Source organism: Argentina anserina, chromosome 7 (assembly GCF_933775445.1).
Source record: "Argentina anserina chromosome 7, drPotAnse1.1, whole genome shotgun sequence".
Classification (NCBI taxonomy): Eukaryota; Viridiplantae; Streptophyta; class Magnoliopsida; order Rosales; family Rosaceae; genus Argentina; species Argentina anserina.
The window spans coordinates 17243109-17314125 of NC_065878.1; the positions used below are offsets into that span (position 1 = coordinate 17243109).

At 37.9% G+C, this 71017-nt stretch overlaps 5 protein-coding genes across 5 annotated transcripts in view; 3 read left to right on the forward strand and 2 right to left on the reverse strand.

The window, feature by feature from the left end:
* Positions 1-289: 289 nt before the first annotated feature.
* LOC126801944 (ras-related protein RABF1) lies at positions 290-3341 on the reverse strand. The gene is made up of 8 exons (XM_050529442.1): positions 3126-3341; positions 2853-2929; positions 2120-2203; positions 1869-1963; positions 1630-1735; positions 898-987; positions 709-795; positions 290-557 (listed from the first exon to the last, which is right to left on the reverse strand). Exons 1-8 carry the CDS (start codon positions 3148-3150, stop codon positions 495-497), a joined length of 627 nt encoding a protein of 208 aa, XP_050385399.1. The 5' UTR covers positions 3151-3341; the 3' UTR covers positions 290-494.
* An 18124-nt stretch (positions 3342-21465) lies between these two features.
* Positions 21466-35547, reverse strand: LOC126803689 (uncharacterized). The gene is made up of 3 exons (XM_050531446.1): positions 35447-35547; positions 34515-35100; positions 21466-21956 (listed from the first exon to the last, which is right to left on the reverse strand). The coding sequence occupies exons 2-3, from the start codon at positions 35098-35100 to the stop codon at positions 21466-21468; spliced, it is 1077 nt and encodes a 358-aa protein (XP_050387403.1). The 5' UTR covers positions 35447-35547.
* Positions 35548-52810: 17263 nt separating this feature from the next.
* LOC126802667 (probable protein S-acyltransferase 15) lies at positions 52811-55922 on the forward strand. The gene is made up of 7 exons (XM_050530320.1): positions 52811-53148; positions 54245-54337; positions 54440-54541; positions 54626-54697; positions 54881-54979; positions 55067-55162; positions 55322-55922. Exons 1-7 carry the CDS (start codon positions 52876-52878, stop codon positions 55415-55417), a joined length of 831 nt encoding a protein of 276 aa, XP_050386277.1. The 5' UTR covers positions 52811-52875; the 3' UTR covers positions 55418-55922.
* Positions 55923-59769: 3847 nt separating this feature from the next.
* On the forward strand, positions 59770-62049 carry LOC126803690 (uncharacterized). Its single transcript, XM_050531447.1, has 3 exons — positions 59770-60255; positions 60477-61127; positions 61213-62049. Exons 1-3 carry the CDS (start codon positions 59770-59772, stop codon positions 62047-62049), a joined length of 1974 nt encoding a protein of 657 aa, XP_050387404.1.
* Positions 62050-66726: 4677 nt separating this feature from the next.
* The window catches only part of LOC126801549 (amino acid transporter AVT1C-like), a 5549-nt gene continuing 1258 nt past the window's right edge, over positions 66727-71017 (forward strand). The window contains exons 1-8 of the mRNA XM_050528934.1: positions 66727-66902; positions 67406-67621; positions 68164-68489; positions 69378-69592; positions 69791-69814; positions 70228-70408; positions 70487-70706; positions 70786-70921. Of these exons, the coding sequence (XP_050384891.1) occupies positions 67437-67621; positions 68164-68489; positions 69378-69592; positions 69791-69814; positions 70228-70408; positions 70487-70706; positions 70786-70921 (1287 nt within the window). The 5' untranslated portion in view covers positions 66727-66902; positions 67406-67436. The remainder of the gene's footprint in view (positions 66903-67405; positions 67622-68163; positions 68490-69377; positions 69593-69790; positions 69815-70227; positions 70409-70486; positions 70707-70785; positions 70922-71017) is intronic.

A 71017-nucleotide genomic window follows, 5' to 3' on the forward strand; every position in this document is an offset into this window, starting at 1 on the left:
ATTAAATAAATACTGCATCATAGACCTTGGACTAGAAGAATTTTTCCACAGAATTTTTTTGTGCAATTCAAATCAGATGATAAGATAAGAGATTTTTGATCAAAGACGTAACCAATTGCTCTTTCATATGTCTCAGATTCTGGCATTATGTGACGTAGATCTTATTGCATCAGCTGTTGGAATGAAGCTATATGCATTATGGAAGACATGCATGCATGGAAATTAGGGTCGATATCTTTTGGAACACGAATGCATTTTGTAATAATTCTATCAGTGCTATAGTTAAATATACTCAAACCACGTAATTATCGGGAGACCTAGTGCGGTCAGGAGTCACCAATGCAAATTATTGTAATACTAAAATTCCAACAGAAACCACTGGAAATTAAAAGCTACCGACTATTTCACAATATACACAAATTTTGAAATTACAGAACGGTAACCATACATTTCCACAGCACCAACAAACTTTTTCTTCTTCAAATTAATCAGCTTCATGGGTTCTGTGATGATGCCGATGATGATAAAGCTGGACGGGGTAGACGCTTAGCAATTTCCTGCCAAATCAGAAGTGTCAGATTTTCCTCTTGCATATGAGACTAGCTACAATATATAAAGTATTTAAGCAGGTTACCTAAAATTACAACATATTACCTAGCAACAATACAAGTGATGCACAGTCAAAAGGTAAATGTGATCAGGTTTTACCTCAAACAGCTGATTAATATTATCTGCTGTCTTTGCAGATGTCTCGATAAAGAACATCCCATTCTTTTCTGCATAATCCATACCATCCTTTACAAATTACAAAAGAACAGTGTTATTATAGTTATGTGATGAAGCTATTTTGTAATCTACGGAAAGAAGATTCATTGGATTAAGTTGTATTGAGCTTACTTGAACAGAAACTTCACGTTTCTCCTGAAGATCAGCTTTGTTACCAACCAAGGCCAAGACAATATCAGGGGTTCCATGTTTTTGCAGCTCCTGTTGAGAGATAATGTTTATCAATTGGGAAATAGGAAACTTGCACCGCGAAAAAGCAGTTATTAACAGCACCAGATGATACAACTATTGTTCGCACAAAAGTCAACTGTGTAAGGAATTTATCTACCGAGAGATATTATCAAGGAAAATTAGCACATTTGGTTGTGCTTAAATTGCCAACAATGTGCATCAAATATAGCTTAAATGCACTTCCTTCAGATAATGAAGATTCTGAGAGCATAAAAAACAATCTGCCAGAGAGCTGCTTAGTCAACCAAACTCAAAGCTTTTCTTGGTTCTTACAGTAAATTTCATAAGAATACCAATTTTGATTAAGAAATGACTAAATTTTATATCTCAACAATACTACAGTCCCATGTAAAAGTCCACAAAACAAAATGAAGTAATATTACTTAACTTTGATCAGAAACTATAGTTGATGCTCGCTCAATGAGCTGAAAACTCTGTCAATGAAACCATTTTGTAGCCTTATAATTTATTAGGTAGTTTCATTCGCGGTGGCACGCTAAATGTGGAACCCATAACATGTGGATATACTATTCTAGTAAGGAGAAAGAAAAAGCGCTTAGAGAGAAAGGAAAAGACAATGACAAAATGTTACGTGACCCATAAAAAAGATACCTTGACCCAATATTGTGCTTTGTTGAAAGAGTCTGGGCTTGTTATATCATATACAATGACTGCCACTGCTGCCCCTCGATAATAAAGGGGGGCCAGTGCAGCATACCTGAATAGGATACAATCAACCAAGTGATATTAAAAGAGTGCATTAAAAGAGCTTTATCCAAGGATGAATAAAGAGGGGGAAGGTAGATGTCCCGGAAACAAAAAGAACTGATGAAATATTTTGCAAAAAATACCTTTCTTGGCCAGCAGTGTCCCATATCTCAAATTTGACTGTTGTAGAATCTTGCAAAGCTATCGTCTGCGACAAGAATGAGGCTCCAACAGTCACCTGAAATTATATAAACGCAGCATCATAGATGACTTCTATGGAAATTATAGATAGAGGCTTTTTGAGGCCCAAAATTAAGGAGCAATATGGATTTTTTTTTTTTGAATAAAAGACTTCAACTTTGATATATAATATAAGCAGCAAAAGTGTCTTTACCTTGGATGTTGGATCAAACTGTCCACGAACAAAACGAAGGACTATACAGCTCTTACCAACACCAGAATCACCCAGCAAAACTAGCTGAAGAATAACAAAAATGACAAGGTATATATAGAAACCGCCTCTCCTCTGCTTCTTTTGTTCAGCCAAGTAGGAATAAAGAAGAATGCGAGCAAAGGAAAATAGGCTTCTTTTATATATTTCAATTCACATCAAACTTTTACAAATTTGTCACAGGAGTCCATTTCCATTTCTTACTTCAATGGAGATTTGTAAAGATTATATAGGGGAAAACCATACGGGGCTATTAAATGCTTCTCATTATTAATGTTCTCCTAGGAATTCATTTGTTCCACTAAACATTCGCAATCAATTTGAAGCATGCAATGTCCTCACCACTGCCTACTACAGTACTACCACGCTTGCTACATTCAATCAGAAAGAAACCTAATCATACATCACAAACAGAACTACACTAACAGTCTCTAGTCCTATGTTTCTCGGGATTCATACATCTAATGTATCGGTTTTATACAGAAAACTAGAAGCATGTCAAAACACACTGCTACATTGTATAAATGCCAAACAACAATCTTCAAGTTGCACCTTTCCACACCCACACTAACTTAACACCTATAAGCAGAAGGAACAAAGCTAAAAACTTTATAACTTTCGACTAAAAAAAATGGCATCAGTATCATAAATTGGGGCGCGGGCGCATATAGATTACCTTAACACGAAGATTCTTGGCGTCTGCAGCTCCACCGTTCTCCCCATTCGGCCCAACCAACCGCCCAGAACCTCTATCTGCAATCAACCAAACACAAATTCTTCATAAAGAACCAAACTTTCGAATCAAACACTCAACACCCAAAATTGAATCAAACCAATGAACCCCAACTGTCTATCTAACTCAGAAATCAAAGAAATCGATCCGACAAAGAGTGATCAGATTGAAACAGTAAAACCCAAGAAGGGTAAGCTGTAAAGGATCCAACTTTACCTGGAAGGGAGGAGGAGCAACCCATATGCGAGCTGATACCCTCTGATACGATACTGTGTGTCTGTGGATACACACAACTGTAAGTATAGGAGTGTATAAGGGTCTGGAGCTAAAAAAGAGGCGAGGGAAGGTCAGAGGTCTGAGAGAAATTGCAGAGATTTGTTAGGCTGTTAGGAGATTTTGGAGGTAAAGTCGAGGTCGTTAATGGCTGGTACGACCTGAACAACTTGTTTATATTCGAAGACCTTCGTATGTTTGAGTGTTTTATCACTTTATGATGTAACGAGAGACCCGACCCAAATCTTTTTGGGTTTAGGATGGTCATGAATCTTGGATTGGGCTCGCTTTTTCTTGAAAGTTTCTCGATATATTAGCTGTGATAATTAGAGAGCCAATTACGAACTTGCTTTTTTATGGTCTCTTCTTGTTTCAACCTTCGTGATAGTTGATGTTTAAACTAGATACGAAAGAGTTAGATCTATCAAAAATGTTGGCCTCCACCATCGTGCGTCACGCATGGTCAGACGAGATGTGTGCTTGGGGATTGGGTGTGGTGATCGGAGATTGGGATGGATGAGGGTCATGGTTTTTGATTTTCAGTCTAGGGCGGTGACTGCAGGGGGGATTAGTGAGCAAAGAATGGTGTTCGTTCGTGGGCTGCTGATCAAGTCTCCAGATTTCACAAGAAGGGAGGAGGACGGTGGTTTTGTAGCAAAGAACGTTAGGTGTTTGATCTCTTGTGTCGCTAATCACCAGGGATATTGGCACTTTTGGTTCGGGTTTGAGGTGGCGGATGATGGTTGCTGCGAGATCTCAAATGGTGAACCCTGTTTGGCGGTGGTCGGAGCTCGTGAGCGGCGGCGTATCAGAGAGTCAGGAGGTGGTGTGGTTGCGGTGGTTCTGCATAAACGATCTTGGGTTGGAACTATTAATTGGGCCCCCATTGCCATATTTGAGATATGGGCCTTTTCTTTGTCAAGTGTTTGGGGGGTTTTGGGGCATTCCTCTAGGTCCTTTAAAGTTTATCTATTTATGTTTAGTTTTTTACCTGTGTTATGTCGTTTGTTTTTGCGTTTTACGTATAATAAGTCCATACATTAGTTTTGTTGGACGAGTTGGGCTTTGTGTCTGTGTGCGCACTCAATGTGTCTTGTCTGCTCTACGGATGCGATTAGTTCCTTGTTTCGTCAAATAATTGTTGCCGCCTAGTGGCAGAGTGAGACTAAGTGTCGTCGGATTGCTTATTGTCCGACGGCAACATAGTTGGAGAGCTGTTTTATTAGACATTAGGATATGTAATTGTTGTTTGATAGTTGATTGAGTTACATATCTAGTAATCTCTCCACCATGTCACCGTTGTTCGAAATCAAATAAGGTCGTCATTAGTATGATACTCTATGTTAGTTAGTGATTTGTTGGGTACTCTCAAAGTACTTTGATGTTTGCTCGAAATTGAAGACCTTGAAGAAAAGACATGCCTATGGATTTGTATTTGAATGTTGTTTTGGTGTCGGAGCGTTGGTATTGTTCCACCGCACAAATTGACCCTTCCTGAGCTGCGGGGAGCGGAATGAGGGCCGGGTTCGGGTTCACTAATAGAACCATCGAAGTGCCCAGAAGGCAAAGCTTGAAGTTTTGGAACAAAAAAATAATGCTTGGAACAATTTTAGCTGGGGCTTCTTGCATGTAATTCTCGTATAGAAGTGTTGGCACTTCAATTGTGCAAGCAGGTCAAGGAGAGTGATAGAGAGCGTTGGGTGCTCTGAGCAGACCAAAATACCCCTGATATTATTTTAGGTGACGTTCAAACTAACGGGTTGTGTACATTTAATGAGTCGGGGTTTCAAGTTTGTGTACTTAAGTTTACATTTTATTACCTGATGTATAGAAATTCATAGTGAACCTTATTTCATGTACAATTTGTAGAATTTTCCTACTCAAAATTATATTGTATTTTGAAATTCAACAAAAATTCCAAATTCTCACTACATAGAGCCTTACAGTGCCGTAAATTGTAGGCTACTAGAACGCATACCCGATGCATCATGTATAATGTGAATCCCATTTGGCTTTGGACTAGCTAGCAGGACATTCTAATTGGGTGATATGATATTTGGAGCTAGAGAATAGACTAAGCAACTTCCTAGGGGACAATCCCACCTGAACTGATATAATTGAGTTCCATTTTGGGGTAGCATAGTTGATTTTTACAAGCAAGTGAAGACATTTTGCTTCGATCGAAATTCCTAGCTACGGTAGCTAGCTTAACATTCCAATTCTTAAATTGCATGTAGTAATGGTGTAGGCAACCACTCTTCAATAATAATGGAGTACTATACTACTAAGGCATTAATCTCTTTATCTAGTTCAGGGGATAGTTCAGATTTCATTTTCATTATGTTTTTGATACAATATTAGGTCCTCTTTTGTTTCCAATTCTTGGCAAAAGATCATGGAATGCTACTTATTCGTAGAGAGTTTTTCCAATGAAGACCATCTTGTTGAAGATTAATTGAGGACCAAAGACTTAATTGTTAATTAGATATATTTTTCTATTATAATTTTTCATCTCAACCGTTTAGATTTTAAGTCTATATAAGTGGATTATTTGTACAAATTTCTAGTCAATTTAGTAATAGTTAAGGTATCAAAATAGATCAAATTAGTGAACAAACTGAAAAATGTCAAACATGAACCATTCAAGTTCATAATTAGGAGTGGGCACGGGACGGGATGGGACGGGTCGGGGCTCATCCCACGTCTCATCCCACTCTTTTGAATCGGGAGGGGATCGGGACGGAACGAGAGTTTTTAAGAATGCATCTTACTCGAGATTAATCCCGGTTGGGACGGGACGAGATCGGGACAGGACGAGACAAATCCCACCTTCTTTTGAAGTTAAATAAAAACTTATATTTTTACTTTTTCATTAACAAAATAACATTCAATAATGAAATTTTAACACAAAAAATGCATATTATGTTCAAAATATTATAATTTACCATTATTATTTGAGTTGATATAATTTTGGAGTTATTAAGAACATAAATGAGTTTCATTTTGATACAAATATATAAGAATTTTTAAGTTTCATTAAAGGTGGGACGGGACGAGACGAAGCGGGATAGAAATGATTCGTCCCATGTCTCATCCCACTATTATGAAACGGGATGGGATCGGGACGGGACAGACGTTTTTAGACCTCCGTCTCGTCCCGTCCTTATGAATTTCGGGACGGGATCGAGATTTCCGTTTTTTATGCCCATCCCTATTCATAATGAGTAAATCACATTTATAAATGTCTCAACGATTTTTAATTTGAACAAAAATTTACAAGGATGATCTACTAATATATATCTACAAACTAAACGGTCGAGATCTAAATATAAGATCGAAAAGTATATGAATCTCATAGGTCATCAAGTAGTACTCAACAAAATGATCTTCATTATTCGTAAACATACTTGTATGTGTGTATATATAGTAACTATCGCTCTAAAGTTGTAAGAACTCTAATTTGGCATATTGCACAACTCGATTAGCACATTTTGTAGCTAGGGACATTCCCTCAAAATCTTCACAATAGCTGTAAACCTTATATAATGCGTGTGGTGGGATGTTCTTCAAGTCATTTCTATAGACAACGTCTATCATGTCTCAAACACATTATTTTTTATGCCTTATCAAGTTCATATATGCAGGGCGTAAAATAATGCTTTCTCTCACCGTTTAGAAACTATTAAAGTTTTAATCTAATACAATAAAAGATCATTGGACGACTGATTAAATGTTATTAGTTTGTATTTTTAAAACAAAATGTTATCATTTGTCGCATCAAATCATGTGTTTGCGATGTATCAATATACTATCCATATACATATACATACACATACACATTGTTGTGATATGTGCATCACTATTTACAATACTAAACAGAGTTACTGCAAACCTACATCACTGCACAGTGCAAACCAGAATCAAAACCACAATAAACGTTCAGCTCTTTTATTTCTCACCAAACGCATCTCAAATCTTATGACTCCTAACTCCAAATGGGAACCACCATCACCTAAGAGTGCGAAATGAGTTCTAAGACTAACATGCAACTCATATATTCGAAATTCTGGTAGGTAGAAGAAGTAACATTTAAGTCGTCTTCGAGAGATTTGGGGTTGGCTGATCAGAGTCACCCATTTGAAGGGGAACAACCTTATCGGAGACTAAAAGCAAATGGGTCCTTTACCCTTCTGATCAACATGTGTATTATGAACGATGCAGGCTCCACATGCATTCATTCGAACGTACGTAGTCTTTGTATTATGTAAGCTTTGGTTTAACTTCAACCCAGTTTTAGAATGTTAGTTGTTGGTAGTGACCGACACCTAACCTTTAGTTTTCCCAACTTCACTTATTGAGGGTTGATAATAACTTAATTACACCATCCCTTAGAATCTAGGGCTGTTTCATGCCACAGGATAAAAATCGAGGTGAGCTAACACTTACAACCTTAGGGTTGGTCAAGACTAAAGAGTAATGGATTAAGGAGGTAGAGCTCGACCTCATAATCCGACCCTCAGCGTGGTAGAGAACGGCCAAGATGTGACGGCATAAACCTAAGCCACTCCAAGTTAGAGGAGCGTGCGGTAGAAGAGAAGTAGATAGACCACGCAACTAACATATGCAAATTAAATAGGATAAAAAATAGAGCAATTAATTAATATGATTTGATCTTAAAGTTACGATTAAGAATTTATTAAATTAAAGATGAAAAAATTATAATTTATTATTATAAATATATATTAATAATTATGGTTAATCATAGTTAATCAAGAGGACATATGACGTGGATTTAAGAGAGTGAGCATAGGTGGCAAATGCATTATTACAACGATGGTGTAGACCTTAATTAAGATGCACAAATATATATAATATTGGGACGTTACCATTTTGCTTGTTAAATCATTACCAGAAAAAAAAAGGAACAACGTTAACATAAAGAAGAGCCAGATATAGATATATGAAACATACAAGACCAAAAATGATCCAACGCACTTAGAGAGAGAGAGAGAGAGCAAAGAAAAATGTTCATATCAACCTGTTTTTCTTGTGAATTAAGTATCAACCTGTTTTTCTTGTGAATTAAGTATCAACCTGTTTTTCTTGTGAATTAAGTTTAATATACAAAGTGGGATCATCCACGATACGGTATTCATGTATATCATACACCTACATACCATACACTTACTACAACAAATTAAACCAAAATATAACTTAATTGAACTAAATTTATGATATCGACAACAAGTTGTTAGTGAAACTAATTTTGTTGTCACAATGATCTGTAAATGAGAGGTACGTACTGTAGAATTTCTCATTCAAAGTTTTATGAGCAATTTGGTGAAGAAATAAATGAATGATACACTGCATTAACAAGGAAAAGGCAAACGCAGCATGTTTGAAGCCAAAGAAGACGATCTAGCAGATTGATTTCAGTAACCATTATGAATTGATTGAATTCCACTGCTGCTTGATGCCTTCCTCTGGTTGATGTGACACCCTACTGCTGCATTCAGTCCCTTACTTTGAATCGTGCACGTGTTATGCATTCACTCCGGTCCTACTTCCATGGAAATCCATCCCCCTGCTTTAATTATTCTCCCAGCTTCTCATCTTTATCCTAATTTGTCCGAAGCTGATGTATCATAATCTACATGCTAATTGACTCCATTGTTATGCTTCCAAGTGAGCAACGTTTTATCTACTTAAAACATCGGTATTTTAACGTATTGGCTATTTTAATAATAATTTAATTATCGAAATTAATGATAACATACCTAAGTATTAAAACTACGAATATAGAAGAACTTTTGCATACAAGTGATACAACCACATGAACACTACTAATATGCATAGTTAAACACAAACATAAAATTGTATGTTTTTTTAAACTTGTTGTACGTGATCCAAGATTTCCGTATGTGTAATTGTATCTGATGCATGTTGCGAAATATGGTGATGCTCGATAAAACGTCTAAATGAGTTGTAGCTAGTTGAGTAAGAATGATCAAAGACTACACCGGTCGGCCCTTTATATATGAGATCGAACAGAACAGATTCTTCTTTTTTTGTTAGCAGTAAAAGTAGAGTAGGACAGAGTCAGAGGGACAGTGGAAAAGTGAAAAAAATATGAACCGCACGAGCGAAAGCGAAGGTCGACCATACCATATCTTGTTGTCGATTTGCATGCATTTCTATATTCTTTGTTATTTAATTTCTTCTGTAGAAAATCATAAGCTTTCGAACTGATAGGGTCAATTAACTAGTTCTGTCAAAAAGAACTAGAAGAAACTTGCCATGTTTAGACTTCTAACTAAGAAAACCAATTAGTCCATAATTAGAAACGATATCGATTTTAATAAGCATCAGAGCCGTCATATCATTTTCGACCTCGGCAAAGTAGATTGTGTTCACAGCTCATTGATCAATTAGGGGACTAGGAACCACTAGCACTAGTACTAATATTAGGCCAAAGAATCGTGAAAAGACTTATACGTTAGTAATTACTTTTGTGGTAGGAGTACGTATACATCGCGGTGATAATTGCAAGTCTCATATATTACGTTCGTCACTGATATGATTGAAAATCATTTATCAACCATAATAAGTACAATATCACATACATAAGATAAATGGCAGTAAATTAACTTAATTAGGGATACGATTCCTGGAACCGAAAGTGAAAAGTAGAAAATGAAAATCTATAGCATGCACTAGCCATGTGTGGAAAGAGTGAGAATAATTAGGTACATATTCTCTATCTATTTGATTAATTTACCAAATTTTCTTGTAGAAAACTTACTCAAATTAAAGGAACCAGAAGTCCCCGTAATCTGATCGACAATCCGGAGCAAAAGACCTCCGGTATCAATATTAAGTGATGAAATATTGAACTAATTTGATCGCCAAACATCATCACATTCATTCAACGAGAGAGAGAGAGAGGGAGAGAGGGAGAGAGGGAGAGAGAGAGAGAGAGAGATTCAACAAAATTGTAAGATAAAAACTTGCTTCAAAGATTGTATTTCAAAACTTCCTCTCCATGTGATAGTTGAACACTACAACATATACACGTACTTATATACACACTGTATTCATCATGTAATGAACGAACTAGTGCTCGATTATAGATCACCGCACTCACGCCAACACAGTAACATGGTGATGCAGCGCCGGAGTATGTAGAACCTTGCCCTCTGCTCCTTCACCAGCATACTGCATCTCCGACCAAACGATCTGCACGGCGCTCGGACGTGCTTACTGCAGAAGTTACTGTTGCTGCTGCTGCAGTTGCTCTGGTCTTGCTTCATGGCTCTACGATAATTGCTTCTTCTGCTTCCTCCTCCTCCGCTTATAAATGCGGTGCCTGAAACTTTGTCTTACTCTTACAAGTAAGAGAGAATGAGATAAAGACGCTTCTTTGTGAAAGAGTGATTCGGAGAGTTGCTTAATGAGGCTTTACATAAATTGATTTAGGCTAAGGGGGCTTGGGGAAGAATATGACTTTTATAGATAGGTCGCCTTGGCCGAAAAGACGAGTTTATCCGTGTTGTAGTAGTTCTTGTGACTCTGTTTATAATCCACTTGGAGAATGAAAGGTAATTTGGTTGAGAAGCTAAAGCTGTCCACCACTCTTCCATTTTTCAATCGGAAATTATTGAATTTGTTAGTACTGTTAGTTTGGTTGATGTCATTAAGATATTATTTAGAGAATAACGAGGTTGTCATATACTCATAGTGTTGTATTATTTTTCATATTATGAAAAACTTTTTATTTTCTTTGGATTAGATAATATGCACCAACCCATGAGATTGACCAAGATGCGGTATCATCCAATTATGAGCACGATCATATTAAGTCATCCATAGGTAGTCTAAAATTTAAATAACTCTTAAATTAGATTACTAATTTTTAGAGTTTGTTTTTCTACTGATTAATATATAATATATTAAACATATAGGAGTTTGTATATAGCGCAAATACATATATAGCATGCATCTGAAATCTTATGATTGACAATTGATTTTACATTTATAAACTCACTCACAATGCAATAATAGCCGCATCATTTTGAAATGCATAGCATGCATTGCTGTACCATTATTTTTCTAAAGAAGATCGAGTTATACTTGGTTATCTACTAATTAAGATACTGCCTCCTTTTTTCAACTTTTACTTACTCAAGTTCGACTTATCAATATGAAGAACCTTGCTCTTTCGAAGCATTTGCCCTCTCACCTATATCAATTGTAAAAACAGAAACTTGATGCCATAAGTTGGAAGCGGCCTAATTTTGTGCTCACATGTTGCTTAACTAGTTGGACCATCTGCCTCTACCTAATTGGAAAATCGAAAGGAACGCATCAGAAAGGTTTCAATTCGAAGTATGTTAAGGGAATATAATGGAACATGATTCTTCTTGCTATGCGTACAATTAATGGAACCCGGTTCTAATGATAATATCATATGCGTCACTTTGGAATAAAATGCGTATGTGAAATTCTAAGAATGTGGATCTCATATCAATACACGGATTAAGTTTTGACTCGGAATTAATTTTTTATTGTATACCAGAATATTTGATATTTCTGTGTTCGTGTACGCAATTCAAGCCAAAGCTTCGTGCATGCGCTTGAATTAGAATGATTTATAATTCTTTCTAATGAGGACTAATTCACAAGCGAGCGATTCCTGTATGTGTGTCATGAGCCATGATCAAATTAAGTTTGTTACTAATTGCTTTATTTAGATTGATTAGTTTGAACAAGAGACAAGACATGAACTACATCGAGACATGGATGAATCTCATCCGTGAGAATCAAAGATATTTCAGTTAGATAAGAAGAATGAAATAGTCCGCCGATAAAAATGTCAAACTTTCATCCAAAATGATTCTGTCTGTATTGAAAACCCTTTCATATCTTAAACACCAATGCAGATAGATCGGTACCTGCTCGAATATATATGTAAAAATGAGTCCAAAGGAAACTAAAAGGTGAAGAATAGAGTTAGAACTCCCTTAAATCGACAAATAGCTTTGATTCGTCGACCCTGTATTATGTAAATTAAGTTAATTCATAATGAAAAGTTAAAAACAATATTATTTACCCTCATTCTTATGAAAATGCAAGTCACCGACCTTTGTCTAGGAATTGAACATTGTAAAAAGCTATCACTTTAATTATTCCATTTCCATATACTGGAATAAGGTAATTAAACTGCTTGATATTGATGATTTGATCTGATACAAGTCTAGCTATTTATAGGAATTGTTTTGAACATTAGCACTATCACTAATCATGAATCCTAGCTGTTCTAGCACTATGGGTAACATGGTTGTTGCTTTACACAACTCACACACAACTCATTTATGCTCACACTCCCCCTCAAGTTGGCGCATACACATCAACCATGCCCAACTTGCAAAGTGAGTCATAAAAAACCTTCTTGGACACTCCTTTGGTGAGTATATCTGCAAGTTGCTCTTCTGTAGGAACAAACGGAAAGCAAATGATATTAGCGTCTAGCTTCTCTTTTATAAAGTGACGATCAACCTCTACATGTTTTGTACGATCATGCTGCACAGGATTCTGTGAAATATTAATGGCTGCCTTGTTGTCACAGTATAGTTGTATAGCACACTTAGGTTTAACACCCAAATCTTGTAGCAAATTCCTAATCCACAACAACTCGCATACTCCCTGAGCCATACCTCTGTATTCTGCTTCAGCACTAGATCGAGCTACCACATTTTTTTTCTTACTCCTCCACGTAACAAGGTTGCCTCCAACAAAGGTAAAATACCCTGATGTGGACCTCCGATCTGTAATATTTCCAGCCCAGTCTGCATCCGTGAAGCCACAAACATCAAAGATATTGTTGTGATTAGAAAACATTACTCCTCTCCCCGGAGCTGACTTCAAGTACCTCAAGATCCTTACAACAGCATCCATGTGGTCCTCACTGGGGTTATGCATGAACTGACTTACTACACTTACTGCATATGCAACATCTGGTCTGGTATGTGATAGATAAATCAGGCGCCCGACTAGTCTCTGATAACGAGGTTTGTCAGTAGGGACTTGATCTGGATACTCTGCTAACCGATGGTTCTGCTCAATAGGAGTATCAATGGGAGTGCAGTCCAACATACCTGTCTCTGTTAGTAGATCAAGGATGTATTTCCTTTGACACAAATAGATACCATTGCTTCCCCGGGCTACTTCAATGCCTAAGAAGTACTTGAGTGTACCTAGGTCCTTCATCTCAAATTCGGTGGCAAGCTGTTTTTGTAATTTATCCACCTCAACAGTATCATTCCCAGTGACTACCATATCATCAACATATATAATTAGAGCTGTTACCTTCCTTTGTTGATGTTTGAGAAATAACGTGTGGTCTGAATTACTTTGTCTGTAGCCAAGTTTCTTTATGAATTGTGAGAATCTTCCAAACCAGGCACGAGGTGACTGTTTAAGACCATACAAAGACTTTCTCAATCTGCATACGGAGTTACTTGGGGAAGCGGCCACATATCCAGGCGGAAGATCCATGTATACTTCCTCTGTCAGTTCTCCATGAATGAATGCATTCTTGACATCAAACTGTCTAAGTGGCCAGTTCAAGGTAGCAGCGACAGAGAGCAATACCCGGATAGTGTTCATCTTTGCAACAGGTGCAAATGTCTCATCATAGTCTATGCCATATGTCTGGGTGAACCCCTTTGCTACTAGGCGTGCTTTATACCGGCTTACTGACCCATCTGGATTATGTTTTACTGTAAACACCCAACGACATCCTACAGTCTTCTTGCCATATGGTGGAGGTACAATCTCCCAAGTATTGTTCTTTTGTAATGCTTCCATCTCTTCCTCCATTGCTTTCCTCCATTTTGGATCTCCCAATGCATCCTGCACTTTGTTAGGTACTGATACAATAGATATTTGATTCACAAATGACTCATATGACTTAGATAATCTTTTGGTAGATATAAAATTGGCCACTGGATACTTGGCTTTAGTCTGAAGGGTAGGTTCATATTTTTTTGTTGGTTGTCCCCGAGTAGACCTATTTGGCAAAACATATTGTCTGTTAGTGGCCCTAATAGAATGACTAACCTCAGATGAGTGATCTTCTGTACCAGGAGAGCATTGGTCAGGGGTATAAACAGTGGTACGGGAGACATGAGGGGCAGTTGTGTTGTCAGCTTCTGGTGCCTCAGTCTCTGGAGTGACAACCTTCGGTGGTGCCTGTGTGGCTGACACATTGGTAATTTCAACAGAACCTGTTACCAGATCAACTGGCTCACTTGTCTCCCCCTCTCCATGATATAGCTCTTCAAAATATGAATTCTCCCCCTGAAGAGCAGTATTAGAAGAGGAAAAATAACTCATGTCTTCAAAAAAGGTAACATCCATAGTGACATAGTACTTCCGAGTAGGAGGATGATAGCACCGGTACCCTTTCTGATGTCCTCCGTACCCAACAAACACACATTTAACTGCCCGAGCATCCAACTTAGAACGCTGATGTTGTGGAAGATGTACAAAAGCAACACAACCGAAAACACGGGCAGGAAGATTATGAAAAGAGGGTAATGAGACATGAGATGCAAGCACCTCATAAGGAACTTGCCCTTGAAGGACACGAGATGGAAGACGATTAATAAGGTGGGCGGAAGTAATGACAGCATCACCCCAAAGGTATTTAGGCATGTGGGCACTGACGAGAATACATCGAGCCATATCAAGTAAATGACGATTTTTTCTTTCAGAAACCCCATTTTGCTCAGGTGTGTAAGGGCATGTTGTTTGATGAACAATCCCATGTGTGTTAAAGAACTCCTGAAAGACATGATTCACATATTCCCCCCCCCCCCATTATCAGAACGAAGAACTCGAATGGTGGCATTGTATTGTGTTTGGACAGAGGTATGGAATGCACGAAAAGCTGGAAAAACCTCATCTTTATTTTTAAGAAGGACAATCCATGAAAGACGTGTGCAATCATCAATAAATGACACAAAGTATCACATTCGTGATACATGAGACTCTTTAGAGGGTCCCCAAACATCAGAATGGATTAATTCAAAAGGAATAGAGCTTTTAGGAGAAGTACTAGGGGAATAAGTAGAGCGATGACTCTTGCCTAAAACACATGTTTCACAACATAAACAAGACTCGTCCACACTAATAAATAAAGTGGGCATGGATTTTTTCATAACACTAAAAGATGGATGCCCTAAGCGACGATGTCATAACCAAACTTCACTTAGCTTGTCAGAAGTGGAGAGTAAAGCGGTCCGAGACTGTCCTCCTGGTTTGTCCCCTGCGTATGTCAGATCCAGATGAAACAACCGGCCCCTCAGATACCCCCGACCAATTACCCGTCCGGTGAGAAGATCCTGAAATATCACATACATAGGAAAAAAGGTCACAGAGCACTGAGCGTCAGCGTTCAATTGGGGAACTGATATCAAATGATGAGATAAAGCAGGTACATAGAGTACATTGTGAAGCTCTATGGTGGGAGTAATACGAACAGACCCTGTCCCTAACACGGGAAATGCCTCAACATTAGCATTAGTGACATATGGTACGGGTGGAGGTGACAATACGGTAAAAAAAGATTTTTCATAAGTCATATGATCAGATGCACCAGAATCAATAATCCATGTATCAAAACCAACAAAGTGAGAAATATGTAAAGCCATACCAATCTTACCACGACCAGCTATTGATGCTGTGGGTGTTGCTCCTCTTGCTGTATGATGATCTTGTCCAACCACACCATAGATATCTGGTTCCGGAACTAATTCAAGAGCTGCTTTAGCCCGGGGAAGATAATTAGGCCTCTGAGGCCTAAGGTGTGGATATAATTTCCAGCAGGTCGCACGAGCATGGTTAGTATCATGGCAATAAGAGCAAGGAGGGCGAGGCGGATTCCCGAAGCCTGGTGGTGGTCCGCGTCGGTGAAGGGGAGCAGAAGATGCTTGTGGAAGAGGTGGGGCCGGAGAAGGTGCTAGTGGAAGAGGTGGTTCCGGAGATCGTGCATGAACAGTGAGACTGGAAACGACAGCCGGTGCCTGAAGAATACTCTCCTGCTGAGACTCATCCTTTCGGATATAGTTGAAAGCGATGAGTAAACTAGGTGGTTCGGTCATTCGGAGTAATTCGCCTTTCGCATTGGTATGCTTTGCATCAAGACCCTTTAGGAAATGGTGAACTCGTTCAAGCTCCTTCTCCTTGTGGTACCAAATAATATCCTCTTGATTTTTAATCATGCAAGGACGTTTTACATCAATCTCAGCCCAAATATTCTTTAGTTTGGTGAAATAGTGCGCCACCGGTTGCCCATCCTGATGTATTGTCAAAGCTGTGCACATTAACTCATGAACCTGTATGAAATCAGAATCATTAGTATATAAGCCGGCCAATGTCTCCCATATTGCCTGCGCAGTTGTACATGCCTCCACCAGATCAACTATCTCATCATTCATAGCTTTCCACAAGACAGACATAACAAGACCATCATCGTCGTCCCATTTATTGTAGGCAACAATATCCTCAGAATTAGGAGCCTTAGTAACGCCGGTGACATGTCCCATCTTATGCATGCCGCGAAGATGAGCAGTCATAAGTCGTTTCCATTTACGGAAATTGGTTCCGTTGAGTTTGGCGCCTCCAAATGAACCACTGTCAGAACTTTTGACAGATACTTCAAAGGTCGGAACATCAAGAAGCTGTGAGCCCTCCGCTTCGTGTCCAGAACCCATTGAAAAAGAACAATGTAAAAATCAGGGATTAGACCGCAAGAAAAAAAAAAACAAGGAATGGACAACAATCTGTCGCCGGTGCACTTGCACTGTCGGTGAGTATACACTGACTGAAGATAACCGGGCCGGGTCGGGTTGAATTGACCGGGTCGGGTTGTGTTGACGGGTCGGGTCGGATCCGGGTCAAACTTGTACGGGTCGGGTCGGATCCGGGTCAAAAACTTTCTGGGTCGGGTCGGATATAGTCGGGCCGGGTTGAAAATATTTATGGGCCGGGTCGGGTTGACCCGGATGGTTGTTTAGGGTTAAGGATTCGACAGAATCCCAAACCTGCGAAAAAACCAATTTCAAACCCGAAAAAAAGGAATTGTGGAAGGAGGGCGGCGCGGGGTCGGGGCAGCAGCAACTTCGGGGAAGCGGCAGCGGCGGAGCGGCGACGTCGGGAGCAGCAGCGGCGGCAGAACGACGACCCTGGGTTGACTGCGGATCGATGAGCGTTGGAGTGCGGAGGATAGGCGCGGTCGAACGGCGACGTTGGGGGCAGCAGCAACTTCGGGGGAAGCAGCAACGGCGGAGCGGCAACGTCGGAGGTAGCAGCAACGGCGGAGCGGCAACGTCGGAGGTAGCAGCAACGGCGGAGCGGCAACGTCGGAGGTAGCAGCAGCGGCGGAACGCGGAGGGCAGCGACGTCGGGCCGAGTGTGGAGGGCAGCGACGAACGAGGAGCAGCGGAAAGTTTACGGCAACGTCGAGAGACGCCGGAGTGCGGCGGAAAGCACGAGAGGACGACGGCCGGAAGGAAAAAACAGAAAAAAGGGAAAAGAACAGAGCGTTTTGGCTCTGATACCAACTGGAATAAGGTAATTAAACTGCTTGATATTGATGATTTGATCTGATACAAGTCTAGCTATTTATAGGAATTGTTTTGAACATTAGCACTATCACTAATCATGAATCCTAGCTGTTCTAGCACTATGGGTAACATGGTTGTTGCTTTACACAACTCACACACAGCTCATTTATGCTCACACATATATACTCGATAGATATGGCAGATCTTATAGGCCAATGTGCATATATTGAGTTTTGTGTTCAACTATCAGTTGAAATTCTGTCCTTTAGAGATCAGATGCTCACGCTCTGCTTCAGTTTGGAACTTTCAAAAACCCAAATATTCCTTAACCACGTCGCGCAAATCAATTATAGTTTAACTACAGTGCTCCTTCGCTCTTGAATCATCCCAAGTTACCAGATGTTCAAGAATTATATTTATATGATGATGCACGTATATAATATATATTGATAAAAGGAGTCAAAGAGCAAGGACAGTTTTTCTCAAAAAGAAAAAGAAAAAAAAGAGCAAGGGCAGCTAGCTCGATCATAGAGATGATTAAACTTTACGTAATTACGTACAAGAACAATGTGCATGTGCAGCTACCTCCCAATACATGCAGATATCTGAGTCTATCTGACATGAAAAAAAAAGAAGCTGAAGCTGCAGCCGATCAAAGCGGGTATGCGTTTTCCCATTTTCACATTTGGGTGGAGACCAATCGCCTAACCTTGATATTTCCCATACTGTTCTAGATATGTAGATGTATTGAACATTTGAACTATAACCAAGCGATCGACCTAAACGCGGTTCAATTCTTTGGTTCGCATTTTGGCTTCTTGGGTTTAAGCAAGAACGTAATAGAAATTGGAAGTTCAGATTAGAGGCGGATCCAGGAAAAAATTTAATCTAGGCTAATTTACTCCCTTATTTGCAATTGGCTTGGTCAATATATTTTGTTGTTTCTATGCTAATTTTTTTTCTTTGATGAAATGATATATTAATACAATGACCTCAATTTGACCTCATTAAACTCAACTTTAGAAAAACAAAATTGGGAGAGAAGAATAAGAATAAAAGTAAAAATACTAGGAGAAAAGAGGTTTCAGAGAAAAATTAGAAAATAAGAACTAAAAGAAAAAAAATAAGAAGAAAAAAAATGTAACAGGTGGGAAAACAAGAGATCTAAAGTCTCGAACCCAGTTCATGAGAGAGACATCCGACAAGTTATGTAATATCCTACATCGGCCAACGTAGAGGGGGTTATGTGTCTTATATGTACATACCCACCTCCATCTAACATGAGACATTTTGGGGGCTAAATGGCTTCGGAGGGGATGAAAACTCTAAAGTTAAGCTTGTTCGGGCTAGAGCAACTCAGGATTGGTGACCTACTGGGAAGATGCTCGTGAGCTCCCAGAAACAAAACCGTGAGAGCTAGGCCCAAAGTAGACAATATCGTGTTACGACGGAGCGGTCCCGGGATGTGACAATTTGGTATCAGAGCCACTATGTCATGTGGTGCGAGTGTGCCGACGAGGGCGTTGGACTCTTAAGGGGGTGGATTGTAATATCTCACATCGGCCAACAGAGAGAGGGTGATGTGCCTTATATGTACATGCCCCCCCCCTCTATCTAACATAAGGCCTTTTGGGGGCTCAATGGCTTCGGAGGCGATGTGAGCGCCGAAGTTAGTCTTGCTCATACTAGAGCAATCTCATGATGGGTGACCTACTGGGAAGCTGCTTCTGAGCTCCCAGAAACAAAACCGTGAGGGTTAGGCTTAAAGTGGACAATATCGTGTTACGGCGGAACGGTCTCGGGATGTGACAAGTTAAGTGGACAATGAGCCAACTGAACTACTTGGTATATCATGACTATCTTATACAAACATTTATAATATTGTGGTTCTGTTTGGACTGCAGCCCATGCGTCCCTTCAAATAGATTCGCCCTTGGTTCAAATTTGAAGTAATTGATTTTAACTACTTGAATTATATGTGTTTTCTTTAATTTTTACTGTACAAACTAAAAAAACTCTTGTTAGTACATCTTGTATACTATATATTTGATAGTATCTCGTTCACATGGTCAACAACTGATCATGAAACATCTACACAACTTTCGTCCGATCATATTAATTTCAATCTATCGACGTTTGTGACATAATGTGAGTAGTTTAAATACATTTTTTGTGAAAGTAAATAAATTTATTATAATATTTGTATTTATCTCTTTCTTACTCTCCTTTTCTTCCCGGCATTCATGTCATCATTCAACCGTCACCGTCGAATGACCAAATCCAAATATCATTCCCATTAATTAAGAGAGCTTGTGCCAATGTTATTGCAATCATCAATTAAAACAACTTGTATTGACTTTGTGGTTGGTGGTATTTCATACTCTTAGTCCGCAGACCCTGGGTTTATGAGGATTGTGGGAGAAAGCAATTGCAACTGGAATGATCTGATAAGAAAACCAATAGAGTTGCTCAATCTCTACCTTGATTGTGTAGGTGAGAATGAGATTTTGGACATTCTCCGGCCCTTGGCAATTATAGCAAAGAGCACGCTGTCTAGGAAGAGATCCATGGTGAAATAGATCTAAGGACAAGAAGAGGACTAATAGTAGGAACCACTCAATTAAGACTCAGCTGCTATTGATTTCATCGGCCCTTCACAATTTCGATGACGACACTGGGTGCTCTTTTACGATGGTAGTTGGGTGATGATAATGACGAGGAGAGGAGGAGGCAGTTGGGAGAGAATACATGTCTTTTGAAACAAAGATTATGTTTGATATTGGTTGAGTAATTAAAATTAGTCTCATTGAGCTACAACTGTCAGATTTAAGTTAGTATAAATGTTCCCTGATCAGTTGCTGACCAGATGAATGTGACTCATATTTGATGATCTTGCATTGTTACTTGAATACATGCGTACTAGTTGTTCATGTTGTTAGGAAATTCGGATCACTTTCCAAACTCCCTAGCCTATGATCGGAATTTGATTAAAGACAATAACTAATAACAATATAAGCGAACACAAGATTAACAAGGTTCACTAAACAAGAAGAAGATTACAACTGAAGAGCAAATTCGTTATTCCACACTCTTAAATAATCTCACTTCTCACAACCTAAATTCTCACAGTATATAACTCTCTAAATCATCTAAACTCTCAAACCTTGTATCTCTCCAGTTATTTGAACTCTCAATTGATCCAAAACAGATCATACTCACAGAATTCCTCTAAACATAAAGCCTCCCCCAAATGTTATACTAACTCTTGACATCTCTGCTCCCTAAACCAAAAGATACGATCTATTGGGATGATCGCCTTGACCACATCTTGTCGACCACGATTAAAACCATCCATCTGATGTTCTATTTATAGACTTACAATGTATCAAACTTATAATAGGATTATGATTCATAACAGGAATCTTAAACCCTCACTTCTAAGGAAAACTCTAAGAATCCTAGATACACTATAATAGCTTACCCAAATCCTTCAGAATTAATAAATCCAAAATAGACAATGAATCAGTTTTGAGCCGCAATCCTAACAATTTCCACCTTGGCTCAAAAATCTCCAACCTTCCACTAAATTCAAGCTTCTTTGGGTCTTCTCAACGAGCCACGATCACCACTACACCTCAATGCGCTTCTCAGCGCCCTCAATGGTAAGAGGAGATAGCCAAGTTTGAGAAACACTCAAACTTGACCCTTGGACAATAACTCTTTCCCTCAAACACGCACATCGCAGCGACTTGCATGCAATTCAAGTCTTCATGAAAGTTGTCAAACCTAATAGGAGCATCTTTCAATGGTTTGTACAACTCACCGCGAGAAACATTCCTCTGAACAAATTCTCCAACCTCAATGGTACCTTCTCTAGATTCATCATTCTTAGAACACAAAGTTTGCTCCTTAAATTTATCACTCTCTGAAGCAAGTGACTTCTCAATTATGGAATATGTATGAGCTAGCATATCTCTACCACAAACTTGTGTCGGGATCCTTACGAGTCTGCCTCCCTTTAAGGATTGCTGGAATGTTGGTTGCTCTTGAAACTTTTCACTCCTAGAAGCAAATTTTGTTCCTCCATATTCACTATTGCTCATCTCCCTTGAATTCCAATAGGAACTAAGATTGCAAATCTTTCCACCTTGAACAAAACTCTCAACAGAACCAACAGTTTCACCTTGAACAAAGCTCCCTTCTAAATACTGGATCTTCCTCTTAAAAAACTTCTGTCTCAACGTCTTCAATCCTCATTCCTCTGCTCCTTCATGGAACCTTGGAGTACCACGAGCCTAAGGCTCTAATACCACTTGTTAGGAAATTCGGGTCACCTTCCGAACTCCATATCCCAAGACCGAAACTAATTGAAGACAATAACTACTAACAATACAAGCGAACATAAGAATTAATGAGATTAAATCAAAATAGTTGACCTACGTCCTCCAGTGATGGTGATGGTGGATTCACTAAACAAGAAGAAGATTACAACTGAACACTCTTAAATAATCTGTCTTCTCACAACCTAAATTCTCATAATAGAGAACTCTCTAAATCACATAAACTCTCAAATCTCGTATCTCTCCAGATATCTGAACTCTCAATTGATCCACAACAGATCATACTCACAAAATTCCTTTAAAATGCAGAGCCTCCCCCAAGTGCTATACTCACCCTTGACATCTATGCTCCATGAACCAAGAGATACGATATCTTGGGATGATTTCCTCTACCACGTCTTGTTGACCACGCTTAAAACCATCCATCTGATGTCCTATTCACTTCTAAGGAAAACTCTAAGAATCATAGATACACTAGAATAGTTTACTCAAATCATTCAGAAGTAATGAATCCAAAATAAACAATGAATCAGTTTTGAGCCGCAATCCTAACACATGTCCTACAAGTTTTGATTTTTGAGGCTTTGAGCTATGAAGATTATGTAGACAAAGTTTGTTATACCTCAGAAAACATTATCACCCCATGCATAGATATATAAGGCCATCTACATATATTTCTTTAGGCTTTACTTCCCTTTCTCCGTCTTTTGCGTCATTTCTTTCAATAATTCAATCTAGTGATTCTAATCCAGCTTCCTGCCTTCCACCCAACAAGTCCTAGCTAGTCGATCGGTATATGTTAGATACTTATTTCCTAGATGCCTTGTAGTTAGGATTTTATTAGGTATCTCTGATCCATAGGATCACCTCCAAGAGGCTACAAGTTACTTCATGGCTCTTAGCTGACCCCGCCTAAATGTAATAGGCCGGCCAGAAAAAGAGTCGCGCGCAAATCATACATGATTGAGAGCCAAATGTGTGTTTGTGTGTGTAGATAGACTAGATACGTGTCTGGAGATAAGTCTCATGTCAAATTAATGCCTTATTCCATATTATTGAACAAATGTGCGTAATGTTACTGTCTATAATTCTATATGTAGAACGATAAAATTTACATCTCCATAGTTTCTTCTATAATAAGTTAATAACAGAAAATTGAGCTTCTGATGCACCACGTACATATTCCCCATTACATAATAAAACGACCCTCTAGATCGACTTTTTCATGGATTATTCACGCGCTTGCTTGAAGAAGAACACAATGTTGAGTCAAGAGGGTGATCATTCACATAGCGGCTAGGAGCAGAAGAGCGACGAAATCCTTTAGGTAAGCAACCCTCGACGACTTTCGGGTTTCCGAACACTTCCGGAACACGGCCCTTTTTAGGTCTAAGTGATACGTAGGTCGAAGGATTTAAATCATATGATTGATCCACTGACCTCATGGAAGCGATAACTCTAGCTTCCGAGCTCACTTGGGTGAGAGGATGAGCCAAGAAAATCAACAAGATATACAGAAGGGCCATCAGGTAAGAAGTAGTACTACTTCAGACGGGCATTCTGATCAGAATCTGGGAAAGTTGAGCTTATGGAAGAATAAGAAGGTGAAGGTTGAAGAGTAAGAGGGAGACCTTAAATAGGGTCCTAAGAATCGAGTACCATATTGTGGAAAATATGTAGCTAACTAGCTAATGTCTGACGACCAGTTAACTCGGGCTAGCTAGCAAAGCTTGCATGTTATTGGTAGTTAAGCTACGTTTAATCTGTTCTCTTTCTGACAATAATAATGCTGGCACGGTAAGGATGCCCGTGCATTCCATTATTACTATTTTCTCTCAGTTTTCTTCTTGTCAAAGTCAGCCTCTTTGACTTTCCTCATCATTTTCGTCATCATGATATCACGATGATAACGAAAAGAACTATTATTGCTTTGATTTTGAAATAGCAAGACCTTGCTAAGTTTTAGCGGCAGAAGTAAATTATACATTTATATGGCATGTTATTTAGTGTCTTCGTCCAAGTTTCGTTTCATATATACCAAACTAACCAAAGGAATAAGCTTCATTATTTAACAAACTCAAGAAAGTATGAACAAATATAATCAAACCAACATCATTAATAAATAAATAAAACAACACCAGAAGATGATCAACTCGATATATGTGCTACTTTAGCTGGTCATTAATTTGGTGTTAATGTCAAAGCCGGTTTATCATCGATCTAATATTTTTGGATCGGGAATTTGAAGAGTTGTAGTTTTACAAGCACATGCATAAGTGCATAACACAAGATTAAACAATACCATATGTATAATAATCGATCTGTAATCTATATGTATGTATTGGATGTCATTTCAGTAAAGTTTACAAATGCAAACCTTTTGAAGAGTTTGTGAGCGTGAATTATCCGAAAAGACAATTTTTGTTAGGGAAATCCTATAGATGATTGATGATCACTTGAAGTCCAAGTCAACCCAATCACCCTCACAAGTCACAAGTACCAAGTGGAACCTTGTTATGGGGACATATGGAAGTAGTAGCTTACCTGTGTTGCCGACTGTATCAATTTTATCCAATTGTCTGATATGTATACCTGGCTAAACTCATCTTCTGCCACATACTGAAATCCCAACTTTCGATCTACAAATATTTTGCTAGTATGGGGATCTCAACAACCAGTTGCGAATCTGTAACAAAGGACGCTAAGATTTAATGAAGATACAAGTGTCCCGCGCGCTCGTCTTTACTTTCCTGCTGGCATCGATCCTGGTACGTACGTATGAGACTGATTTCTTAAAACATTTTCAACCGTTTAAAAATTCTTTATTATAAAAGATGAAATCACAAAATTTCTATAAAAAAAATCACAAATTCCAACGACTCTTATGTATCATTTAGAAAAATTAAATGCATTTATACATAACTCAATAAATATATATTTGTTTTGATTAAAGAATATTAATATTTGACTTTATTAACTTTTTTTTATTTTAGGAAGAGATAGAGAGAGTTGTAAATGCAAGTATTAAAGTTTTGAGAATTTTTAATAAATTATACAAGTTTTGAGAATTTTATAAATTTAGAGATTTTCATTCTCTCATAATCTCATCCCACTTTATGTATAATAGAAAATGGTTTACATGAGTTTTTTTTGTATTGAAAAAAAATGGTTTACATGAGTTGTTGGAGCTATAATATAGTGTTTTTCCTCTACAATAGAGATAATTTTGGTTTTATCATAACTGTTGGAGATGCTCTTATAGGGGTATTTAATTTATACAACTAACTACTAACTAGTTCTTACCATTTTCTGTTTAATAGGAAATGGTTTACATGAGTTGTAGGAGCCATAATATAGTGTTTTTCCTTTACAATAGAGATAATTTTGGTTTTATCATAACTGTTGGAGATGCTCTTATAGGGGTATTTAATTTATACAACTAACTACTAGCTAGTTCTTACTACCGAAATCCTAAAGAGCTTGGGAACTGTTAAATTAGCATAACCACGCACACTGGCTAGCAAACTATGAAGGAAGGCTAGGTGTTCTGGTTTCGAAGTTTAGCTTGAGATGTTTGTTCGGATGCATTTTGCAGCCAAGGTTACGTACATAGATCGAATGTTTTTCCATCTTTTGATAGACAATGGAACCATTTAACATGCTCATTATATATGACACTAGACGACACTTGGCAAATGGATTAGTCTTCAGAGCTTCAATGAATCATCCAATTCATCACAGATTCACGGCTCATAACAACCATAACCTTCCAGCTAGCAATGTGTCTATGACCCGTGATTCATGCGCACAATCGTGGTGCATTGTCTATATCCGACCAGCTATTTGAACAAAACCAACTCACTTGCTGATCAATTGGTAGTTGGAAATCCTTTTGCACAATCGTTATGCAAAACGTTGGTCCTCAGTATGAAATGCCCACGAGACCTTTGCTAACGGAGAAGAGGGACCAACTGAGCCAGCCGGCTACATGAAATATGTAGTTGGATCCGTCAAGCTTAATTTATGGTCATGAAGTTCCATACAGCGGGACCGGTGGTGGAGGAAGCGGCCATTTAGAAATGCAGGATAAAGGAAACTGATTGAATTGGTAGCGAGACTAAAGAGAGGTTTTCCCTATAGAGAGGCTATGAAACTATAAAAGGAGAATGTATATGTGATGAACCGGAATTCATTGAAGCAGTGAAGGCTTTGTATAACTAGAGATACAAGCGTCTACAGATAGAGTTGTTCAAAATAACTAGGTTTATCTGAAAATTTGTCCAAAGTCATATAAACACAGTTACACACTATGAAACACGGACACGGCTTCTAGGGTCCGTATTGTCGGACACGCTCGGACACACACCAACTCATAATAAAAGTGAAATTGCTTATGGTGAGAATCGAACCTCGGTCATCCAAGGCACCCAACAACTCCTCAACCATTCCAACAAATTTAGTTTTTGTTATATTTATGCACACTTTAATATATATATATATAAGGAGACAAACTCATGATAAAAATAGAAATATTTGTGGTGGGATTCGAACCTTGGTCATCCAAATGACCCAACAAATCCTTAACCATTCCAACAGATTCAGTTCTTGTTTTATTTATGCACACTTTAATATATATACATCTAAATATTTTCAAATTGTTTTAATAAATATATATATATATATATATTAAAATAATTTTAATTAACGTGTCCACCACGTGTCCGTATCCAAAAAAGTTCTATATGCCGTGTCTACGTATCGAATCGTGTCCAATATGGACACTCGTGTTCGTGTCCGTGCTACATAGGTTACACACTACCAAAATGCACCAGCAGATGAATATAGAGGAAATTAGACATAAACCTAATTTTGGAGCCCCATTTGAAGTTAACCCCACACCCAAATAATTTTTAAATCTACACAAATGAATTGTATCAACATTGCTCATAGGTTTTATTTCTATAAATTCATTTTTTTCGTTTTGAATGGTTTTTTTTTTTTTACCTTTCTGGTTGAAAAAAGAAAACATGTCCTAAAAAAGTAGTTACGACTAATCAATTTTTATTTCCTTAAATGATCTTTATTTTTATGTTTCTGACACGAACACACATTCTATATATATATATATATATATATATATATATATATATATGCTCATTTCATTTATAATGTGTAGTTCTTATCTTTCTTATATGTAGGTAGTCTATTTTGAAACAGTTTCATGCATATTTTTTTCCAATGAGACCAAATGTTACCGCATAATATTGAGAGAATGAGAGATGCGCAAGACAAGGGCAATAATGCATGGTACTTCTCGCCTACATCTCCTAGTCATACTTGAAGAAAGATTATTGAAAGAGAAGAAAAAGTTTGGAGATATAACATCAAGAAATATAAAAAGATTTGGTAAGTACTTTATACTTATATTAAAAGCTTTTCTTCATAAGATACTCATCTTTTTCCTAGATAATTTTGTCATTCTTATATGTATATTTTCTTATTTTAAACAAGACAATATTGTCTCTTTTGTAGGTATATTTTGATTATTTTCTTATGCTAAAAGTTCATCATCGTAAGGTACTAATCGTTTTCCTAATAATATTGTCTTGCTTATAGGTATATTTTCTTATTTTAAACAAGACAATGTTGTCTTCCTTGTATGTACATTTTCTTATATTAAAAGTTCTTTATCGTAAAGTACTCATCTTTTTTATAGATAATGTTATTTTTCTTATATGTATATTTTCTTATTGTAAACAAGACACACATCAGTAACACATAATGAGGTATCTAAAACAATACACCTCTTAATGAGATATTAAAAAAAACTCATATAATTCAAGTGTTTTACGTAAATCTTTATGTTATAATTGTTATGTATTTTACCTAACTAACTCTTAGAGGTTAAGTATATCATCAAACGGTTCCTATTAATCAAGTATATTTTAATAAGTATGATGGAATCAAACAAACATTTATGTTAGGCATGTAATTAGTATGAATGATACCGACTAACTTTCTTAACAAATATTACCTAGAGGGCTCTTCCACTAAGGGATCAATTTTTTGGATATTTTAAAGGGATAACTCATTAACTAATTTTCAATTACATTTCCATATAAGCCAAATGGGTACCATTAAGGTATCAAACTTGGTGAAAGCAATGGACGCGTCAAATCTGTCAAACATGAACCGTTCATGCTTAAAAGTTTAAATCTCATTTTTTAATGTCTTCAAGACCTCTAATTTTGCTAAAATTTTATAGAGATGATCTACACATTAAACTCTAAAAGCTAAACGGTGGAGATGTTGAAATGTAATCTAGAAGTTGGTCAAGTAACCTATCCATTTAAAAAAAATCCCTCACTAGAAAGGTCATATATTACCTATGTAATAGAAAATTTTGAAACCAAAACGAAAGATTTAAGAAATATGAGTTGGATACGTAGCAATCAACTCAATCATTTAAATTTAAGATAAATACCAAATCTTCATGATTCTACAATATATATTAGTTTTAATATTTAAGGTTAAAAATTATCTATAATTAAGTTACTGTTTGAGGATGAAATACTTGTATATTATTGAATGATATGGGGGCCTATATATAGGCATTTACAACACCACAATCCCGTAGGATTCGGAGTCCTAATCTACTACGGAGATGCTAATCTATCTCCTAACAGGAAACCTATTAGGCTAAGACACACACAAGGGTAGAATAGTAATTCTCCCGGAACACTCCCCCTTGTGTCGCATGCCTAGGTTGCATGGTGCACACATCGTTGCCTCGGTAAAAACCTTGTCAAGCAAAACAAAAACCTCTTGTGTAAAACAAAATCTTGATCGAAGGGAAAAAGAGCACAACGCACCAACTATTTAAGGATCTTAACATGTGATATAGACTCCCCCTGAAGTCTACCAAACTCTAGTGTTCCGATAAACGACGCATGCCAATGCTCTTCACATGTTCCACAAAAGTAGATTTAGGCAAAGACTTAGTGAACAAATCCGCAACATTGGATTCTAAACTCACTTGATTGATCTGAACATTCAAGAACTTCTGTTGTTGAACGTTGTAGAAGAACTTAGGCGAAATATGCTTGGTGTTGTCTCCCTTGATGAAACCTAACTTCGTCTGCTCTATGCAAGCAGCATTATCTTCATAAATGCACGTAGGTTGATCAGTTGTAGAGACTAATCCACAAGAATCACGAATATGGCGAACAAGTGATCGTAGCCAAACACATTCTTTCACTGCTTCATGGAGAGCGATGATCTCCGCGTGATTCGAAGAAGTAGCAACAAGAGATTGCTTTGTGGATCTCCAAGATATCGCCGTATTCCCAATGGTAAACACATAACCGGTTTGAGAACGAGCCTTGTGAGGGTCAGAGAGGTACCCTGCGTCGGCATAACCAACTAACAAGTTGTTTGGAGTCTTTGCATCGGGGGAAAGAGCTGCACGGGACCGGTTGCTGCTCTCGGCACCGCGCACGGTCTCCACGCCATGGCGGCCGGCGGCGTCGCTGCGGCGTACGGCGGCAAGGCCGGGGTCGGCGACGGCGGTGGTGTGGGGAGATACCGTGGTGGTGTTCTCTCTGCAATAGGGGTAGAACAATCCCATGTCAATGGAACCTTTCAAGTATCGAAACAAATGCTTGATTCCATTCCAATGACGTAGCGTAGGTGCGGAGCTAAATCTAGCCAATAAGTTCACTGCGAAAGATATGTCCGGTCTAGTGCATTGAGCAAGATACAATAGTGCCCCAATCGCACTAAGGTATGGAACTTCAAGACCAAGAACGTCTTCATCATCCTCTTTAGGACGGAAGGGATCCTTCTTGATATCTAGACTTCGGACGACCATGTGAGTAGACAATCGATTGCATAGATCCATATTGAAACGTCGAAGCATCTTCTGCGTGTAATTTGACTGATGCACCAAGATGCCGTCGGCCCTATGCACAAGCTCAAGGCCGAGATAGAATTTCGTCCTCCCTAGGTCTTTCATCTCAAATTCCGACTTCAGATAAGACACGGTCTCTTCAATCTCATCAAGAGTACCGATTATGTTCATGTCATCAACGTAGACCGCAACGATGACGAATCCGGAATTTGTCTTTCGTATGAACACACATGGGCATAGTTCATCATTCTTGTAACCCCTTCTCACCAAGTATTGATGCAACCGATTGTACCACATTCTTCCGGATTGCTTTAACCCGTACAATGAATGACGTAATCTGACTGCATGAGCACTCTGTGGTCTGGAGGCACTTGATGGAGGTAAAGGTAGTCCCTCAGGAGCTTTCATGTATATCTCTGCGTCAAGATCCCCATAGAGATAAGCTGTGACCACATCCATAAGCTGCATGTTTAGTCTTTCAGACACTACCAGACTAATAAGGTAGCGGAAGGTAATGATGTCCATAACAGGAGAATAAGTCTCTTCATAGTCAATACCAGGTCGTTGTGAGAATCCTTGCGCCACGAGTCTTGCCTTCTAACGCATGATCTCGTTCATCTCATTACGCTTACGAACGAAGACCCATTTATGTACAACAGGTTTGACATCTCTTGGAGTCAATTCAACCTTTCCGAAGACTTCTCGCTTCGCTAATGAGTCAAGTTCTGCCTGGATTGCTTCCTTCCACTTCGGCCAATCTGCTCTGCGTTTGCATTCAGCTACAGAGCGAGGTTCAACGTCGTCTTCAGATATGATCTCAAGTGCGACGGAATAAGCGAAAACGTCATCAATGCATGTAGTGGCTCGGTTTCGGACCGACTGCTCACTTGTGTAGTTCACTGAGATTTCGTTGTTCTCTGGCATCAAACAAGGTTCCATAGCGTCCCACGGTAACACTTGAGTTGATTCATGGACATAGCTGTAATCAGAGACAACTTCATACAATGGTGATTCATCGTTGATGACGCGTTGTGCCTTAGTCATTCGCTTCTTTCTAGGTTTTGAATCCCTAGAGTTTATCGGTCTCCCCCTTTTTCTTTGAGGAGCCGAGGCCGAAGCTGCTCCATGCCGGGCCATCTCAGCATCGTCGCCACAAGGGGCGCCGGCAACACCACGGCGTACGGTGGTGCCGCCGTCGGCCTCCGTCCCACTGTCAGGGGCGGTGCCAACGTTGCTAGGTCCAGGAGCTTGTCTTCCACGCCCGTATTTCGGGACATCCAACCGTGCCGGTACGTTCGCAGCGGGTATGTTTGATCTCGTCACTTTAGCAATATCTACAAAGCCGTCGGGGCATCGAATCCGCGACTTTCTGGAGGTCGATAATGCGTTGCACTTCTAACTCACTTTGAGCAGTGCGGGGATCATAATGAGACATAGTGGGGACACACCACGTCAATTCCTGACGTTCATTTGGAATGATAACATTCTCATCTCCCCCTAACGACGGGAAGCATGTCTCATCAAAGTGACAATCTGCAAATCTTGCAGTAAAGAGATCTCCGGTGGTTGGTTCTAAGTAGCGGACAATCGTTGGAGAATTATAGCCAACATAGATACCTAATCGTCTCTGAGGACCCATCTTAGTACGCAACGGAGGCGTAATAGGCACATAAACGGCGCAATCAAAGATGCGTAAGTGTGAAATATTAGGTTCGTAACCAGTTACCATCTGGTACGCACTAAACGCTTGGTTAGCCGCGGGTCGGAAACGAATAAGTGTCGCTGCATGCAACACTGCATATCCCCACGCAGAGACCGGCAGGTTAGTACCCGTAACCATTGCCCGAGCAACAAGCTGAATACGCTTGATGGTAGCCTCTGCTAGACCGTTCTGTGAATGAACATGAGGAACAGGATGTTCAACTTCGATCCCAATAGACATGCAGTAATCATCAAAAGTTTTGGAGGTGAATTCTCCAGCATTATCCAAACGAATGGATTTGATAGTATAATCGGGGTGGTGAGCCCGAAGTTTGATGATCTCAGTTAATAACTTAGCAAATGCAGCATTCCTTGTGGATAGCAATGCGACGTGTGACCAACGCGTCGATGCATCAACCAATACCATAAAAGATCGAAAAAGTCCGCATTCTGGTTGAATAGGTCCACAAATGTCACCTTGGATACGTTGTAAGAATGGAATGTTCTCGGTTGAAGCCTTCGCAAAAGAAGGACTTCCTTGAAATTTAGCAAGAGAACAAGCTTTGCAAAACGAGCGATGGGCATCAGAAATTGCCATGGAGGCATGTGAAAGCACGGGAGGCATCACAAGCTCCTGTGAAGGAGGGGATGCCGCCACCGACGGCATGAAAGCCGAGGAGCTGCCGAGTGGGGCATGCTCGGCCGCGCCATGCGGTGCATGGGTAGGCACGGCCTCACCGTGCGGAGCACGGGTGAGGTGATCCTCCAATCGCTTCCGGGACTTGAAAAATGGATGACCATGTGAATTCTTAAGAATTCTAATCATCATATCACGTCCAGGGTGCCCGAGACGGGCATGCCAAAGCATATAAGAGTCCGAATCACAAAAGTTGCGTTCAACCGCATATGATTCAAAGATCCGAATGGAAGTAAGATACAAACCATTCCCAAGACTCTTCATCTTCTCTAAGATGCGGCGATGGCCTGCTTTCTCAGAGGTAACGCAAATATATTCCTCTCCATTCTCAACATAAGTATCGAGGTGAAAACCATTGGCACGTATGTCCTTAAAACTTAGCAAGGTGCGGGGAGACTTCGGCGCATAAAGAGCGTCTACGACGTTAAGAGTCGTACCATTAGGCAACATGAAAGAAGCAGTGCCTCTTCCTTGAATGATGGATTTCGAGCCAATCATTGTAGTCATCGAAGAAGTCGAAAACACTAGATCCGTGAACAACTGCATGTGCCGTAGGACGGTGTGGGTGGTTCCGCAATCAGCTAGACATTCGATTTCACCGCGGGACATCTACAAAATGACAATTAAGAGAGTCAGCGACACGGGAACAATTCTATACAATACGCCGTAGGATATTGTAAGAAAGGGAATCGGAACAAAGCGCGATTCCATCGAATGTATCACATGGCAATAGTACTACATTCTTCAACTAAAGAGTTGGAAATCATGGTATTGAAGCAGTGAAATACCAAACAGTAAACTAGGGTGGTATAAACCATCCAAAAATGGTGTGGAAACACACACAAAGAGTACCGGTGAGTGCATATAACAGACTTGGAGAAAACCGGAAAAACAAACTGGGAAACCATGTCAAAAGAACTCTAAACCGGGTGAATTTTGGACGAGGAAAACGTGGCAGCAGGGGCTGCTGCAATATGCCGGAAGAAATCACGAGAAAACGACGAAAAAATCGTCGAAAAACTCGGTGGAAAACCGGCGGCACCGATTGCCGGAAAAACCGGCCGCCGGCTGTCGAAACTGGCCGGTATGGAGGCCGGGACTTCAGGTCCGACAGGCGACGCCGGCAGGAACCGAGTGGCGGTGCCGGAAACGCCGGTAAATGGCCGGAAGACGGCGAATACGCCGGCAAAACGTGCCGGAAACGCCGGAATAGTAACCGGGGCCGGCCAAGGCAAAACGACGTCGTTTTTCGACGTTCCGAGGTTCGTTTTCCGAATTTTAAGTTCCAAATTCACAATGTAGTGCTATTGGGGTCCCATGTAACCCAAAAGCGTCCAATTTAAAAACCACGTGAGTTGCACACGTTGATCATCATGCTAAGTGTCGGGTAAATAAAATTCTCAAAGAGATCGTCTTGTAAGCAAGAATTGAGAAATTTTATTGAATGCCAATCTTTAATACATCACACATGAACTTCTAATTCCAAAAGCAAAAGGCTATTACAAAGTCAATGAAAATAATAATGGCGGTCGGCCATAACAATACTTGAATCATAAAGCTAAAGAAGCTAAAACGACTAATCAAAGTCGGGAGTATCCATGGTAGCAACCGGAGGCCTAGCTTTATAAGCAAGGGGTTCGGGTTTCATGGAGATATGGTGAGTCTCGATCTCATGGTCCTCATCCACATGATTCGATTCGGGTTGTAGAAACTTCTTGTAGGCGGAGTAAGCCTTGATCATCTCTTTGCTAGCGCGACAATCGCGATTAAAGTGCTTGAAGGAGCCACATTTGAAGCATGGAGACTTGCCATTACCGGAAGTGGAGGCATTAGGAGGCGCACGGCCTCCTTGGAGTGTGGGACGGGTACGGCCTCCCCCTGAGGGTGCGGCGCCGCCACCATCATGGGTCCATGTATTGGACCGAGGCCGAGATCGGCCTTGTTGCCTCCCACCGCGAGAGTTGTTATTTTGGTGCTGATATGGAGCGTTCCTTGATTGATTCTTTTGCTTAGGAGCTTTCCCATAGTTAGCCTGTGGCGTATAAATTCTTTTAGTGCCAACAGGTCTATTGTTGTTGTTGAGGAGAATCTCAGAATGTCTCTCCTTCTTAGCTAAGAGTGCCATTAAGTCGGCAAAAGACCGGATCTTCCCTTCCTCTACATGAGTGCGGTACGTATGAGCTTGAACCTCATAGTTGATTGGAAACGTGTCCAATGTCTTATTGAGAAGATCTAGGTCGGTCTTGATGACACCAACGGTGCCAAGATCGGATTGCAAGCATAGCATATCCTGATTGAAATCATCCACTCTCTTATAGTCCAATAGACGGATGTTGTCCCATCTAACGGTCAATTCAGGAAGAAGCTTATCATGAACGTTGTTGTACCGCAAGCGTAGTTTGTCCCATAATTCTTTAGGATCTTTTACGTTCAAGTATTGCCTCTTGAGAGTTGCATGGATGTGACGTCTCATAAAGATGAGAGTCTGAGTCTTAGCCATGGGTGGGAAATCAGCAGGAGGGTCGGCAAACATGCCTTCAATCCCTCGGCTCTCGAAAGCGAGTTCCATGTCGGAAACCCAGCGGTGGTATTCCTTTCCTTCTAGATCAAGAAGGCCAAATTCCGGTCGAGATGGCGATGACATCTACAAAACGAATACGGAATCGATTAGATTCAAGTATAATAGGAATTAGAAGGGGTGACGTATATGGTCACAAGAAAAATCGATGCAAGCGGCGATACTCATGATCGCACCCAAAACAGCGGTGCACTCAGGCGACCACACGAAAATCGATTAACTTCCCTTTCAAAACAATCGTGACTCCCCCAGGACCGTCACACAGAAACCATCGACCAAGAGGGGAAACTCATCCCTCTATAGTCTCATCGGCGTTATAAGAAAGGCCGGAGTTAAGACAAGAAGAAGGCTAATAGCGCCCGATATAATATATCTATACGTTCAAAAGCGGGAACGTTTATGAAAAATTTACCTTGGAGGGTTTGTAGTATACGGGAGTAGCTTCTCTTGAGCGAAGTCCTTGTTTGTGACTTTCACGTCTCTTGCGTGAATATGCGGGAGGAGCAATTTTGAGTGATTTGATGCGGGAACTTGCGGGGTAAAAAGATTTTTTTGCGGAGCGAATGCGGAGGAAGCGCTGCGGGGCTGCGGGGCTGCGTGCAGGAGCTGCGGGGCTGCAGGGCTGCGTGCTGCGGGGCTGCAGGGCTGCGTGCTGCGGGGCTGCAGGGCTGTGGGGCTGCGGGGCTTGCGAGGGCAGGGGCTGCGAGGGCAGGCAGGGGCTGCGAGGGCAGGCAGGGGCTGCGGCGGCGGAGGAAGGGAAGAAGAAAAAATTTCGGAAGGCTCTAAAAGATTCAGGGTTTTAGGACTTCGTGCTGATAACGTGTTTGAGGATGAAATACTTGTATATTATTGAATGATATGGGGGCCTATATATAGGCATTTACAACACCACAATCCCGTAGGATTCGGAGTCCTAATCTACTACGGAGATGTTAATCTATCTCCTAACAGGAAACCTATTAGGCTAAGACACACACAATGGTAAAATAGTAATTCTCCCGGAACAGTTACTAATAAATTGAGATTTAATCATGGAATAATCTCAAGTGATTTTGGTTAGGATGAGGTAAATTACTATGAGATTAGGATTGTGGTTTTTTATTTGTGATCGTGGCATATTTTGTAATTATTTACAAAATTAGGTTTATAATCCACGTCTAAAAAATATTTTTTAAAATTAATAATCAACTTAACAAATAAGGTTGGGTGTAAATTTAAGAGGTGAGTTTAATGTAAAACATGTATATCTAAATGCCCCATGAATTATCTTGCGTTCGAGTTCCATTAATGTTGTTCAACTCCAATAATAACTACTGGACATGCATTGCTGGACTTCGTTAAGTACTCGCTCATAGCCTATATATTGTTTGTATTTGTTGCAGTGATCTGTGATCATATAGTAATGGCAAATCTCCTTAGTTATGGTTTTCATATTGGGCCTAGCTGGTGTTATAAAAAAGGAATTAGTCCCAATCAATAGCAGGTGGGCTGAGCTAGCTTTTATGATATAGAATTCACATTAAGACTTAATACAGAAGTTTTCTTTTAAGGACAACCACGAGCTTTATTTGATATGAAATCAGTGCACAATGCAGCGAAGCTAGGTGGTGCTATTATGGCGGGGGAAGAGTACTTCTGCTCCGAATGCTTTTGGTGGCGGGTCTTTCGATTACCGATATGGACTTCACTAACGGGTCTCGTTCTGTACGACTGTACCTATATCACTAAGGTCAGTATATGAATCTGCTGCGTCTTTTATCTCAGGTGTGGCAAAGCAAATAATAGATCTTGGCCGATCTTTTCATAACCGATATTCGACCTGTGCGTAAGAGACACAAATGCGCCCTTATCCAGAGATAATCCCAGAAAGAGTGGCAATGAAGTCTAATACTCGGAAAGAAGAGTTCTAATAATATAAAGCTTGAAAGGAGTACGTTTACCATGAAATCCACATTTGGTGAAGAAGTTGGGAGACTATCAAATTCAATTCTCTTTTAAAAGTTATTATGATTCGTTCATCTGTTAATTTCGTTAACAGTCTTACACTGGCAATGTTTAAAATTTCTGATGGAAGACGGCAACAGAAATAGAACAGAACACAAGATGTTCCAGTGGACATTTTGTATGAGCACAGTATGAGAATGATATGAATCTGGCTCTGGTAATCACAATCAAAATTCCCAACACGCACTTACCCGAACTTCGATATCCGGCTGGATTTGCTCATTTCTACACAACAAAGTTAGGAATCTGAATACCAATTATAAGTATAGCATATATATATTAATGTTCTGCTACTACTAAACTAATCTGTCAGGTACATATATAATTCTTGTCTAGATCTCACGTACGTACTCTAAAAGCACAGTTAATAGGTACTTGGCACCTGGTTTTCTTCCTCGTTCATGGCACAAGTATTAAATTTCAGTACAGGTATTTAATTAAGTTTACTGAATTATATGACCGTTCAAAAAGTGAGTAGAAACACTTAACTATTCAAACATCCATGATTCCTGGTTCGTGGATTATGTGACAATGAGGTAGACAAAGGACTGCAAGCTGAAAGAGAGAATTTATAAAATTTTGACATTGCGTCAAATGAGTTGTTCATGTAAAATTTTAATAGAGACTAATGAGGCTAGTTCACGAGCTCAGTAGTTGTGATCGATGTATCTATTCGTTAGAAGAAGTAATCATATTTATAAAGAAGACAATGAGCTGGATTCTAATGAAAATGTTGTGGATCGCACTACGTTGTTATATGAGACATATATAAAAAATTTCTCATTTAAGCGAACACGAGTATAATTATTTATATTTTTTTTCAAAAAAAATACATTGTCTCAAATAAAAAATAATAATGGACAATGAGCTGGATTCAAATGAAATTGTAATAGATCACACTAAGTTGTTGTTAACTAAGTGCACATATATTTAAATGTTCTCATTTGAGAGTATAAGAGATCCAATTAAATTTATTAAAGAAATAGGATGCATTTGAATTTGTGAATTTATCTCAAATCTAGTTAAACCCATGCTGAAGGCTAGCTGGTGGTCTTCTGTGATACTTACCGTTCATGGAGTTACTAGCTAGAATAGTATAACTGAACTGTTCTGAAGTAAGAAACTCGATTCATTTGTTGAAGATTATTTAAAATTTGGTGGAGGCATATGTGAATGCTAAAGTGGACTCGAGTGGCTCTGCTAACGCCCAATCAATAAAAGAAAGAAACAAGCCACAAAGATTGTGAAGATTGCAAATGCTAGCTTCTCGATCTGAGATGAGTGTGGACGGCTCTCCTTAGATTTGTTTGTTTTTGTGTGCAAGTCACTTCGATCCTTAAATGATATGTTGAAGAATGTGAGCCCTAGCTAATTCAGTGGACTTTAATTAGTTGGTTTAGTTTTCCAAAGGAGCAAACGGAACAATCATTATAGCGCTAGGTCAAATTAGAACTAAATTATTTCACGAATCGAATCCATATATTAAAGTTCGGAATTCAGTTCTTACTGAAATTGTTATGTTGCAATTAATGGGGAAGCCTTTTTGAGTAATTCTAGTAGTAACAAGTTTGAGATATTTACTGAAACTGGCAAGTATTTTGCATTTTAACGTAATATTTTGTATTTATAAGGTAAGCCATTTATACAATTCTAGTATCAACATGACGATGAAGTGAAGATGATGATGATGCCCAAAATGTGTGTGAGGTGAAAATTAGAAAAGAACCACGGATCATCTTGTGAAGACGAATGAAGATCCTTACATCCGGTATGACTAAGGCACAGAAAGAGTACAGGCGTTCAGAAAAAAAATATTTATAATAACTGATTTAGTAGTGAGTAGTAAACATACTCGATCGAAAATATACAAAGCTACATCTTTGATTTGTAGCCTCGTATCCTAACCTAATTACTAAGTCACTTCGAGCTTTATGAAGTTGAGAGAAATGATTGCAAATCAGTTGGCCGGTGTCAGTAATTTCCGTTAGTTCTACCTATAAACTTTGGTCTAGCACTTATTGAACTAAGCTTGTAAGACGGAAGTGTGCCACGTGAAGAAGTGCTAAAGCAACACTAGATTAAACAAGTTCCAGCTGCCTCCAGGATTTTTATGCTTCAACGACTGAAATAAACACATGAACTCGATTTGTTGGGTACTGCAGGTAGGAAATTTTAGAATCCTGCAAGTCCCCAAGGCAACATTTGTTGACACACGTGAAGATTAGCATAGTACTTGAAACTAATTACATGTAATCACAAGAAAGATTGATGTGATTATAAAAAGCAAACCCGCTTAGCCCACTGTTTTGGAAACAAAACTACAGAACTAAGAATATGCCACTCCAACAAAGCATGGGATTAGGATATTTAGGTCCCAATTTTCCAAACGTTTAAGCAAATTAAACTATTAGAAGGTACTTAACGGGTGTGATTAGTCCAAGATGAGGTAGCAATAATCAATTAATATATGTGCCCATTTGACCATATATAAATTTAGCGTCGCCGCGCGAATTTCACTACTGACTGTCACCAACTTTAATTTACTAATTAACAATCATTTTAAAGTCATTTGACAAAATAACGAATCATCGGTAATGACTGATGAGTGAGACAAACACTAAAAATACTCGATAGTTATATGAATAAATCATACTAATTGATATATATCTCAAGATTCTAGTTTTAATTGAACATTAGTATTAAGCAACAATGTTATCATTATCACTTAGAAATGAATCGATTACGCGTAACGTGACAGATTTTCAGCATAAAAGACTCAATGATAGCGGAATAAATCATAACCATCCATGTGCGTCGACGATGATTGTGGTTTCTGATAGATTAGGTTGTCATTATTGTTCACTGTAGATGGTAGTACTATCGTGAGAGAAACAATTAGGAGTAACTGAAAATCATGCGCATAGATGATGTTCATTCATACACTCAAGTTATTTAGATCATCACAACATACATTAGAAATATAGTCAAGTCATTGAGGTATATCCACTGCCCCAAACATGAAATACAGGAAACAAAAACGCCTAAACAAAGCCCATCTATCAAACTGCAGTATACATAATTGTATACAATTCAATCGTTCATTATATCAAGTACTTGGTGAAAATCGACAAGTCCAACACCATTCTATGCACCTATGTTGCAATTACCCTTTCAAAAGCGATGTGAGATTCATTTGATCGAGGACGTCCAATTACGTATTTTTGTGCGCATTGAAGCCTTGAAGTTTATAGCAAACTTATCCTTTGCATTATAGTAAACCAAACTTCTATAGAGATTCAAAATAATGTGGTTTTCAAACGAAAAAAGCTTTAACAGATCAGAAACAGACCTCATGAATCCTCAAAAAAGAATCGAGAGGTTTGTCGAGGTTTTTTTTTCTTTATTGGGTGCGTGACATTAAAGACGACCCAGAATGGTGTACTAGGTTGTTGGCCACCAGTGGGCACGTCGTACCTTCCCCTCACCAATTTTTCTATCAGTTGAATATGGTGAAGAAGCCCAAGTTTGTTGGCCACTTAAGTTTCGATGATGATTACCTTAAATCAATACATTTCCAGTGGAGTTTGTTGGCCACATTATTGTTATTCTATTTCGTTTCATTCTTTTCTGGGGACAAATTGTATATAACAGTTTTGTTCGACAAGTTTATTCATCAATGGAACGAACATTTTAAGTGTAATTCTAATTTTAAAAAACATTTCAAGTGTAATGTTATTTGGTTAGTAGATGACACCTTAGAATTCTAACCCACCAATTTCTCGCGTATTCTTCTAATAAGCTCTCCAATTGCAAATATACGTAAACCTCCGGAAATTTAAGTAAAGTTATACAACAGTACAACACACAAGGTAACTAGGGAGGAGGTAGGAGTATGTACGTTTCTCTCAAGAATGCCAAATTTTCCTTAGAATATACAGAAGTACGGGCAGATGAACTGATAATTGTCTCGGACTCTCGGTGGTTATGCATTTCTGGTCCGATAGTGAAAGAAGATCGATGTGGCGAACAAATTCGTTTCTTTTCTATATGTATATTGGTGCTTTGATATCTAAATTTGGAGGGACTCATGTCCTCTCCTCATATTGTCTCACAACAGAATCTGAACCCTCCAATTCAAATGAAAGGTCTCAATCTCTCTAATTTTATTTAAAAAATATCGCATCTATATCTTTCACTTTCTCAGTTTTTTTTCTTTTTAACCCTTTTCTTTTCTCTCTCATCTCTTTGTTACTTGAAACGAACGTATATCTTCGGTCTTCACTAGCAAAGACCAAACACAAGTCTCTACAAAAACCCAAAACTCAATAAAAACCCAGATTTTATGGTAAGAACTTAGAACAGGTTCATGGTAAATTGGCAATGATTATGGTCATCGGAGTCGGCCACCTTGACGAGGGCCCACGTCAACAACTCCTTACTATTGATTCAAAGGCCTTTGCATACCCACCACAAAGCTTCTAACACCTTAAGCTTGCTTTTCCTCCTAGATCTTTGGAAACTAGTCCTACCAATTCAGAATTTCCATCTCTTCATAGTGAAGAACAATTCAAAGGCTCTTCATTCTTAATTAGTGAGCCCATAATTGGACATTACAGATTCAACAAAATTAAAATCAATCTGGAAAAATTGTTCTTTTCCCAACTCTAAATTAGCTCGATGTTTTATTCAAAAAAATTAGCTCGATGAATTCAGGTTGGTGGAAAAGAAGACGATGATATGTAAAGAAGGGAGTTAACTACAAAGTGTAAAATCACACTTAATTTCTTGAGAAGCCTGGGTTAAGTTTTCGTAGATGAGAGAGAGAAAAGAGACGAGAATGACGAGAATTTGTGGAAGAGAAAAAGTGATTAGGGAAAATTATAAATAGGACAAATCTTGGCCTTATATATGGAATGAACGACTTAGATTCACTTATGAGGCATTATGAGGAGATGATCAGAGTCCAATTTGGAGGCTCATTTATTTTGTCCCTAAAATGAACTAAAAACCAGTTTCAGTTTTCATATTTTGATTTCAGCAACTAGTTTAAAAGTAAAACTTATGTACTAATGAATTTGCATACAAATGAACATTAAGGCAACACTTTCAAGTTCCTAAATCCCTATGAAGCACGGACACGGCTTTTGGGGTCCGTATTGCGTGTCCGACACGGACACGGACACACGAACTCTTTTTGGACACAGCCCGGACACGCGAATGTCTGAATTGGACACGCATGTATCCGCATCTGACACACGGACACACACTAACTCATGATAAAAGTAAAAGTGTTTATGGTGAGATTCGAACATTGGTAATCCAAAGCACCCAATAACTCCTCAACCATTCCAACAGATTCATTTTTTGTTATATTTATGCATATTTTAATATATATATATATATATATATATATATAACGAGAGAAACTCATGATAAAAATAAAAATGTTTGTGGTGAGATTCGAATCTTGGTTATCCAAGTTACTTATCAAGTCCTTAGCCATTCCAACAAATTATGTTTTCATTATTTTAATGCACACTTTGACATATATATACATCTAAATACTTTTAAATTTATAAATTCATTTTTAAATATATATATATATATATATATATTTATTTATAATAATATTTAATTAACGTGTCCACCACGTGTCCGTGTTCAAAAAAATTTCTATATGCCGTGTTTACTTATCAAATCGTATTCAATACGGATAACCGTGTCTAATTAGTCCTAAATGACCGTATCCTATACATTTATGCATGGTAATGATGATTTGACGATAATTAATTAGAATTGGGGAACCTAGCTAGCTCGAAAGATGATAATGAATAAAGGTCTATGTGTAATGATAATAGACAATGATACTGACAAGCATTAGTGGTGGCGGCAGCGGAGATAAGATGTTGCATCTGATGATTGATGGATCGGTTATCTATCTATACAGGTAATTCCAACATACAAATCTTATGTCAATATCCTAATCGCAGTGCTTAAATTATTCTCACAATATATTTCATACTTGGAGTAAAATTTTAATCTATGTATGTATTAACTAGATGTTACATGAGGAGCATATGGCATGGACTCTTAACTGGCACGTAAAAGGATTATAAACATGCTAATTATCAAAAATGTATGCCGCAGCTAGCAAGCTAGCTATTCGAAGTTAATACGGGTCCATATTTTATTAACAGTTTAACACACTATTAAATTTTCCGTTATTGATCTGCTTCTGATTTATCATGATTCACTGTGTATGTTCAAAACTTCAAATTATACAAGTTTTGGCAATTGGCATACATGGACGATAACTGCCAAGCGAAGCGGCAATGTGGCATGGTCACTCTCAAATGACTCCCTCACCCAGTTGGTGTTATACATGATCGATTAGTATCAGCACTTTACCTTAATTGGAGACTTGTAGTTACAGTATGCATGTTATTTTTTTATTATAATTTGTAAATATAAAAGTGGATGCATATCTCCTATAAAAAAAGTGGATGCATGTCGTTGCAATTTAAGGTCGTACTCTAGTTTAGTTTCTTTTGTAATAGAATGAAATGGTTCCTATGAGGCTTGTAATGTCTTACTCAGCTCGTTGGTACTGTATAAACATTGATTGCCTTACCCTGGGCTTCTGGGTTATAAGTTCCCACCTCCTCATCTCGACCATCGAGGCACAAGACAGATATCGACGGCTTATACAACACGACGCCGCTGCAGTCCTCTTTTGAAGGAGAAGAACATAAACTCTTGACCAAGGCGCCGATCATAATTCTCTCCCTCTTCGACCAAGGCCAATCACGCCTGGTTCGTCGACACATTGAGCCTTTTCAAACAGTCGAGTGAGAAATCAAATGCCGCTTTGGATTTGCAGCTCGTCAAGATCGGTTCTCACCAGCTAGATATCAAAGCCTGAGTTGAAAGACAAGGCTCTCACTATAAGCTCCTACTTAATGAGCTTTGAGATTTTTGATTTTGTGTATATAGTTACTTATCTTTTAAAAATCTGGATATTATGTGCATTAATATGTGGAAATTATGCTCCTAATTTCTTTCGTTGGCGTCACGATTGTTGAGTTGTGATGACAGTTAGGTTGTGTTTTTTTATTTCAGTGTCTTAATGAGGTGCAATCGTACATCCTAGTGGAAAAGGTCTCTCAAGGATAACAATGTAGGTATGTGAGAATTGGAGATTTTAGTTGATAGAGATGATGATTTTCACTGAGCCAGTTGGAGATAGGTATGAGATGATCTTCACTACATTTTTCTAGGGGTTAGTAACATCACTAGTATGATTATTGGGGGTTAGTAGTGTTTATTGGGGATTAGTAGCATGATTACTGGGGGTTAGTAACATCACTAACATGATTATTGGGGATCAATAACGTGATTACTGGGCGTTAGTAACATATGTATTGGGGTCAATAATGATTACTAGGGGTCAATAGTGTTAGTGACCGTATTTGCAATTCCGACGTCTGGAGACCGGATTTTCTATTTTGACCACCGGTGATTTGAAATTTATTACGAGTTACTGAGAGAATAATTTATTCCGGCGACCGGTGGCTGGAGTATGGCGATAGATGGCTGGACTCCAGTGGCCGTCAAAGTCTCTCTATTTAATAGGTGTGAGGGTAAAATTGTCCTAAAATGTATATATTTAGTGGAAATATGTTGATTTGGGCAAATTGTTGGTAACTTTGTATTGAAATTGACAAATTTTAAGATGTGTCATTGAAATAGGCAAAAAATGGGTCAAATTTTCTATTAATAAAGCAAGAAGGAGATTCCAATGGTTAAATTTTTGAATAATAAAAAAAGCTCATAATTTATTAATTTTCACAAAAATGAACCTAATGTATAAAGAATATTATCGTAATTTACGTACAAAACTAAAAGCAAAACCATTCAGAAAATTGTTGTAGAATATAGAAGAAATTAGAAGTTTCTACGTGTGCGTAACACGTATAAATGTTACGCGCATGTATAAATGCTAGTTAGTACTAAATTGATATTTTTTATTTCATTTTTCTTCAGTTAATGAAAATTCCATTTGAAAAGAAATAGAAACTCCCAGAAAATCTTGAATAATGGTTCTTTTGTGATTTATCATAATCAACAGGCTTTAAGCAATAGTTCTCAGACAAATTAATAAGTCCCTATCACTAACGGTTACGTGGTCCACCAGTGAATCACTCACCAGTAAGAGGTAATATTTTCTCCCTTGAGCCTATAAAATCACATCGGCTAAACACACCGAAACTCCATTCATCCAGCGGTGACGGAGATATTCCCCAGAAAGAGGTCGAGCGTGCGTATTTAAACACCTCGAACAAACCCTTCTGCTCCCACCTACTCGCCTCTCTTCTCATACCCCCTCCCCCTCCCTCCTTCCCTCCCTCTCTGATCTCTCTCTCTCTCTCTCTCTCTCTCTCTGTGATTCGAGCTCTGTCTTCGATCTCTCTTTCTCTGTGTTTCTCTCGTCTGTAGTGTTTAAACATGAATCTGTAGAGATCGATCGAGCCGTCGATCTTCGGTCTCTTTCTTGTGAGCTGTAATATTTATATATACCTCTCAAACTTTTGCTTCGTTTGTTTCTTCATCTAGCGCGCTACTTCGTCAAATCTTTACAGTCGTACATGTATCACCCACAACCACAATTCTCTCTGAAACCCAGTGTCCATAAATTCCAAAAGGAAAAGTTGTTGGTATTCTCTTATTTCGTGATATGTATTCTCTTATTTCGTGATATAAAATAAAAGGCCAATATATCAATATTTTTTCCCTATCTTACTGATGTGATATGTTGTTGTATACATTCAATTAGGGTTCCCTGAGGTCACTGTGCTCCCTTTTATTTGTTAGATCCCACTCGACCACGTCAGCCAATGCCAAAGCTGACGACCACGTACAACCAAAAAAATCTTCTGCATTATTAGTACCTCCTCTGTTTTTAATTTTTTTCCTCTTTCCCCTTCTTAAATTCATGAAATATTTTTTCTTCTCTCGCCCAGAAATGACGAAAAGATTGATGCAGTCATTGTTTGCGGGTGCAGCATCATCCAGATTCACAAGATTTAATATTGACATCATCGGTTGAATCTTTGAGATGTCTTGATCGGAGCTGAGAATCTTGATGATGCTGCATCAGCCATATATGACTATATATGCAGGCCGGAAGCTGCAGAAAATTTTGCAGCTGATTCAATTCTGAATTCCAAGTTTACAAGGTGAAGCACTCTTGCCAGCGTATACTATACCCCTCATCTTTCCTTATCTTTACACAACCTTCGATCTAGGCTCTTCTTGCTCTTCTTTGACTACTGCTACTATATGTAATCATCTTTGTTTCAAAAGATATGGGCTTTGATTGTTTTGTTTTAGGTTATAGGAAAAATATATACAAGGGTATGTGATACGGCCGGGTGTCTTAAATTAGGGTTTTACATTTTTTTTTAAAGATATCTAAAGTGAACTGAAGAGTTTGTTTAATTAGGGTTTTTGTTTGTCATGAAGAAGAATTTTTGGCTATTTATTGATCGAGTACTTTCGGGTTTTGGGATTCTTCCGATGGTTTGCGGTACATAAGTTTCTGGATCTTCTTATACTGGGAGTTTCTTTAAGTCTTTTGGATGGATCAAATTGATATTATTGATGGGGGCAACTACTGTCAGATTTAGTAGTCTCTTCAGTCCATACATGTATACATCTATCTCTAAGGGGGGAGTCTAGGCTAGCCATATATGGTAACATCCTGATTGAGTAAGCAGTCAAGCAGAAACTAAAAACAGGTCCGTCTATGCCACTTCTCCCTGTTTCTTCACTAAGATTCAACTCAACCCAATTGCATCGAGATATATATGATCCCTCACTGATCGACCTTTCTTATTCTGAGACCATATCAACAGCCAATTAGTACAGGTCATGTTTTCGGAATCGAATTGAAGGGGTTAATTATAAAGTGGCATGGGCTGTAAAACTTTTGTTTACTTTGAATTCTGAGATCTGCTGCAGCTAGCTAGCTGGTGTATTTGAAGTTATGAAGTTTATTTTTTCTCTGCGGTCGTTAGCTTATGAAATTGTTGTCATCCTTATGGCATGCATATTTGGACTTTACATATGCCGGCATTCTATATATAACTAAACTTGATTACTTCATGCAATTATATGTAAACTGATTATCTGGTTAAGCTTCTCTCAGATTGATGATTCTTCTAAAACCTCATTGCTTAACTTCAGCAACCAACAGAACCACTGGCTAGGACTTGGGAAAAATGCAACGTAAATGCTGATCAACTGGTTACTAATTCATGTTAATTTGCATCTACAAAGTGATAGCTAGATACATATATTAATCATTGATATATATGTGGTCAAACAATATTATTGAAGCATCCAACAATTAGAAATGGGTAGAGATCGATGCTCCCAGCTGCATGCTCTGTGAATTTTGTATGTTACAAGGTGAAGTTTCACATCGTTGATGTAAGCTAGTCTTCACCTCTCTGGGTATGAGTTGAAACTTCACCTAGATAGGACTCAAAAAAGTGAAACGGTAGCGACTTCACATAAGAACAACTATATATTATCTTTAAGCATGCCTTAAATTGCAAGTGATCGATTATATATGTTTGAGATCTTTCCCTTCCAAGTACATTTACTGCAAATCATACTCGGCTTTATGCATGGAGGTGGAAGCTTGTAGAGCGGGTGTATTACTTGGTATACACCAAGGTTGGATTGATATTGACATTGAGAGTGACTTTATTCTTCTTGTTACCGCGTTACGCGGAGTTAAGGCAGATTTATCGGATGTATGAAGAGTGTTGGAGGATTGTAGAGTTTATATGCAAGTTTTTCAATTCATCAATGTTCAACACATGTTCTGAGAGGCCAATGGTGTTGCTCATAGATTAGCTCATCTTGCGAGTGTTGATTCTCTTGATGATTGTTGATATGATTAGACTCTTGCTATTATTCATGATGTTTTGTACAAGGATATTAGCTATTTTTATTCTATAGCCAGGTTTTATGGTTTAATGTCCCCTGAACAAAGTACTATTATTATAAATAATTGATTTTGGAGTCAGGTAATTTGCTTGACTCCTCCCCCTAAAATAAAATAAAATAACTGTACTATAGATATATATATATATATATAGTCCCTATTCAGAGTGAAGGTTCACTCTGAAATTACAGAGTGAAGTTCTAATTTTGACACACTTTTCGATCAAATTTTTTCACCATAAGTAATTCAATATTTAGGTATGTTATTCAAAATCATCTCTACAAAATTTCATCCAATTCGGACATTGCTAAGGTATTGAAATTAGATGAAATCAATGAACGAATTAAAGCTGTTCAACGTGAACCGTTCGTGTAAATCTCAATTTTGAAAGCTTAAACCATTGTTAAATTGGATGAAATTTTGTAGAGATGATCTTGAATAACATACCTAAATATTGAATTACTTATGGTGAAAACATTTGATCGAAAAGTATGTCAAAATTAGAACTTCACTCTGTAATTTCAGAGTGAACCTTCACTCTGTAATTTCAGAGTGAACCTTCACTCTGGATAGGGACTATATATATATATATAACATTATCTTCTGAATTAATGGTACTTAATCGCTTAAACACTCTAGCTATGATAAAAATTGCAGATCATTTGCTAAGTCACCGGAGATTGCACTGAGCTAGGTAAAACGATATAGTAGAACTATCTGCACAACCCTAAGAGCCAACAAGTTACTGCATCAGTCTGCATGTAGAAATTTAACTGGGGGGGGGGGGTTAATTTAGCATAGAACAGTGAAGAAGAATCTTGAGCCATATCATGTGGGACATTGGTGACAAGATCGAGCTTAGCTGTTGTGTCATTTAATTTTACCACTGAAAAGGAGGAAACGAATCATTCATACTTCTCAAGGTCCACAAGATAGTTGTTGCATCACCCCAAAATAAACGAATAAGTTGCTTTCTGAATGTACGAGTATGCAAATAATGCATACATATACGATTACTTGGAATGATATATATATATATATATATATAGGGTTGTTATGAATCAGCCGAATTTCTATAAAGTTTTTTTTTTGCTAGTTTGATCTATATTTATTACTGATCAATATAAACTACTGCATGTTCTTAAGATTTCCAACCCACTCTCATCTACAACTAAAATCCTGTAATTACCTAAAATATGATGTACTCAACTTAATTTGAGATAGACACTAAACATCTCCATTAATATTATAGGCTTATATATATGAGGGTGATGTACGTGGTTACATGTTATAAGTCAAAAACTCGATATATAAGAAAGGCCACATACTGCCCACTAAATTAAGTTAAATAACTCCAAGAAATCAAAGCACATGTTGATCATCAAAGGTAAGCTGAATCTTGAATGAGATAATGATTTAACTTAAGCAATCTTATAAGACAAAAGGTAAATCTAACACTACACCTTTAACTGATAAGATTGCATGTAAGTCATCTTCAACCTCCTTTTAATCAATTAATAAGTAGGAGCCATGCTTGCATCGATCAGTTGCATGTGCATATGTAGCTATAGAAGTATTTTAGTAACAAATTTAACATCACCTGCTCTCTCTTTTTATCTCAAAACCAAAATCTTCAAATTGTTTAATCAGCTCTACAGTCTAAAACAATGAAAGTAAGTCCTTTAAATCTGCCTTTTCCTCTGAATAATGCATTGTGAATGCTCATCTAATTAGCATAATGATTAACAGTGATCATTTCAGATACTCGATCATAACCCTATAGCTAGTTGAGTAGTAGTTGTTAATGGTTTTATAGTGAAATTTTGATCAGGTGAACTACTAGATTACAAATTTAATTATACAGTGAACAGTGATTTATGTACGTACGTCTAACGGTTTATGTCTTTAGGTTTTCAATACCGTGAAGTTATACGTTCAAGTACTCAAATCAGGTTTATGACATCTGCTTAGCCTTTCAGTCTTATTAGTTTGAAGGAATTTGTTCGACCCCGCATGTTCAGAAAATCTAGGATCGATCTAATTAATAGAAAGACTGGATACATCTCTATGATACTGTAGATTATAAAGCGAGAATATGGATACTACACGGCCAGTGCTCCTATATTTCAGATGCAATTAATTTTAGTTTTATTATTGGCTTCAAAATGCATTTGAGATCTAGCTTGCGTACATACATAATTACATATACATGATAATATGTGGTAACGCAGAAAGGTTCTGGCTCTTGGTGGCCCAAAATAATTCGTAATGTCTATTCCAAGGTACGGTGGGCAGCTGCGACCACCAATAATTAAAGGAAACCGTATTGTGTTCATATATATATTGTCTTGTGATGAAAGTCCAGTACGTATTTCATATCAGTTTATTGCTAAATTGACATAAACTTGCCTTTAGCTGGGTTTAATGAATGGCAACCATGCACACTGGTTTGAGCTCGAGTGGTTTCTGTTGGTATATATACACCGGGTCATCATCAAAAGCATATGGGAAGATGCATGCATGCAGCGTCAGATATTCCAACGCATACTGAGCTTTAGTTTCAACTTTAAGAATCATCTCCTCTGAATCTTCTGCATTCTGCAATGCCAGTACTATGCCTCAGTTAAACTGTCTGCTTAATTATATGAATGATAAATAATCAATTGTCTGAAATTTTTATGTTCAAATCACAGGAAATCTGTTATCGTTCTATAATTAAGTGTTTGAGTAAACTAAACCGAATCCGAAGCTTGGATCCATATATACATATCACAGAAAATTTAAAGGATATCATGATCATATCTGGCATGGACTCTTCATGAGTCTGATCCGCACCTAAGTTATGGGATACCAATGCAAGATGATTAATGGTCCCCTTGAGGAAAAACTTTAGCTGTAGGACATGCTATATTGGACTGTGTCTGCACGTAGCTAGCTTAGCCTAGCTAGACTAGTACCACTTCTTTGGTTCTAGGTCTAATTTACCATACATCTGTATTCAATAATTCTCACACCAGAACCAGTATAACAGTACAGGAGGAAGAAACGAAAGGAAGAAATATTGATGCATGAGTCATTGCCTTATTGGTCATGGTCCCCATGGAGATTGCAGCACAGCATGATCGATTTTTGAAGCGTACGATTGATGCCCTTCACCGACATATATAATGTGTTCCCACCTCGATCACCTACACAATGGTGCTATATATAACAGCCTAGAAAGTATAATATTGAGATATAACTCATGAATATCGTGTTCTGACTTATATGACTCGATCACCCACATAATGGGTGATATTACTATCCTCATTACAATGGATCCTCAAACTTTGTCACTCTCTGTTTTTTTTTTCTGGTTACAACTTTGTCACTCTCTATTTTGATTCAAAGGTTCAATAATTAATATATTTTTTTGGCAACTAAGAATTAATATATTTGAATCCATCCACAAAATTATGGATAACACTTTGAAGTTATGATGATAGTTAAGTTTGAGTGATATGCTAACGTTAAGGTTGTACTGTCGTCCTGGCATGGCTTCTTTGAGATCACAGGGTGTGTAGTAGTAAGTAATGACTACCTTATTATCTGACAGAAGTTGTATATGCATGTTAACGTTAACATTATAGTAATAGATAACCTTGTATATAGTAATTATTTAGGGTAGCTTTAGATATATATGCCAAATGATCATGAATCATTTCCAATATTGATGGCATTTGGGACCAATACATATGTAGCCATGGGGTCTGCCATTTCAGTTGATGAAGGCTTCTGCATGCATCTGATGGCATGTAAAGGAGTCAGTTCAGTGCGCCATGCATGCCAGCCGGTGATGATTTCTGAGACAGACTGACTCATATTGTTACTCAATAACTTGGCCAAGGTCGAAAGCTGAATCTACCTCCTCTGGGAAGACTTTATAATAATCATCTCTATTGATTATTCCAAATGTTAGTCTGGTTTATACTCGAAGAGAGGCTGACACCAGTTAGCTGCTTATGCATGCAGTTACTGCAGGTTCCAATTTTTATTGGTCAGTAGACGAACATTCTTTCTACAAGATGTGGCTGCTGATAGCTAGCATTATTTCCGGATTTAATTTTAATCTTGGATCGATCAATAAAACTTTTGATCCTTCTTTATCATGTACGCGACTGGTAGTCCTTTTGAGGTTCACATGGCTTCATAGATTCAGGGCTCCATAATTTCGTACACCATGGAATATGGAGTTACTGATGCGTTATAAGTTATTCTTTCTTACCCTAAAATGGTCATGTTATTTACACAACATTCTTCCAATATTGAGCTTGTTTACGCAAGAAGAGCAAGGCGCCGCGCCCGCCTAGCCGCTTAGTGACAGCTTAGCGCCCCCCTACCCCGCTTAAATTACCACCTATGCACCCGCCTCACACCGCCTAACATACAAGATGACCGCCTATACCCCGCCTAGACATTGCCTAGCCCTCTTCATAAATCGAGAGTGAATGCAATGGACCCTAGATGATAATCACTAATCACCATCATTTACCTTTCAAGAAAGAAAAAGAGTTGAATCCTTATAGATTGTGGATCCTATGTAAAATTTGATTCTCACGTTCCGCGAGGCTAGAGGAGATTACGAATGACTACCGATATTGCCTTATTTATAATCGGGCCTATGATCCGAATAAGGCCCATTGAAATTTGGGTCATCTCTTAAGAGATACATAAGACCACAAGTGATGACACCCCGAAACAGAAAAAAAGAAAGTTTGCCGGGAAATAATTGACCTCCCCACTTCTAAAGAAACAGAGATTCTGTTTCGTTTCTCAAACCCAAGATGAAGTGGCAGAGGTTCCTATCGATCCCAGTCTTGGCTGTACTTCTGTTGATGGGTTTTGTCTGTTACATCACTGTCTTCGTTTTCATTGACGATTGGGTTGGGTTGAAGAGCTCTGCTGGTTCTTTGAACGCTCTGATCTTCACTGTCTTAGCTTCTTTGTGTCTTTTTGCTTTCTCTTCATGTGTTTTAATCGACCCAGGTTACGCCACAGCTTCATATGTCCCTGATGTGGAAGATAGTGGAGTCTCTGATCAGGAGCACAATAAAAATGTAAGCTTTATATACAAATGTGTTTAAAAAAGTTTGGTTCTTTGTTTTGATTGCATTGCTTTCTGTTTTGCATTTGGGTAGAATGGTGTATTAATCAGTTGAGAGTATGGATTTGACTGATTGATGAATGATTTAGGTGATCTTGTGTAGTTGGGTTGTTGAGAAAATGTAGAATGAACTGGATTATGAATCTAGGTAGAAAGGATATTGGATTCAATACACTGGACTTGGTTGGGTAAATTTGTTGGTATGAAGTTAGAAATAATGAAAAGTAAGAATTTTGAGGTGAAAGAATAAGAGTTTAGAGTCTTAGCAAAGATGGATTGGTCCTTGTTGTCACTGCATTGAGTTTCGTTCCTCGATTGATTCATGAATTATGGATGAGAAAAGTTTAGGTCTTATGGATTTGTTGCTTGCTTGATCAACTCGAGTTATTGATGTGTTGCTATTTCTTTGAGGTTATTAGTTGGTACCTCTGAGAGTGATGCTTGCAGATTTTGAATATTAGGTGACTAGTGACATGAAAGAAGCATGAACATAGGCATTGGTAGCGGTCTAAAAGGTATTTTGTTTAGGTTAATTGGTAAAGACTAGAAATTTAAGCGGGTCAGAATATTGTGGTTCAGACTCTAAACAAGGAGCAAAGGAGAGGGAGGGAAGTGGTTGAAGAATATTGTTTTGGTTAAGGGTTTCTTAAAACGTTCTATCTTCTGGCTGTTTGAGGAGCGCTTTAAGATGTTATGAGTTATAAGGAGCATGATTGGGAACTCCTCAACTCCCAATCCCTTACTCGTTGCACTTGGGGATTAGGGTGAGCATTACAGAATCCTCGAAGGCTGTATTGAGTATTGACATACAAACTTTCTTCTTTTATGAATAAATTTTTTGAACCAATAGCTAATACCGAATGCTTTCTGTAATAGTGTACTGTTTCTCTTAAAGCTTATTACGCTACACACTTGTCACCAGGTCGGTATGCATTCACCGAGAAGCAAGTACTTTAGGCTCTAGGGTACCTGTTGTTGTGAATCTAATCACGCATTAGTAATACTGCCGTGTAGTTAGTTTTGATATGTTGGATCTTGATCTCTGACAGGTTATACAAACAAGGCGTTGTGACAAGTGTTCAACATACAAGCCTCCTAGGGCTCATCATTGCCGGGTCTGCAGAAGGTGTATTTTAAGGATGGTAGGTCGGATTGTTTTTATGTTCTTGTCATCTTACTCTCCATTCTTCATCTCGCACATGGATCTTATTATTCACCCTTTTTCCTGCCAAAATTGTGTGCAGGATCATCACTGTCTGTGGGTCAATAACTGTGTCGGTTATTGGAACTACAAGGCCTTCTTTACACTAGTCTTATATGCAACAATAGGAAGCTTGTATTCTACAGTAAGTTTAATTTGGTCTTCTGTTTACGTGTTGATACGTTAATAAGCAGTCCTAAATTCTGACAGACGCTTCTGACATGTTTAGACCATCGTTATAGCTTGTGCTTTACAAAAGGACTGGGAATTCAGTGGTAGCGGGAGCCTCAAAGTCTTTTATGTGAGTTGGTACACTCCATTTTTGCTGCTTTTGTCAACTATGCTAAAAGTTTGAATCTTTACTGAAACTACAAAGCACATCATAATTACCTGAACTGAAAACCCCTTTGTTGCCGGGGGCTTTAGGGTACTTGTTTGGATGTCTTGGGACATTACTGATTTTGAGGTCCTGTTGTTTTTCCAGGTTACATGTGCAGTGACGATGGCTGCTTTGACCTTAACGCTCGGAACTCTTTTAGGATGGCATGTGTACCTCATTGTCCGTAATATGACTACTATAGAGGTAAAGTGTGACATTTTGAAAATGGAAGTGGAAGTATTATTTTGGCGTATGAATTGATACAGGACTGGACGTGAATTTTTTTACCAGTATTATGAAGCAATACGGACTGAATGGCTGGCTAGGAAGTCTGGGCAGAGCTACAGACATCCATACAACCTAAGTGTCTACAAAAACATTACTTCGGTCTCTCTCTCTCTCTCTCTCTCTCTCTCTCTCTCTCTCTCTCTCTCTCTCTCTCTACACACACACACACATGTATTCTTATATTAGTTATATACGACTTTTATCTGAAAAGTAGAAAAGAAATCAGATATAATTTTAACCCATATGCCTCTTAACCAGGTCTTGGGTCCAAATATGCTGAAATGGTTATGGCCTGTAGCTGTAAGCCATCTAAAAGATGGTCTTGTGTTCCCTACGCCGCGTGATAATTCATAAGCCCTCTTCTGCCTCTGCTGAAAATCAGTTTTGGTGGCACCAGTGCTGCTCTAGCGCACAAAGAATGTGATTTTGTGAAGCATGTTGATCCTATCCGTTTAGGAGAAGAGCAACCAAGTGGAAGATGCTGGACAGAAATCAAACAGTTGCTACTATGTTGAAATCAGGTAAGTCAACCAACAGTTGATCAACAAAAGGCCCAGGCGTTTTTTTTTTTCACTTTTTTTGGCCACTTGGCAATTCGATACAGTAGGACTGTAGGAGTGCATATACGAATTGTAAATCAGATATTTTGCAACCCAGGACAACTGCAAACCACATAATGAAACCCAGGACGATCTAGGCCACTTCATCATAAGAGAATTCCAGCCATTCTTGTTTATATTGATGATAAAGACATACAGTTTGTCATATTGATGCAAATGGCCAAAAACAGTTCAGATGGCCAAGAATACATCATTCTTACTATTCTGGGCCCTGCTTTTGTCATTTACTTGTATAGTTGAAACCACTATGGACCTATGATAACATCTATATGATAAAACATGGTGTTGGAAATTGTTGATAAAACATGGATGCAATTGCAGACACCAGGAATCATCATTAATAATAACATAGGTGGATGTCAATAAACATGTCTGTTGTGGATAAGATGAAAACAAATTTCCTCACATTATTCCGTAGTTGATTTCCATCTTAGTAGAATGATGGAGTAGAACTGTAGACGTGTAGAACATATGGACAATTTCTCCCTCAATAATGAAACCAATTAATAAGAAGCATTGTAGTCAAGCAGAAAGTGATAAGATTAAGCGAGTTGTGATCTACACGTGGATCACATTTCTGTATATATAAATCACAGTAAAGAAGATTCATGAATAAAGTAGAACTAGCAAATCAAATCCTTCACAAGTGTGTTGCACTTTTTCCTCCCTCAAAATCTCAAATCCTCTTTACGAACAATTTGACTATGCACAGTTCATTCCTCAAAGCTGGGATAGTGCAGATGACGTTACTGGATATCTTAACCATGAATCAGAGCCAGTTTGGTTCCTAAAAGCTAGGAGCAGCAAATCAAACTCTATGCTCTTAGTCATGGTTTATATGAGCTCAGGAATAGTAGTTTAAATGAGGATAGGTATCTTAGTCATAGTTTGAGGAGATAAGCACTACTGCGGTACTGCCATGAAGATCAGTGGAGTAAATAGAAAAATGAGTCTGATATGTGCTGATGCTAATAAATCTAAAATCACAGTAGTGGACTCTTGTCTCTTGAGATGAGATCTTTATGTCTTTTGAGAATAAGAAATTGCAAGGGTACTAGTCGTTCTTTCTCCTAATCAGATGGCATGTATTTTACAACATGCATAAATGGAGAGACTGATCAAGTTGGCACAGCATATCCTTGACTGATACGAAGTAAAAAGAGCAAGCAAGATACGTATATTCTACTACTAATGTTCCAGATTTGGTCCAAAATTGCAAACACTCGAGTGGGGTATTGAGAATGATACACTAAAGACTATAGAATAATAAGTTGTAAACAAATACATACATGATTATTTTACAAATTAGAACCACAACACTGAATCTTGGATTTTCTGCCTGTCTCGGATCACTACAATCCTACAACATACCTGTCACACACCCTAATTAACAGCTAATACATATGTTGTAATTAAGAAAAATAGACAAGCATATCATATGAGATTGGATTAATATACAATAGAAATCAAGCCGACGTGGCTACGTTTGAGCAGTGGCCTTTAAATAATGCATGATGTGTTTGATACATAGGACACTTTACACAATAATTTTCAAAGATATTTGTCATGCAAATTGGAATTATATATATTACTGTCAATTTCGTGCATTCTGCTGATGTGGTTTGATATATAATCATTATTACTAGCTAGCACTTGACAATTGCTCACTGTAATATTACTATAAAACATTACAACTTATTATTCTGCAACAACTTCTAAAAGCTTCATTTTGTAGCTTTTATAATCTATCTAAAAGTTCTATTGGAGTTTGTAAACTTAGAAAATAAGCTGATTCACCAAACATCTTAATTAAATTATTTAAGAATTTAAACTCATAATCTGAACCAAATTCGAGACCAAACTCAGCCATATCACATGGTAACTTTAGAAGACAGCTTCCTGATCTATCCTCCATTGTCCCACATAAACATGTGTCGCGAAAAGGAATAGAGATTTATTGAGATAGGGCCATAGATTGAGAATGACTTATGTTCCATTACGATTTAATCCGAAATCATTACATGATTTCAATTTATAATTTCACTTTCATGATTGAACACAGCTGAGGGCTAAGATATGCTGGATGGGAGCACTAGTTGTCCTCTGGAGTCTCTGGAGACGATCTAAAGTTCTAAACAAAGCTTCAGGCAAAAACTCGGGGGGGGGGGGGGGGGGGGGGGGGGGCTAGAGAGAATGAATTAGAGATCATTCTAAGGTTTTTCCTGAGTGATCGTTAGTGTCAACTACTAGGGAAATTTCATAAGAAAAATGTGGAAAACCGTAGCATTCCCAGTCCTCATTAGAAAAGGATATGTCCCAAACAGATAAGAATTTCAATAAAATAAAATAAAGAGTCCAAATTGCATGAATGATTGTGATTCAAGGTTTCCTACTCATTCGTTTATTTTTGGGACAGACAGACAGACAAGATGAGCAAGATCTTATCTATCCATGACATGATATGAGATCGATGAGATGCAAAAACTAGATGCCGAGAACCTCTCAATTAATTCACCTATTTTGTTTAGGTGGAATAAGAAGGATCATATATATCACATTTCATGTGGTACTATATATTACGTTAATGTCATTATCGACTATAGCTACCTCTTGCAACTTGGCAACCAAGTAGCAGTTATATATATAAGCCTACAAATTGCGACCTGGATTTCATCTTCATCAGATAGAGAGAGCTTGTCCTGTATGTCTATATCATCAAATTTGTTGAAGCACTAGGCCAGGTTTGCTCATGCATGTGAACCTATTGTTCAAGTTTCTGTGTCAAATCACATCTAACTGATCTAAGAGCAACGTTGCTCGATTGTATTTAGAGAAAGGTCGTTTTTAGGGGTACCATCACGATTTAACTGAGCATGCATGGTTGAACTTTGGATGAGTCGTAGAGGCATTGAGGTGAACATCAGATTTATTAAAACTCGGATTATATAGATAAAATAAGAGCTAATTTCTGAAAAAGTTAAGACCCGAGAAATACGTGATAGACATAATGATAAATGATTCATTATTGTTATAAGTTGCATATTTCCATTATTGAAAAGTATCAATTTCCATTGTTTATGATGATGATGAAAGGGAAAGCCGAAGCTTTTAGCCTCCGAGCTGGGGCTTGACTCTCCCCATGCATGGGAAGCAGGGTTCGAGCCTCCGACCTATTACCAGTATTGAAATAGTGTTTGCCATGTTTGGAGACCCATTGGATTGCCATCCGAGTCACACCACATGGATCAATTTTCATTGTTTATGGTTTCCGAATGAAAAGTACAAACCTGAAAATGTAAAGTAAGGTGTAACTGAATTATTATACGATGAATTTGGACTACAAGTTTGTCCAAGTACGTAAATCAGCTCGTACTGTACAAACCAATTAACATGATGTCTTGGGAGATTATAACTTGGAATCGAGTAATGCATAATGTTGAAGGTGCATATATATGTTACTTGTAATTTAGCAAAAGAAACATAGACAAACTATATATTCAATACGTACAGTCCATACTATGGCATTGTAAAGGATATTTTTGATGACTGACACTCAAGATAGGGTTTGTTTGTTCTGGTGAAATGCAGTGATTAAATGTAGTGTGCTGAAACTATGCATTAGCCTGTGTCATATGATATTGTAAGATTTTCATTAGATACAACAACATCTAATTATATGTTTGTGAATGCTGCAGCTTTGGCTCAAAAGAACTCTGAGGCCACTCAAGCATTGGCCGCACAAGAAGACATTCTTGAAAAGGAGCTTTGGCCAACTAAGGGTTTTGTCTAATTATACAGATAATCCAAGGTTGAAGGCATTAAACAATTATAAGGTTATTTATTATTACATGACTAACCAAATTAATTACCTGGTGAGCCAAACAAAAGCTCTACTACAACTTGTAAGATTTCTTGCAGTGCTGTCTGTGGCTTATGTTTTCAATATCTCAACCATGTTTGAATATGTTGAAGGATCAAATTCATGCCTTGTTTCCAATCTCTACACACAATAACATGCAGAAGCCTATTTTCAGTTGACACTTATAAAAATATATGAAAGGATCATAATCATGTGCAGGGTGTTATATGGCTCCAATCAGGAAGTATCTTTCTGGGGCTAAAAAAAGAAAAGAAATTCAGAGGAGGGAGGCGCTAAAGAAGGTTCAAGCAAGAACTATTCGACCTATAAGTAATTTTTTTCAGTCAATTAATGAACAACCACAAGCTTCTACAGATGAGAATGAGAATGTTAAAGCAAGTCAAGGTTTGAATGAGGAACAAGATTTGAACGAGGAACCAGGTTTGAATGAGGAACCGGGTTTGAATGAGGAACCAGTCATTCATCAATCTGTTAATGATAGTGGTGGAGGGGAAGACATGGTTCTGTTACTCGAAGAGAATCAACAAGATGCTGAATTTACTTTTCCATTTGATGTTGATGATCCTGGAAATTGGGGTGAGATTAAGCAAAATGTCATAGACTTTTTGGTCGAAAGGGGTCCTAAAAGAGAGAATGATTTCACATATCCTGTTGATGACTTGGGAGACATTTTAGTTCCTCACAATATTTTCGTATCTTTCCTAATGGCGAAAAGCGAAACATGAGGTGGCTTGTGTACTCGGTTTCGTTGGACAAAGTGTTTTGCTTTTGTTGTAAATTGTTCAAGAAAAATCACAATAAGAGTATACTAGGTAAACTTGCAAATGAAGGATTGAATGATTGGAGGAATATCGGTCAAAGGCTTGCTAGTCATGAAAAAAATGGTCATCACATTAATTGCTTTACTAGTTAGGTCGAATTGGAAACAAGATTGAAAAAGCAGGCCACAATTGATCAAGCTGTGGAAGAGAAAATAAAGAAGGAGAAAGAACATTGGCGGCAAGTACTATTGAGGATCCTTGCGATTGTGAAAAGACTTGCAGAAAACAATTTGGCCTTTCGTGGGGATAATGAAAAATTGTATGAGGAGAGAAATGGAATTTTCTTACAAATGATTGAGATGATTGCTGAATTTGATCCGGTGATGCAAGAACATGTTCGACGTATGTCAAAGAAGGAAACTCATTACCATTACTTGAGTCACAAGATCCAAAACGAAATTATTCAACTACTAGCAAATGAGATAAAGGCTTCCATCATTGCAACAATCAAAGAAGCAGTGTACCATTTTGTTATACTTAATTGCACTCCAGATGCGAGTCATGAGGAACAAATGTCTCTTATCATCTGGTGTGTTGATGTTACATCGAGTCCGATTGTGGTAAGAGAGTTTTTTTTACAGTTTCTAAAAGTGGATGATACATCGGGGCTTGAATTGTTTAATGAGCTTAAGAATGCATTGCACAATCATAAACTCAATATTAGTGATATACGAGGACAAGGATATGACAATGGTTCTAATATGAGAGGCAAACACAAAGGTGTGCAGAACATGCTTCTTGAGGTAAATCCTAGAGCATTATATACCCCTTGTGGTTGTCATAGTTTGAATCTTGCTATTTCTGATATGGTTAATTGTGATGACAAAGCTGATTATTTTTTTTGGAGTGGTGCAACGAATATACTCATTCTTCTCATCTTCTACAAAGCGATGGCAAGGGTTCAAGGACTATGTGCAGGGTCTTACTCTTAAGCCATTATCTGAAACACGATGGGAAAGTCGTGTTGAAAGTGTGAAAGCATTTAGATTCCAAGCTCCCAAAATAAGAGATGCATTAGCATACTTGGGGAAAAATAGTGTTGATTCTAAAACAAGGTCTGATGCTCAATGCTTAGCGAAACATGAGATGGAGAATTTTGAGTTCTTATTTGGCATGGTTATTTGGTATGAACTGTTGAATGATATCAATATTATGAGTAAACTTCTTCAATCAGAGGACATGCACGTCGATGTTGCTGTTCAGGAATTGGCAAAGCTTATTTCTTTTGTGCAGAACTATAGAGAAAATGGATTTGATAAGGCCTTGATCAGAGCTAAAGAAATTGCAAGTGAGATGAGAATTGCAGTTGAATTTCGTGAAAAGAGACCCATTAAAAAGAAGAAGCATTTTGACGAAAGCGACAGTGACAATGAAGAGGTGACACAAGCTGCTCTTGAATCATTTAAGGTTGGTTACTTCTATTATATTATTGATCAAGCACTTTCTTTACTTCAAAGTAGATTTGAACAGTTTAAGAAATATGAAGAAGATTTTGGGCTTTTATTCAAGTGGGAGAAGTTGAAGTCCACATATGATGAAACATTGATGAATTTTTGTATGAATTTTGAAAAGTTATTCAAGGATGGTGATAAATATGACATTATTGGGGCTGAACTATTTGAAGAGTTGAGCTATTTGAAAGGGTCTATACCAAAAGAAGCATGAAGAGCAGTTGATGTGTTGAGCTACTTGAAGCAAATGGATGGTTGCTACCCAAATGCTTGGATTACTTACAAACTTTTGTTAACCATACATGTTACTATTGCATGTGCTGAGAGAAGCTTTTCGAAGTTAAAATTGATCAAATCTTATCTTCAATCAACTATGTCTCAAGAAAGACTGAATGGTTTAGCTATGTTATCGATTGAAAAGAAGTTGGCGGAAAAGCTTCAGTGTTTGTGCTTAATTGACACTTTTGCTTCCAAGAATGCAAGAAGGGCAATTTTTAAGTAAAATGTACTGATATTTGTAACTTTAATATTTTTGTTTCAAACATTATAGCATTTTATTATTATTGAAAGTTTTATTACTGTGCTTTGTTGTTTCAAAATTTTTTTTTGACAAGGGGCCCCAATTTTTCTCATCGCTTCGAGCCCCGGAAATCTCAGGGCCGGCTCTGGTCCATAGGACATTAAGTGAGATTACATTCATATCGTTCTTTGATATTCTTCCACTTTAATTTGTGTAACTCACTCGTTTTCTCGATTAGAATTCTTCTTGAAAGTTTTAGAAATTCTTAATAAAACCACCACATATAAATGATAACATACAACTCAAATCTATTTGTATGTAGGATTTTCAAATCACCACCAGCCGAAACATTAAACCCTAGCTCCTCCAGATCCAGTGGAAGAGGAGCCAATGCTAGGGCATGCTTAGGTTGCTTCCCACCACACTTAGTCTCATCCTCATGCTCTCGGTGCAGCCCTGAAATCCTTGCAGACAATATAGATTGCGGGCACCTCCTTGATGTGGACATAGCACTTTTGGGGGGGGGGGGAGTGCATTCAAGGAGGCATAGGGACAACAATGGAAATAAAAATAAAAATGCTTTCCCTGGATAAGTACCACGTGATAAAAATAAAAATGCTTGTGGTGAGATTCGAACCTTGGTTATCCAAGGTACTTATCAAGTCCTTAACCATTCTAACAAGTTATGTTTTCATTATTTTAATGCACGCTTTGACATATATATATATCTAAAATTCTAAATACTTTCAAACTTATAAAATATTTTTTTAATAAATATATATATATTAAAAATAATATTTAATTAACGTGTCCACCACGTGTCCGTGTCCAAAAAAAATTTTATATGCCGTGTCTACGTATCGAATCGTGTCCGTGTCTGTGCTGATTAGTATATATGATATTTTTGTGGGAGCTATAGTAATTTTAATTTATTTATTTATTTGTAACATCTATGATGTTATTATTGTCTTTATGATTTACAAGTTTCTACTCCTATATACTCTTAACATCTCTTGCTCATTTCATGATATAAACATATACATATACATATATGCATACATATTCTTTATTCTATTCCTTACGGTTAAACTCTCTTAATTGTTTTCTATCATGCCAAAGGAAATACCAAATAGTTCTAGGATCCGAGTCTGCGAGTGTACGCTTACAAAGATCAACGGTTGTTGTACCCTGGAGGGTAGACGTTACAAACCTGCTACACCGAGATATTGTCTACGAGGATCGAAATCTACTCTTAAGGGCAGTGTTTACACGCCTCAACCTTAATCGTGCTTGAATGATGGATCCTACAAAAGCCTACAATTGAAGAGATAAGTCTTGCAATCCTTGTTATTTTGTTCTATTAGATGGTGATTATTATTTCTTATTAATGTCATATATTCATATGTTTGTGTAATTTTGTAGGAGATTATTAAATCATGGTGACTAGAGGAGCTTCCATCAACCAAATTTCTAATAATCTTAAGAGTACAATTACATAATTTTAATTCCTTTTGATTATGTTATACCATGAGAAGAAGCTTGTGTTATTTTCTAAACATTATAATGCATGTGCAAATGCATATGAAAATAATTATTTTTACTTAGATCATCTCTAATACTATTGTTATAATGTGAAAGGGAAAAGGTAGTATTCGTATTATTATTTTTTGAAAATAATAAGAGGAACGGTTGCATCTTCATAAAGATGATGTCTCAGTTGAAACATTATGGTGAATACCATATTGCAATTAATTGGTCAATTTTATATTGACGTGTTGCCTTCAGTAATTTGATGCCTTGATTTTAATGTCTATACGGTTGATGCTTTCGGAAATTAGTTGCCTCAGATTTAATGTCTTTTTAGAAAATTGTTGTCGTTCGGAAAAAAATTGTCTTTCGGTAATTGTTGCCTCAAAATAGATTTGACTCATATGTCATTCTATAACAAGGAATGTGGGGGTGATTAAGATACTTGCCGAGATTCGTTGATATATGTGGCATGGTTGGATATTATCATGTCGGCATACATGAGTGTAAGACTCATTCGAATTCACTCAAACTCAAAAATTGTGGGGGTTAAGGAAATAAAGGAAGGAAGGAAAATGGGCTTATACAGTCCAATATATTTTGATAATTAGATATCCAATGATAGATGTTACCTATTATACGAAAAATTTCGTGAGTTATAGTAAATTTTGGCTAATACTCTAACAACCACTAGGTTAAACGCTAAAAACTAGTGGTTAATATATCGAGGGGATGCGATTTATGCTTTTAAAACAAAGATCAAGAGTGATGGTAACCCAATCTATGTGATTGGAGATCCCATGAAGTAGGTTCATATGGGTAAAAATAAGTCACTTGTTGATCAGTGGTGCATCAAACTAAAGCCAAGAGTCTATCTCTATGATATAAAGTTAGTGCTTTAACTGGAACGTTAAAGATGAACTTTGTTCTTAATGAGTACCATAGCCCTAAAGATTTGGGTGGTGTGTTTGATTCCAGTGCACACTTGATGGACTCACCTATATGAGTCCGGAAGTGATGCCACTTCCTATGAGAGCTAATGCATTCTCTCTAGAGTATTCATGAATATCCAGGTAAGACGGATGGCCTAAACGCGCCTAAGACGGAAGAACACGCTTGGTTGAGGTTCAATGTGGATGGTAATTCTCTTACTCACATGAAGAAGTTTTAGTTCATAAAAATTTAATTTTCACCAAATTTCTATGGGTACCGATTATCTATCATGTGGATGGTTCATAGTCCAAAAAACACCACTACATATGCATTGAATTTTCGTTTTCCTTTGGCAATCCTTATTTTACCTATTACATTTGTATTTTGAAATTGTGGGGGATTATTGGAATTTTTGTTGAATTTCAAAATACAATATTATTTTTACTCATCTTATTTTCAAAGGTTGAACATCTGTTTTATTTCTAAAGCATTAAGTGGGTGTTACAAGCTCATAAATTAATCATATTTATTCATATTAATCAAGGTTCATTATATATATGATATTTATGTGGGGCTTATAGTAGTTTCAATTTATTATTTGTTTGTAACATCTATGATGTTATTATTGTCTTTATGATTTACAGGTTTCTACTCTTATATAATCTTGACATCTCTTGATCATTTCATGATATAGACATGTACATATACACATATGCATACATATTCTCAATTCTATTCTTTATGGTTAAACTCTCTTAATTGTTTTATATTATGTCAAAGGAAATATCAAGTAGTTCTAGGATATGAGTCTGCGAGTGTACGCTTACAAGGATCAACATTTGTTGTACCTTGGAGGGTAGGCGCCACAAACCTGCTACACCAAGACATTGTCTCCGAGGGGCGAAATGCCGAAATATACTCTTAGGGGCAGTGTTTACACACCTCAACCTTAATCGTGCTTGAATGATGGATCATACAAGAGCCTACAATTGAAGAGATAAGTCTTGCAACCCTTGTTATTTTGTTCTATTAGATGGTGATTATTGTTTCTTATTAATATCATATACTCATATGTTTGTGTAATTTTATAAGAGATTATTAAATCATGGTGACTAGAAGAGCTTCCATCAACCAAATTTCCAATAGTCCTCCAGCTCCAAAGGGCATGGTAGACCACCGTGATCGATTCGCACTCGCATGCATTCCCTACAACGCCCAATGAGCCTCTCATACTTGTGCTCGACGCGAATCATATTGAATGGATTAGGAATCGAATTGGATCGTGGAGCAGTAGAGTGAGTCTCACCCGAGGTGTTCCACGGTTAGACTTGCATTCATGGATCTTGGTTAAGACAATCACATTAATAAAATGATCAATAAAGTTGTTTAGAATGTAGTTCCCAACTATCTAATTCTCCGCTTTATACATGGTTAATCTATTATACATCAATGTATGCTATACATCCTACATCTAACGGTTGATAACATATATTATTTTTCTGACTCCACTCACAAAATAATATCGACTATCGGATGTGGAATGTATAACATATATTGATGTATAATAAAATTTTACCTTTATACACACGTTAGCCTTATTTTGGCATGCATGTATGTGTTTGTATGTAAGAAGTAAGAACTATTTCAGATAATTTTTTTCTGTCTGAGAAAATGTGCCTGAATTACAGAAACGGCAAAACAATCAAAGCCCCGAACGAAAACTTACCATGTAACCAACAAACCCGAATAGGTAAAAGAAAGTTACATTCATCATTGCAATTCTTTCTCCTTCACACAAAACTGAGTCACTGCTAGACAGAGAGTCTCCCTCTCTCTCCTCTCTCTCCCTCTCTCTCTGAAACACTATAAATACAATTATATCTAAAGCAGTCAGTGCCTGCAAATCAAAAGCAGAGACAGCAATCTCTCTCTCTCTCTCTGTTTCCTTTTCATTCAGCTTCTCGTTGCTTCCGAGAAAGCCAGTTCCTTCATTGTTTGTTTGCTATTGCTAGTTTGCTACATAGTTCTTGAATCCCAGAAAGCTAAAACTACAGTAGAATCCAAATAATCGAACGGAGAGGCAAAAGGTACAGTACTTTTCATTCTCGGGTCCTCTCTCTCTGGGTGTACAGTGTTCCAATCTCTGTCACACTGTTTGGTTTCCGAGATAATCGAGGGTTGGAGAATGGATTCCGGAGCTTATTTAGGTCTCAAAATTTCGCTAGATTTTCGCGGAAGCCAAACAGAGTGTTATTGCATGCAGGAACCTCTTGAACTAAATCCGTGTTTCAGTGTGTCTCTAACACTGAGTACATTCCGATTCGAATTCCCCTCAAAGATGTTTGGTTTTCTTTCATCTCAAGCATTTTTCACGTTTTTGGTCTCATGATTTTTGTCTGAACTGTAGGGGGTGCCATATGGGTTTATGTAAATAGCTGGCAATTTGAAAAGTGTTTTCTGTTTCTGCTACGATTTCGGTCAATAAACAAAGCAATATGCTGTGTTAGAAGCCTAACTTTGTTTTCAAGTTTGATAATTGACCCTTCACGTCTGAAGAAAGCTGTGTTTGATTTGTGGGTGTGTCTTGCAGAAGGGTAAGTATTTGAGAGGAAAATAAGGAGATGAAGAACTCTGTGTCGGATCGCAGTCTTTACATTGACAGTGAAGAAGAATATGATGAGGAGAAGGACAACAAGAGCATATATGATGGGAATGAATCCGACTCTTCTGACTCAGAAGCCGAGCACCGCGATCAGCAGCAGATTCAGCCCAGTTCTTACAATACCCAATGGCCTCAGAGTTACAGGTTCTCATCTCTCTCTGTCCTCCTGCTCTGTTTTCCTCTGTTTTGCTCCCTTGCAATTTTTAGCCTTTTCTCTATTAAAAAATTTCAGTGTGAAAGGAGTACTTTTTAGTTAAATTTGTAGAGAAAAGATTCCAACTTTCTACGATCTTTTGCTTTGTTTGATCTGATGATGGACATTTTTTACTAGATTAGTATTATAATCAAGTATTGCGTGATGTTGTTAGAACCAAAATGACAAATTTAGTTACAGTTTCAGTAGGTATCTCTAAGCTTTAGCCTTTAGGGAGGTACTTTAGGGAGGTACTTCAAGGTTTTTGGCTGGCTTTGAAGGGAAAGTGAGTGGTAGCACTTGGGTCTTTTTTTATGGAAAAATTAGCAAATGACAAGTACTTTATGTTTAATCACTTTCTTATGTAGGAAAAGTGAGATCTGTGAGTCTTGTTGCTTTCGTGCAATGATCGCCTATGTTGGATATAGATGTACTGAATGAGAATTTGTATCTTCAAGTCCAGATACTTATAGTTTCTTGATTACTATTTCAGACAATCAATTGACCTGTATAGTAGTGTACCATCCCCTGGCATTGGGTTTCTAGGCACTCCTTCACTGACGAGATTAGGAAGCTCATTTCTTTCCTCATCACTGACGAGAAGGCACACTCCCGAAACATTACCTTTTTTGGCGAAACCTGGGGTGCCAACCCTTGCTGAGCAACAACAGAAACAGCAGCAGAGACGAAGTTCTCATTCTTTACTTCCACCAATTCATTCGAGGAGGTCTTCAATAAGAAAAGATGATAAATCCAAGATTTCTCATGAACATCATCCAATGCCTCGCCACAGCTCCTTCGCTCAAGCTGTGGTTAATGGTAAGTATGACACATGTAATTAGTTATTCCTCACATTTACTGCAACCATTTATTTGATCATGAATTCCTTCACTATCCTTCATATAAGTCAATCAAATTTCGTTAAATAATGTAGAAGTGGTTTAAAGCGATTTCTGGGTGTACACAACAGTAAGCTCAATGCCTCAAATCTGAAACATGGACCTTGCCACTAGATACTGTAACAACTAGCTAGCAACCACTGGCTAGGTTCATTATATGCCAGCAACTCAATGTCAAGGACCACATAGCCAATCTTGCAATGTTATATAAACCCAAGAGTGGGTATTTAATTTTTTGTTACCTTGCTGCAATCACCCAGATTCACATTGCTGAAGATAAAGTCTGTCAATAGCTTCCAAAAATTCCAAAACCTTCTGATTAATTTACTCACCAAACTGACACTTCTGAGCTTGATGCCTAGATCTGATGTTAATTTCCATATAATAGACTTGCATGCAGATGCATCCTAATTATAATTAGCTAATGCATACTCCTAGTTCGCACCTATATAGAGTATAACAACCAGAAAATTTATTCACATCTGAGTAACAAATTAGTATACACCTCATATAGATGAATATTATATAATTTGGATGTGGTAGAATAGCTTATTGCAGGCCTAGTATGCTATACTCTTCAATTATGGGCATTCAAACAAAGAAGCAAGCCTGTACTTATTATTTTGGATGAGTTTTTTTGTGGCTTAGAACATCATAACACATGGTGCACATGACAAGATCTATCTTGGAACAAACTTGCATGAGTGCCACTTAACTTGTTTGTCCTGTGCCACATAACTGTTTCACCTTTACGTTTAAGAGTTATCCTCTCTTGATCAGGATTCGCTCATATGTTCTACTGGTTCAGGAATCAATGTTCTTTGTGGCGTGGGAATTCTATCGACACCATATGCAATCAAGGAAGGAGGATGGATCGGGTTTTCAATTTTGTTTATTTTTGCAGTGCTGTCATTCTACACTGGATTACTTCTGCGGTACTGCTTGGATAGTCAGCCTGGGCTTGAGACTTACCCAGATATTGGACAAGCTGCATTTGGTACCCCAGGGCGAATTGCCATATCGGTAAGCTGGCTCTTAGTATTCATTACTGCTTAAGTCAGATGTTGTTAATAGGCAATGTGGATTTACTAGTGCATGTATTGTATCATATGATTAAAGTGTGACTTGTATGTAATAATCTATATATTTAATTACAATCAGATTAATAAATATATATATTGTACGTTCAGTGTTTGATCAATACTCTTTTTATGCCTGCAGATAATACTGTACGTGGAATTATATGTAAGTGCAGCTGTTTGATTGAGTGAGTACTTTCCTTTTTGAGTAAAGTTTGATCTGGCTGACCAAGTCATATCCCCTTTAAAACTTCAGTCCACATTTTGGATCTGATGTTATTAGATACCAAGTTTTTAACTAATCCATCATTGAAACAAGTAAAGTAAAGCCAAGGTGCCTATAGACCTATAGTCCTCTGTCTTGGTGGTTTCTTTTGGTTGGAGCCCGTGCATGTATAATTGAAAGACAAAAGCCTAGTAATGAATTTGTCTATGTGAAATCATTCACCTCACCTCAGTCAATAATCACTTTAGAAACTTAATGATTTCGAATGCAATGCAACTATTAAATGCGTCTTGATTCACTTTTAAGTTTTAACGCAGGTGATCATATTTTGAATTTTTATGTACTTGCTGCAGGCTTGTTGCATAGAATATATAATATTGGAGGGAGACAACTTGTCTTCGCTATTCCCAAATGCTCACCTGAACTTGGGTGCATTTGAGTTGAATGCACACGTTCTGTTTGCGATTTTGGCCACCCTTGCTGTTCTACCTACTGTTTGGCTTCGAGACCTCAGTGTTCTTAGCTATATCTCTGGTGAGTTTTATCTATCCCCATTTGATGTACACTCTGAATCTTTTGGAAAGTTCTGACATTATACCTCACTGGTGCCAGCTGGAGGAGTTATTGCGTCGATCTTGGTAACACTTTGCTTGTTTTGGGTTGGTGCGGTAGATGGTGTTGGCTTTGAGAGCAAAGGGACTTCACTGAACCTTGCAACTCTTCCTGTTGCTATGGGTCTCTACGGTTACTGCTATTCAGGACACGCAGTATTCCCAAACATTTATACTTCATTGGAAAAACCAAACCAATACCCTGTGATTCTCTTAACATGGTAAACTAGCAAATTGACCTTTGACAATTTTTCTTACAGTCAACACTTTAAATTTAATTGATGCATATTTTTCATGTAGCTTTATCATATGTACTATCATGTATGCTGGAGTTGCTGTCATGGGTTACACAATGTTTGGAGAAGCAACGTTGTCACAGTTTACTCTCAACATGCCTCAAGACTTGGTTGCTTCAAAGATTGCTGTGTGGACTACGGTAAATGCTAAATTGCTAATAATATTTGTTTCTGTGGATGTTCTATTGGCGTGTTTCGAGAGGAACAGTAGTGGTTGCTAACATAAATTTTGTTCT

Bases quoted from the DNA above. Each gene is read 5' to 3' on its own strand.
- LOC126801944 (XM_050529442.1), bottom strand. From the start codon at position 3,150: ATGGGTTGCTCCTCCTCCCTTCCAG. The intron at 2,204-2,852 runs GTAATCTATATG...GTTATTCTTCAG, and splicing joins CCAAGAATCTTCGTGTTAAG to CTAGTTTTGCTGGGTGATTC. The intron at 796-897 runs GTAAGCTCAATA...TAATTTGTAAAG, and splicing joins AACGTGAAGTTTCTGTTCAA to GATGGTATGGATTATGCAGA.
- LOC126803689 (XM_050531446.1), bottom strand. From the start codon at position 35,100: ATGTCATCGCCATCTCGACCGGAATTTGGCCTTCTTGATCTAGAAGGA. The intron at 21,957-34,514 runs GCACTAAAAGAA...GTTTTGTTCAAG, and splicing joins CAACAACAATAGACCTGTTG to GTGGAAAGATTTGCAATCTT.
- LOC126802667 (XM_050530320.1), top strand. From the start codon at position 52,876: ATGAAGTGGCAGAGGTTCCTATCGATCCCAGTCTTGGCTGTACTTCTG. The intron at 53,149-54,244 runs GTAAGCTTTATA...GATCTCTGACAG, and splicing joins ATCAGGAGCACAATAAAAAT to GTTATACAAACAAGGCGTTG. The intron at 54,338-54,439 runs GTAGGTCGGATT...AATTGTGTGCAG, and splicing joins GAAGGTGTATTTTAAGGATG to GATCATCACTGTCTGTGGGT.
- LOC126803690 (XM_050531447.1), top strand. From the start codon at position 59,770: ATGGCTCCAATCAGGAAGTATCTTTCTGGGGCTAAAAAAAGAAAAGAA. The intron at 60,256-60,476 runs GTATCTTTCCTA...TTTACTAGTTAG, and splicing joins TAGTTCCTCACAATATTTTC to GTCGAATTGGAAACAAGATT. The intron at 61,128-61,212 runs GTAAATCCTAGA...GTGATGACAAAG, and splicing joins TGCAGAACATGCTTCTTGAG to CTGATTATTTTTTTTGGAGT.